The sequence below is a fragment of the Homalodisca vitripennis genome, chromosome 8 (genome assembly GCF_021130785.1).
Source record: "Homalodisca vitripennis isolate AUS2020 chromosome 8, UT_GWSS_2.1, whole genome shotgun sequence".
In the NCBI taxonomy this organism is placed as follows: domain Eukaryota; kingdom Metazoa; phylum Arthropoda; class Insecta; order Hemiptera; family Cicadellidae; genus Homalodisca; species Homalodisca vitripennis.
Window position 1 is genome coordinate 74,362,991 of NC_060214.1, and position 72,089 is coordinate 74,435,079.

Genomic DNA, 72,089 nt, shown 5'->3' on the forward strand with positions numbered 1-72,089 from the left:
GTAGTAAAATACGATATGAAATTGCTTTCATTAGTTCTCAAGATTTGAAACCAATAACGATGATATAACAGTATTAAAAAAACATTATGGTTGCCTGTAAAGTCGGTTTTAACGGGCGAAGATTTTACGTGACAAACGTCTTTTTCTCGGTAGAATATTTATTGATATGAATATTATTAAATTGCACAATAGGAACAAGGAATTGAATGAAAATAAGAATTGCACAAATTTTAAACTATAGAAATATATTTTGTTTACTAAAACATTGTACATAATTTGAAATTAATTAAAATTTGTTATTGTAAATGGTAAAGTTGAATAAAACATTTTACTAAAATTGGAATTTGAAATTCTTGCTAAACACAGTTAAATTCTAACTCCAGCGCGTGGTGATTGGTCGGTTTAGTTCGTTTGTTTTGGATCGCACTGTTATGACAGGTTAGAGGTTATAATTTGTTATTTTAAATGTTTGACTAGCAATAACGCGCTGTTTCTTCTCAATCGACTGAATTACGATTGATTGCAGAGTGATTTTAAACTAATAATTTACTTAACACTATCAACATTTGTCAATAGTATGACATAACCTATAAACTCAGTTTCTCAACTTTTGTGTCAATCTAACAATTAATCAATCAATCATAGTTTACGATAATGAAATATCAGTGTACAATTATTTACCTTTTATTGTTGTAGTTGTTGTAAATGACGAATATAAGCACTCCACATTTTCACGAATAAACATAGTTTATCTGCTTTATCCCCGTGCGCGGACCCACAGTTATCTGCTTTATCCCGTGCGGATCCCGTGCGGCGGACCCACTGGACGGGCATCGTAACGTTACCCACCGGTGCGTTACACTTTTTTCATGAGTGACTCCGAGCCGCAACCTAATTTAAGACGTTGTCACGTCAAAATATATGACATAAATAATTATATAAATTAAATAGAAATAAAAGATAACTTATTACCCTCAAATGAATCATATACTAAGTCCAAAAATGTATCTCATTCATGTTATGTTTTTAAACTGTATTCTGTATTAATACCACATACACTTTTGGGAGAACAGAATAATAAAATAATCAAATGTTACAAAAATGTAAGTGTTTTCGTAATGAAGAGGAGGGGCTCTTCTTATTGAAAATATCAATTTTATAATATTTTGCGAAATAAAACTCACTGAATTCAAACCTGATGATGGCATCTTCAATGTCTAAAGTCCTTGTGTTCAAATATATACATTATTGGATAATTGTGAGTTTTCTTTTGTAAAATAATAGAAAATTGTTTTCGTAATAATTTTATAAATGGTACAACCAGAACAACAACATATTTAATACCATTTAACCATTACTTTGAGTTCACAGGATATTACGTTGTAAAAACCCATCGTATTTAATAATTGTGATCCAGAGTACGTCCTTGACAGAAAATGCCAGTATTGTTTTGTTTTCCGGACTTATAGTTAAACATCCGATTGACAATATTTCCCACTTCATCATCAGTAAAGGTCAAAAGTCTCTGTAACAGGAGAGTAGCTGTGGGCGACTAAGGATCAACGCCGACAACTTAAGAAATTCACTATTCTATTTAAGAATCCAATGAACACGCCCAGTACTTCTGGAGAACACAACCCCTATTCTAATGGAATAACTATACTAGTAATACTGGAACTTTTTTATAGAAAGATTTCAGTGTTAACCTAAAGTATATCCAAAGGTTAAATTTATAGACACATAATTGAAAGAAATTATATAAATGTGTATTAAGATTATTAGTAAGCAATATATTTATAAAATTTAACTGCCAGAATAGAAATCCTTATACCCTGTTTCGATTGTTTTACAGCCGATATTTTATAGTCTCGTCCACAACCTTGAAGATCACATACCAAAAAATATTAAAAATTAAATAAATATCTTTTATTTAATGTTAAGTAAATAAAATAATAGGTCTTTTAGTTGAGTAGTGAAGTAAAAAACCTTAAAATTTAAAATGTTAAAAATTCTGTATAATACTATCATAGTTTTGTAACTTTACAACTTTAAAAACAATGCTGAAGTTCATCTACTAATCGTGTAAAAGACGCAGTTAGAATTGACTTTACCTTTTTTTGAAAAAAAATTCCTCTTTCAGAGAAATATTATTGTATATGTGATCTATCCATGGATTTATAAATAGAGTGGTATAGTAGCTAAGTATGGTTAAAATAGCCACTGACATAAGTCAATACTTCAGTCACAGCGAGTGTATCGCAGTGGGCGTGGGGCAATCATCTGTTGCCGGTCCATTTAACTTTTAACTGACTAGCTATTTACGCCTTTAGACTCGGTTTATAATGTAAAACGTTTGCAAGGAATGAATATGGAACAAAATTTATAGAAAGTTATGGAAGAAATCTTCTTAGTCTATATTACAAAAGTAATTGACTTAGCTAACATTTAACAATGCATTTTAGGTCAATTCTATTAATACCTATTAATATATAAATAAAATATTATTTTCTCTGTATCGGACAAAGGACAAACTGTGCTGGCCTAATGACCGACAATATTTAATTACGCTCAATTCCCATTCAAATAGCAAGGTTGGATATGTGCAATCTTAGAACTCAACCTTTTATATCTAGCATACAAAATTAAAAATATACAGATGAAATATTTATCGATACGTCTTGACAATTAGTATATTCAAATTTTATATTCGTTTCGGTTAGATTTATTATGAACGCTTAACTCAAATGTAAACATGAATTAACCTAGTGAAAATGTTGCATGTTGATTTGATAGTTGTACTATATGAGGTAATTTGTTACATAATCCCAAGTTTTGCTCGAATACTTCATTTTCTAAACTCACTCTACTTTTTTTAGAGGCTGAAATATCCCTTTAATTCTTGTTATGGTCAAATGTTTATTTTTATAGCAAACCCATAAAGGATTTATTATCAAAACTTTATTTCTCAAAGGATTGTGATCTATGACAGATTCAAGAATTTTCACCAGTACTCATACCGTTTGATTACAGTGTTTAATATATAAATAGAAGATTATATATACACGCAATATAAAAGTTTAAATCTCATGAAAATTTGGATTTTAAATGCCCGGACTTACAATAACATCAGTTATTAAAAAACGTTTATGACAAGGAAAAGTATCACGAGTTTGAAAGTGTATATTTGTATACGAACGTTAGTGAGTGGACTTTTGTTACAAATCCAATGAAACTGTTATTATTTGAAGCTTTTGTATTTGTAGAACAAATTTTTATTATAGGCCGTTTAGAATTTTAATGCATGGTTTTTCATCTAAAATAACTGTTGTCCCACACCCAAAAGAAGGTTTTTTCTCCTCAATGGAACTAACTAACAGTGTATAATAACATAGTCGGGTATACTTTCTCACACACGATTAAAGGCGTAAGAAGGTATTCTATTGCACACATATCTTGACTACTTTGAACCACCAAATATTATACAACCGAGATAATTACAAAGATATGAGAAAGAAACAACACCCATTAAAAACTTTTCCAATTGTACTAATCAAATAAGGAATGGTTATCTTTTGTCACAAATTTTTTTTAGGTACCAATGGCCATTAATTTCACAATATACTAGAGACACAATAAAGGTATAATCCCATTAAAAAGAATTGTCCTTGGAGGTATCTTTAATCTTTTGAATGATTGCAACAATCCTTACTTCAAGTAGATTACAAACCACTCACGTGTCTTTGATTCAGGATAAATAATTAACGAAACATTTTTCAACCTGTTTTTAATTGACCCATTAAAATATTCCACAGGGTAAATATTTTTATAAGAGGATGGATGACGTAAAAAAGTAGAAATGATTTTAAGGCTAATACCTGTATTGTTGTGAATCAATCTCTAAATTATCAAAACTTTTCCAATCTAACTAGAAAAAAGAGATATTATTAAGGCTAGATCGGTATTAGTATTTGCGATACGTCCAGAAATTCTTTTCTGGCCCGCCGTCAGAATTAGAGGTATGATTTAATACATGGGATTTGTTTGGCATTTAAAATGTATTACAAATACCTCGGATTATAAGCATGTAATATAATTAAGAATCTTTTAACAAGTGTAACAGTCATTAAACTAAGGAGAACATGAAGCGAACTATATGAAAACCAAGCCGACAAAATAACGTTTGTAATGGACAGGAAATACAGATCTTAAATCTGGAAATACATGAAATTATTTATGAAAATCCTCCCCTGTTAAAGTGATGAAAAAGATGATATACCACATCGAGACACCCTGAGTGATCTCAGCCAATACTCTCATGAAAGTACGTCACTAAACACCGTTTGCCAATGATTTGCTCAGATTGCTACTGATTTGTATTGCCCCGTTGTTCCAATGCCGTCTAATAAGCGGTCTACTAATTTGATATCAACGTTTAAGATAATGATTGGTAAAAAGTTTATTTTAAAATAGTGTAACATGAAAGTGGCCAAAGCCTACTGATTGTTTACTAATAGATGATTATCAAAAGATCAATTGCTTTTATATGAGGGTCTAAGTGTACGCTTAGTTTTAACTAGATGAAAGAACTGACAAATTTTAAGCACTCTAAAAGTAATTTTACGATTGAATTTTGTTTCAAAAAACAAAATATACAATACGCCTTTGGCCCAGAATATATATATATATATATATATTATATATATGATATACGTAAGTCCCCCCCACCCCCCCCCCCCCCCACCCCCCCCCCCCCCCACCCCCCCCCCCCCCCACCCCCCCCCCCCCCCACCCCCCCCCCCCCCCACCCCCCCCCCCCAATGGATTTTCAGGAGCACACATCACTAACTAAAATTCTGGGACTCAAGAGTAGTTCTATAGGTCTAGTCTACTGCGGAAGATGACTCTTGGTGTTAGGGGTTGTAGGGGTTAAAGTTGTTTGCTATTCCTTTTAGTACTGGGTTCAATGTCTAAACTTTTTGTCCTAAGAGATCAGTGGTCTACGTTTGACTACGAGACTTTACTTCCAAAACCATTCAAAAGACCGCAGCACAAGAGCGGAATATGGGCCATTGATCTCTCCCGACTTAGTAAAGAAGTATCAGTGTATTCCGCCAGAGAGAAACGCTAGTCATGTCGGTAATGCAGGTTATTAAACTACTTTATCAAACTTCTCTCTCACAGCCTAAACTATGATAAACAATCAGTAAATCTTATCAAGTTAACTTCAGTTTATAATTAATATATAATATATAATATTCCATAATATAATTATTCTTATATTATGTAATATACAGGGTGAGTGAGAAATATGGTAAAATATTTTAAGACGTGATTGTAGAGCTAAAAATAAGAAAAAAATGTTATATAAAGGTAGGTCCGGAAACGCTCCATTACTGAGTAATGGCTGGCGAAAGATTTTGCTTTGTTTTCAGTTCACCTGGTGAAATTAAGTGATTCTGAAAGGTTTTGTTCTTACTTTTTAACTCAAATAAGATGGATATATAAGGAAAATCACCTGAAAAATCAAATAAAACCACTCTAGAGGTTTTAGTGTGAACAGTTTTTGAGAAAAAGTATGATATTTACCAAAAATCTAATAACAAAAATACCATCTCAAATGTTTTGATTTCAAATAACATTGTTAAATGACCAATAAACAAATTGTTTTTCCTAATAGAGATTGTAGAGAATTTAATTCTAAAACCAACCATAATAAACAAAGTTAACTAAATGTGTAAACAAGTTATGATATTGACTCCTCACGTATCACACTACACCGCAAACTTTGCTGTTTTATAATAAGGAATGAGTATCTGATTGGTAACAGCTGGTGTAAAATAAACATTTTTAGTTCAACATTTTATTTTTAAATACAATAAACATCAAACAATCGCTTTAAGTCTCACCAGAAGATTAAAAATGATGCTCTAAATGACCTCTGTTGTTCAAAATGCACGCGTTCAGGCGTCTTCTCATCAAGTTTAAGACCTGTTCAAAAACTCCAGGTGTCTGCTTAATGGTTTCTATTCCATTAGAAAGGTTTAATCGGAGTTCTTCAATGGTATCTATTGGGAAAGAGTAAACTAATTTTTTTTAATGTCCCCAAAGGTAAAAAGTCTAAAAGATTTAAGTCCGGTGATCTTGCTGGCCATGAAACTGGTCCACCTCGGTCTTCGATTGATTTGTGAAACTCTCATTTAGGTGTCCACGAAACAGCCAGAGAGTAGTGCGCAGGTGCCCCGTCAGGCATAAACCACATGTTTTGGCGCAAATGCAGAGATACATCATCAAGCAGGTTAGGTAGCTCGTCTCTTAAAAAGTTCAAGTACACCACGCCATTAAGCCTGGGAGGAAGCACAAATACGACAAAATGATCTGCTAAGATTCCAGCCCAAACATTTACTGAAAACTAATGTAGGCGATTAGGTTTGATAGCATGAGGATTTCTGTCTGCCCAAATGTGGTTGTTATGGAAGTTAATGATAGCTGTTCTTGTAAAGTGAGCCTCATTGGTAAACAAAATTGTATTCAAAAAGTTTGGATCAGCACATTTTAACAGAAGCCATTGACAAAAACAACATGGGGAACGTAGTTTTGTGGCAAAAGAGTTGCTGGGACATGGAGTTGCTTGGACATGCTGGAAGTGGTATGGGTGTAACTGGTATTCGTGTAGTATTCTCCGAATACTAGATTGGCTGACATTGAACCGTAGTGACAATTCTTTAGTGCTCTTTTCAGGATAATCAGAAATTTTATTAAGAACCAACTCTTCTAATTCAACAGTCCTACATGATCGGGCGATGCCTGCATTACTATGCTTCGAAGACTTCAAAGAACCTGTTTCAGATAGGTGTTGATGAATAGTGGCAAACATCTTGCGCTTGGACACCTGTGGTTAGGAAAGTTCTCTTGAAACTGACGTCTTGCTGCAGTACTATTGCAGCGTCCCAAACTATACATTTAAATGCATGTCTGCTAATTCAGTTTAAATACACATGAATATTACCTTCCATTTTTAATAAATGAAACACACAAAACAAAATTACTAATAAAATGGATGAAAATAACTGGTTAAAATACTTAACACAAACACACAGTATCATAACAGTTTGTTGTTTAGTTCAACAATGAGGTAACGTATGTCACCTAATAATAAATTCCCAGCTGATTATTTATTATTTTAAATGTTTAAACAGTTGTTGTTTAAATAATTAATTATTACCAGCTGTTACCAATCAGATACTCATTCCTTATTATAAAACAGCAAAAGTTTGCTGTGTAGTGTGATACGTGAGGAGTCAATATCATAACTTTTTTACACATTTAGTTAACTTTGTTTATTATGGTTGTTTTTAGAATTAAATTCTCTACAATCTGTATTAGGAAAAACAATTTGTTTATTGGTCATTTAACAATGTTATTTGACATCAAACATTTGAGATGGTATTTTTGTTATTAGATTTTTGGCAAATATCGTACTTTTTCTAAAAGATTGTTCACACTACAACCTCTAGAGTGGTTTTATTTGATCTTTCAGGCGATTTTCCTTATTTATCCATCTCATTTGAGTTAAAAAGTAAGAACAAAACCTTTCAGAATCACTTAATTTCACCAGGTGAACTGAAAACAAAGCAAAATCTTTCGCCAGCCATTACTCAGTAATGGAGCGTTTCCGGACCTACCTTTATATGACATTTTTTTCTTATTTTTAGCTCTACAATCACGCTTTAAAATATTTTACCATATTTCTGACTCACCCTGTATATTAATTACATGCTATACAACTATATATATATATATATATATATATATATATATATATATATATATATATATATATATATATATAGAAAGAACTCCATGGGCCTATGCCCATCACAATTTATCAATTTATGGATTTTGGAACTTACTATTTACTGAATCTATGTTAAATTTTTCCTTATGTAACAACAATATTAGGGTATTTCCTTTTAACAGAATTTTGCCAATCACTTCTATCTCATTGTTATCTCTGAATAAGTAAAGTTTATTTTATGATATTGATATAGATCTTATGTTTTATAATAGATCACGAAATTTTGGTTATTATAATAGATAGTGTATACCAGGTCTTGATTTCTTCCAACTCGTAAGAATTTTTACAAAAGGTTTGTTAATGAAATTAAGTAATGAAATACGTATAACAATACAGAATTTAAATAGTTATATTTAAGGCTCAAAACTTAACTATTCGATGAGACATCAATCGACAGTTTTTAAGTCATTAACCAATATAGCTTTAAGGTAGATAAGGCATATCCTTAAAATGTATAATTTATCACCTCAAACCTTATCAAAAAACCATCAAAATAATAAAAGATTTCATATTAAAAAAAGTATTATAAATGCTATTTTGTAAGCTATAGATTGCAATGAGCCTAACGGTGAAAATCATTCTTATAAATCATTAATATTTTATTGCAACCGGCTAATTATGATAAAATGCAGATTGAAATGACAGATTAAATTAATGTTGGCTAAGATTTTTGTCGTTCTGTCACAACGGCATATTTCACCCCATTTATAAATTACAAACTAAGCTGTTTTATAATTCCTGGATAGATTCATATACACAGAAGCACATTTCTTTCCATTAACATAGGCAAAGCGTTTTTAAAAAAAATTACAGGCCATGGCACTCTATACCTTTTTATTCTTTAAGAAGTTACAATTTATAGGACTATAGATATGAATCGTTGATGTGTAGTATCCTCTCCTCTTCAAAAAGGTTACATTTCTGGTTTTTAGCGACAGCTGATCAATAAAGCTTCTCGATTTAGTATATTTTATCAGTCTCCGTCAAGCTCTGTAACACTAGGATCTAATAGCGACAGGGTGCCCAGTACTTATATACAGATAATTACTAAGATAAATCAGCTACAACTGGAACCAGTTTTTTTATCAACTTACTACCTTTGATCATCTGACAATACGCTTCCCATTCCTTCTCACTATCAGTTGGAGGATACATAGCCACAAGGTAGGATAATGCAGGTAATCCATGCAAGACAATTATCCAATATATGCAAGGATTTGCATGGATAATGTAGGTACCTAATCATACAGTAAATGTTATACAATAAACGTATTTCGTCCTAGTATGTATATCAATGATCACCAAGAATGTTTTTCATCTATTACCGAGAGGAAACTGAATGTGGCCACTAAGAATATCTTTCTCCTTCATTCTCTCAGCAGGTGAACATGTTACAGGAATTTACTCAGATAGGCCAAGTGATTAATAATATGTTATATGTTACATTAGTGAATGATTTAAATTTATTCCCAGTATTAAGGACAGAACAACAGGTTAAGTGTAACAAAGGGCCATGCGGCCCTAACTTTGCCTGTAAAAATAAAGAATTTTTCATTTCATTTTCATTTCATTTCAGTATGCATATTAGTATGGTCACTAAGGATAGGCGATCAAATAGAGAATAGAGAACGTGGTCACTAAGGCTATCCTTCTTCCTTCAGCAAGAGAATATATGTCAGGGATTTACATGGATAGGCCAAGGGATAAATACAAATTACATGTTACTTTTGTAAATTAATTAAAATCTTGACTTAGTATACATATCAACGAGGTCGATGAAGATGCCTGTTATCAGTCACCTAGAGAATACATGACGTGGTCATCAATAATTCTTTCCTTCCCTCTGTCAGTAAGAGGATACACTATCACAAGGGTCTATACGGACAGCCCGAGTGATTAATAATACATCAATGGTTACATTTGTGCATGATTTAGCAGCACTATTGTACCACTAATTGATGTTGAAATGCAATCAATACGTTACGCGTATATATAAATGTAAATTGCACATACTAATGTATAGTTGAAATATAGATGAAAGTATCTGTAAATACACTTAATATGGGATTAGAATTACAGTGTATAAATAAGAGTTTATTTTCATTACTAATTCATTAAAAATGGCCTAAAACTTTAGCCATTTTACGTATATGATAGTAATAAAAGTAACACGTTTTTTTTTTTTTTTTTTTTTTTTTTTTTTTTTTTTTTTTTTTGAGGGAGAGGCAGGAAAAATGCAATTACGCACACAGGTGGCCAGCCTGTAGTGTGGGACTCCCCTAAAAACGGGTTTACCCACTAAAAAACCTCCTCTACTCTTTAGGATTCTAACCTGGGATTGTTTATCACATTACTTCAGGTATTAAAGTAATGTGATATTATAGTATTAATATAAAAATATTAAAGTAACACGTATTAAAGTTTACAGGAGTGCTAATAATTTTTTTTTACTTAATGAATAAAATCAGGTTATTAAATAAATGACTTGTTAAATTTACAACTTATTTTTAAAGATAGACAGTTAATACAGTTTAAAATAATTTAACAGTCGAGTCAGTTGTGTCCCTACTACAATATTGTTTGTTACACATGATTTAAAATAACTATTAGCTATAATTGAAATGCATTTGCATATTCATATAGACCTATCTACCTAGTTATGGCCGATAATAAATAAACAGTAACTATGGCTAAGACTTTTCTTTCTTTTGTGTTAAACACTTTGGAAAACCTACATGACCATGACCAATAATATATTTATGAAATATATTTACGTAATACATTTCTCGTTACATTCGAAGTAAAACCTTAATTATGTTTTTAATTTTAAATGTCTGACCAAGGATGGAAGAGGTGAATTTTTTAAAGTCATTGTAGTAGTTATTTATGTTCATATAGCTAGAGTAAAAAGTTCAGGTACTCTAATTCGGTAATAATAGTCTTCAAAAATCCACTTAAAAAAATTATGGTTGCCTGTAAAGTCAGTTTTACGGGCGAAGATTTTACGTGACAACGTCTTTTTCTCGGTAGAATATTTATTGATATGAATATTATTAAATTGCACAATAGGAACAAGGAATTGAATGAAAATAAGAATTGCACAAATTTTAACTATAGAAATATATTTTGTTTACTAAAACATTGTACATAATTTGAAATTAATTAAAATTTGTTATTGTAAATGGTAAAGTTGAATAAAACATTTACTAAAATTGGAATTTGAAATTCTTGCTAAACACAGTTAAATTCTAACTCCGCGCGTGGTGATTGGTCGGTTTAGTTCGTGTTTGGTCGCACTGTTATGACAGTTTAGAGGTTATAAGTTGTTATTTTAATGTTTGACTAGCAATACGCGCTGTTTCTTCTCAATCGACTGAATTACGATTGATTGCAGAGTGATTTAAACTAATAATTTACTTAACACTATCAACATTTGTCAATAGTATGACATAACCTATAAACTCAGTTTCTCAACTTTTGTGTCAATCTAACAATTAATCAATCAATCATAGTTTACGATAATGAAATATCAGTGTACAATTATTTACCTTTATTGTTGTAGTTGTTGTAAATGACGAATCTAAGCACTCCACATTTTCACGAATAAACATAGTTATCTGCTTTATCCCGTGCGGCGGACCCACAGTTATCTGCTTTATCCCGTGCGGATCCCGTGCGGCGGACCCACTGGACGGGCATCGTAACGTTACCGGGCGTTACACTTTTTCATGAGTGACTCCGAGCCGCAACCTAATTTAAGACGTTGTTACGTCAAAAAAGAAAATGAGGGCAACTTCGTTCTAGTCTAACACTTATAAATAGTATTAGGCGTTATGAGGATTATTTATCATTTACATAACTACTTATATGTTCTATATATTGTATATTAAAAAGAATAAAAACTTGTACAATGTTCTTTCAACGTGTCCAGCAGTTTTATTTCTTATCGTAAATCTTATAATTTGTTATGAAATCTTAATAAATATTTAATTTGACCTTACCTTTATTATCGTTCATAGTTAATTTAGAAATAAATGTAAAATAAATGTTTGATGGCTGTTTCTCTGAAAGTGTATCTCACATCTACAGCATTATTATAATCATTGAGCCACTTTCAATGTACCTGTTTACACATACCCCTACTCGGTATGGTACAATGGGGGCGTGATACGGAGGTGGTATTCCATGGTGCAAGGGTGCTGGAACTGCACAAACTGTTCATGGTTGTTTGTCTGAGTAGAATAGGTTGTCTGGTATTCTTTTACCAAGGTCCCCAATGTTATATTTTTGCGGCCTTTCCGGATTATTTTTTATAATGTTAATTTTTTTTCTAAATTCATTTATGTTTAAAGCAAAACTCGGAGAGGATATTCTTTACTAAACATTTTAATTTATCAACAATACTTATATGCTGTATATACATTTGAAATGTTTTAAATATTTTTGCTGTATTTTATTTAAACAATTTTGGTCTCTAAAAACAATATTAACTTTAATTAGTAAAGGGATTTTTTTGTTTCTGAATTTTGGCTATGATTAAATGTAGGATTTGTGTAATAGTAGGGTTTATTTACTTTTGATATAATACAGACATATCTGCTAGTTCTTATTATGTTATCCTTGCATGATTAAGGATGAATGGTTAAAGGATAAGTTAAATAGTTTTATGCAAAATATATCTAGTGTGGTAGAATAATTTCTAGATTTAAAATATTTTTTATTTTTGGTTGCCTTAGTAAACGTAATGGACTTTCATCAAATATAAAATATATTGAAAATTATGAAATAAAATTAATCATGTAAAAGTCACTCGTATAATGTTTTTTAGATTCTGACAATATTGTCAAATATATTTATGATTTAAAGTAAAGTTTCAAATATTAATCCTTAAAAACAAGCCAGTTCCACATTTGTCATATTGGCACATTTCCTTGTATTATTAATGTTGGAATTTCCGGATAAATGTCTTGATTTTCGTTAGAAAATGACAGCGGTTGTGTTATTATTTAACTATGTGTGAAGGTCTGTTCGATTTTTTAACCTATGTAACAAACAACAAGTTATTTGCTTACAGTACCACAATATTTCTAAACCTGACAATATGTTCTTACGACTGTACTACACAACATTTATGAAAATAATGCCAAGCTTGATGCATTTGTTTGATAAATGTATGGTTTTAATAAAATATTTAAAATATGTTTATATTAAGCTCAAAAATGCGTGTTATATGTAAAAACATTTTCTAAATTTGGACATTTCGAAGGTTTAGACTTGCAGATATGGGTATGTAGGACATGAATATATTTGTTTAGTTTGAGACGAAAAGATTTTATTATCTACAGCACCAAGATTACGGAATGGGCAAAAAGTCTCCACACTTTGGGAAACCAGCGGGAGGGGATGGGAATGTATTTTGTTCTCCCACTTGAAGGATACCACTCATACCGCTGTCCAAGTGATATGCGAAATGGCAGTGGAAGAACCAGTATCCTGAAACAAGCCACTTTATAGATAGATCTTTTGAGATTATTATCGAGTAAAATCATATAAATACTAGAGACTGAACAGGAATCCGAGCACTAAACTTCAGAACATTGATTAAAACATACATGTAATAAATTATTTGATAGATACTGAATATTATATTTTGTTTGATGCCTATTATCCTAAATAAAAAAATGAAATAAGAATAGCTGGAAGTGACTTCTCCTTAGGAAAACGCCTTACTCTATTTTTCCATATCCTTAATTTGTGCAAATTAAATTTTTTTAAATTTAAATTTAATTTTGACACAAATGTTTATCTTGAAAAAAGTGTTTTCTTGGAAAGACTAACCTGGATTATCGGTTAAGATTCTGACAACCACATATCCTCCAGATGTAAGAGGAAACGTATCCTTCGTAACCACGTCCACGGGGATGCTGCGCCGATTGTTGGAATTGAGATAATTCATCAGCTGAACGTAAGACTGGTTGAATGGTACGTTACCATTCATCACTCCCATTTCCAAAACGTACATGTCATAGCCGTGTAAGTGGATGGCATGAGAGATACCAGCCGGATCATGGTTGGCTGCAAATAAAGACAAGTAAATTTGAGTTTAAAACAAAACAACAAACCAAAAGTTCTCATCATAACAAGTTCTGAGTTATTCGTTATTAGGTGCAGATCATATGTGAATTTTATTTTTAGGTTCAGTTTTAGTAATTAGTTTTTGGTTTAATACATTTCTTAGAGATAATTTCTTTATATAATTGAAAAATTATAATTGTAATACAATTATTTTTAATCCAAATCAAAATGCCTTTGTATTCTAGCGTTCCTTCGATAAATATATTTTGTATAACACTTATGGTCATGAATTCTTTACTCTAAATTGTTTTAACATAATTGTCAATTTAATGAATTACATTAACTTTAAAGGTACTATATTTTAATATTTTGGGACAAACAGGAAGCTTGTTGTAAAGTATGGGGCCGAAGTATGAAAAACTCTTATTCCCCCTTTCTAAGCTTATCTTAGATACATACTTAATAATCTTTCCATTGTCACAATTAAACTTTAACGTAAGAATTTAGTAGTTATTGGCAAATATATTTCTTCTGTATAGAAAGATTCTTTAACAAAGAGACTATTTTAATTTGTTTGTCCCTATTTACACTAACACACATTATAAACAATTATACATAAACTAAATTATTTCAGTTACGTCAACTAGGTTGTAAATAGAAAAATTCATTGATAGACCATATGTATAGTCAAATAAGTCAAATATACTTCACTAATATTTAAATGAAGACTTTTAATATAGTTAGTTCTTCAGTAAGACAATGAATACCACGAGAAGAAATAACACAGAAATTCACAACAAACATTACATTTGAAATTTATTGTTATTATATTTCATATTTATATTTTAAATTTAAATTAAATATATATATATATATATATATATATATATATATATATATATATATATATATATAATCTCTCAGAGCAGTTAAAAAAAAGAAACTAAAATTGTTTATTCTACAGTATTTAATTGTAATTACAACCTTATCAAGTAAATTTTTTAAACATACACGAAATCATGTATATATACATATATGTGTGTATATTTAAATATACACATATATATATGTGTGTGAGTGTATATATATATATATATATATATATATATATATATATGATTTTGTGTATGTTTTTAAAATTTACTTGATAAAGTTGTAATTACAACAAAATATAGTTCAGTAAACAATTGTATTTTTCTTCACAGCTCTAAGAGAATAATCTCTTAGATTATAAATTATCCATATGCATTATCTGGATTATAAATATCCAGAGCGAATTTATTTGAAACACGAGAGGAAAATGCCAAATGCATTCAATAATGTTCAAGTTTGAAATGGGTTATAACTATAATCTGTACAATTATTTTAATATGCTCAATCTAAATATAATCGTATTGTGAAGCAGTATCAATACAATGACGCCTGTCTATATTCACTTACCTATATCAATAGCAACAATTTCAACAACGCTGTTTGCCGGCACCTTCATGACGTTGACACACTCACGATGCTGTCTATTCCATGTGTCTGCCCTGAACCCCTGGGCGGGACAAATTATGTTCTTTGGTACGTCGCTGAACTGAGATAGAATGGGTGAAGGAGGAAACATATTCACCACGCCATTCACCGTGCTCCCCACAGGATCGAATGGAGACTCTAGAATAACAGGATACATTAGACCTATATATTAATTAAAATTTATTTTATATGTAGATTTAATGATAAAATACGTATTAACATGTTTATACACATTTAAATATAAGGTTAAATATATGTCAACACTTTTTTATGTATTATTTGGTTAAATTATCTTCATCTGCACATATTTAACTTTCCATATAATAAGAATTTGTGAACTTTTAATATCTTGGTTTACAGTATTACAACTAAAGAATAATATTTCTTAGGTAATTTATTAAAACTTTTTATAATAACAAATATAAATATAATAATATGATACAAATTAATTATAACTTTTAATTGTACATAAAACCTGTATTTTTAATAATTTTTGTAAAGTTTAATGCAAAACATAAAATCACACAAAGAGTTTAAATTTCATTTATTGTGATTATTTATGCATATATAAATTCATTCAGTAATGTTAACACAGACTGGTAGAGTTGTTGCATAGTCCAATGCGTCAGTATTTGGATATGAACGCAAGATAAAACCTGTCTGGAACCGAAATACATTTTTTCAGTACCGAATCTTCACTTTTATTTATTTCATAAGATCCTCTTACATGCCGGTTGCCCATTATGACGGGCAGAATATGCCGAAAAAAGAATGAGATTTCTCTAATTTATAAAAAACGAATTGTCTTCCTGATATTTAAAAACTTACGCAAGAACCTGTGGTACTGTCCGGAGTTATAGAGTTCCTCGTCTGTGAAGAAGTAAAATCCAAATCCCCAGACTAGTCTCATGTCGGGCTGAGCATTTCGAATCCTTGCCGGAGCATTCCTGGCACTGCGTAGATCATGGATACAAGGACCGTCAGAACGTCTAGTCTGGGCAGTGCAGAGGGAGTTCACTGGGCTCATCGTCTAAATACACAAAAAAAATTATTCATATTTTTCGTTCTTCAATGTAGGAGCTAAAGATACATGGAAGTTTCCACAAGGCGTTTTATTACAAAAGTATACATTATAAGCGTTTCTTTTGATATGTGTTCACAAATTTACCTACAGACACCGGATGTACCCCATCTAATCTCAATCACTTAAACTTTGACAGCCAGTCTGAAGTAAGGATTGTTTTTCAATATTTTTAAGAACTGATTGTAGTTAGAAAGGAAATCTGGAAAACTTCACATTACAAAGCTGTATAGAGAAGGGTTAATTATACATCAATGTTGAATTTAAATCTCCTTTAATGGAGCATCTATTATCTGATACTAACACAAATGTTGCTTCTGGATCTTGAGTGTGCGTCTGTTCGGAAATAAACATTCACGAAAAGCTTATTTAAATGTTTTTTGAACACCTCATAAATATTTACTCTATAAAGGTAATAGAAACTCTACTGCCAAGGATATTACAGGGTTTTGTGGCCACAAAATGAATGCTATTTTGAATACAGTATAGGAACCACTGTCTTTATGTTTAAAGGACCTGATATTTAAAAAAATCTATAACTAGTGGATACACGTATATTATAATTGTACTAAAATTGAAGAAAACTAACTAACATTTTATTCCTGTAAATATACAGCAGCTGAGAGTATTCTACGTGTTTTTTTAACAACCTAACGAGTATAATATCCACAACTATAAGTCTACTAACCAATCCAGGATTATTCACTCGGCTGACGTCAAAAGTAGGGGTTGCTGAGGCAGGGTTTCCTGTGGCCCCACTGTACCTCAAGATGGCCACTTGTTGTGCCCTCATATGGTTGCAGAGTCCCACAGTTCGGACCTGAATCCAATATGCGCCTACGTTCTTGTTACAGTTGACTACAACACTGTACCTTTCACCTGTTACAAAAGAGTGTGTGAGTCATATGTAAATTATAAGTAAACCAAATACTATTTATTGTTTGGCCCTTTGTGAACAATAACATTTAAGTTTATTGAAGTTGAATTTAATCACGCCCATATTTTTCTCTACAACTAATATTGACACGTTTAATGATTATAAAAATAATATAAAATATACCACATAATCAATGAGGCTAAAAGGTTGGTACTCAAATACGTAGGAACGGTTTATCAAGAGTGTACCAGTACTCTGTTGTAATGTTAACTCACGTTAAATACAAAAATTTATTTTGCTGCAATAAACATTTTAAAATATTCGATGTTAAAAAAACATTTTTAAACTACCGTTAGTGAACTTATGTTTAACCATGGAAAATAATAATGTTTAAGATATTACAAAATATCATATAACGTACAAGGGATCCGTGACGTAATCTTTACATGAAATATTTTGGTCACGACTGTTTAACTGTACGTTTGCATAGCATACTAAATACTACGTAAATATTTTAGAAGTATTAATGCTATATAGTCGTTCCAGCTCAGTCGGAAGAAATAGTTAGATTGTTAAGAAAGCTGAAATATTACAAATGTATTATCAATTACTCAGTATCTCGAAAACCTATCGAGATAATCATAAGCTTGGTTAGCAAAAGTTTTGGAAAGAAAATAAGCGTACCAGAGCAGGTTTAGCTTGTTATCTATGTTAGTAAATAACGGAGTTGTGAAATTCCAAAGGTTTAACAGGCGTTGTGCGGTAAAGAAAATCTCGTACCAAACTGGCAAAAAGTGTTTCAAACAAAATTGAACCTTTTTAGCATTATTATCACAATTAGTTGGTAATAGAAAAGTGATTAAAATGTAATCTTTATTTTTAAATCCACTCAAGATACCATTAAAGCATTACTTATAACAAAATTATTAGTAATTCTTTATTCTAGCACACGTTTTGTTTTTTCTATAGGCCCATAAAAAGCATACCAAATTGACCTAGGACCAACCATTTGTAAAATAAGTTTTTGTACGCAGCTTCAACTTGATTAGGCTATTTGGGACAGTTATAATTTCTAAAGGCAACGTTGTACTGTACATACGATTTTAACGAAGGCAAGTTTTTGAGTTCTAATGGTCAATTCGGTAAAGTTATGAAGAAATTTTCGATAAGTGCTACCAAGAGGGCAACTGCAATAAGTAGATTTTCTAAAAATAATGTACCTAAAATTACTTATAACATTTAATATTGGCCTGAGCTTGTTTATGTAATATTATTTTGGGGAAAATTAAAAATTTATGTTGTTTAATTTTGCTGACAAAAGAGAACTATAACTTTTAAATATTCTTTTCCTAAAGTTTCTTATGTGTTACTTCGTTAAAAGTTAATCATCTTCTGAACATGCATATTAGTATTGATGCTTAAAACTTATGTGAATAGCGTAGACGTAATTTAGCAATAAATATAATATAAATGTTCAATACGTAAACATGTTAAAGACCTTATCTGGTCTAAACATGTAACTAACCTATTACAATAGAACTATTTCATAACCAACTTGAACATGAAGGATACTATTTCTGATTTAAAAACTCCCCTACCAGGAGACATTGTCAGGCTGTTCACTCTGTAAGGCTTGGTTGACTGGGCGTCAGCGCCGATGATGACGAAGTCATGGTTCTCGATCGTGAAGATGTACTGACACTCGAAACAAGTACCGGCTACGATGCGGAAGACGTAGCGATTACCCCGCTCGACGTTGAATTCTGCGATGGGCGTGTTGGCGAGTAATGTGCCGTCGCTCTGGAATAGGTATGTTTAAATTAAACTTAAGTGGAAGTTGTTCAGAGGTTAGGTCACTTGTTCGCCTGCTTGAAAAAAGGTCCCCATTTAGGTTGGGGAAAAGTCTGGACACAAGACGAACAAGGACAGAAATTGGTTTAAAAATCAGCAATCCTAACAATTCAAAAAAGGTAGATTATAGGTGGAATTCTATTTGGATCATTTTATTGCACTAAATTACACGCTAAAACTATCTTGTTATACAAATAAAAATTAAAATCGCTTCCTTGTTAAGTTATAGAGATTCAATCATCAGAGTATGAAACCACAATTCATGGAAAGTTTGATTATTTTATCAATGTAAATGTGCTATGATATACGTTGTAGTGAGAACAGAAATTCTGTACTTTTATCATGTATAGAAAATTGAAAAAGTAACCAAAAAAACTGAAATCTAAGAAAGGTAAAATAAGTAAAACCCCAGTTTAATATGAAATATAAATGTGATGTACGTGTAATAAACAATGTGAAAAGGAAATTAATTAACGGTAATCGTCGCTTTCTAATTCGAAGCGGATAAGGGGATTCCAACCGATACTATGCACATTAAACTTAAAAACAATGAGAATTAAGCACTATTATTTATAAAAATAAAATGAATTTATAATAAAAACCAAATAAATAGATACCATTATAAAATAAATAATTTAAATTTGTATCTTTTCATGCACCAAAATTAAACTAACCGAATAGGACTAACGGCAAGTGCCTGTATATTCATGTTCATGTAATATTCATATATTCCTTTCCACCTGGTTTATTAAAGGAAATGTTCCAAAAAGTTCAATTTGCTACCTGTTTTTCTCATATATATAATATATTTGATCTACATCATCACTAAACTGAATGTGTACTTCTTTTTAAATATCCTACTTTGGAATTAACAACAGCTCTGCAACACAGACGCGAAATACATATAGAACACTCATGTGACTATAATTAGAATGTTTTTGGATTTTGTAAAACTTTCTCTCGTTTAAAACTTACCAGGGTGTAACGACCTTTGCCCTGAATCAGATAACTGGCCGCCATCTGCTCAGTGTCCCTAAACCTCAACCCCGGGAACATAGCGTCGGCCATCAAATGGTACCAATCTTGTATCACGATCACGTGTGAGGGTAGGTCAAAATCATACTCGTCCGTGTTGGGATCTTCTGACCTGGGTTGTCGGATCACGAAACTTCCCACAATTCCGTCCACCTTTTGCAGACCTGCAATGAAACGTCAGCCATTTTATTTAGTTGCTGACAATACTTTTGTATGTACTAATTTGTAAAGGTTGTATTCGGTTTCCTACAAAATGATACCAAGTTTAAATAATTTTTTGGTAATGAAAAGCACTGTTTACTACCATTTTATCACAGAATTTGACAAACTTTTTAAGGCGACCTTTCCAGTCTTGCTCCAAAGTCCAAATTGACTTAACATTCTCAGTAACGTCAAAACGTCAGTCCAAATGGCTGTAACTGACTAATTGACTAATAGTTTACAGGGTGCGATTCATTATTGAAACTGTGTTTCGGAATCTTCCATTTTTCACATGTTGTGATATAATATTCAGATAGATCATTCCTCTTCTATTTAACCTTTTCACATCAATTTATACGATGCTGAACACTAAAATAAAGATACTTAGACGTAGTAATTAATGAGATAGATACTTATAAGTTTATAACCAAAAACTGCAGTTTCACTACTTCATTGTAGTAAACTTAAGTACGTTATTCATGCTAGAACTGTAATGTTTATGCACATTATACATATATTCCAAAACAATTCAAGGTTAAAAAAGGTATAAAACTATGCAAGAAGCAGCATTCTCATCTAGGAGGTGAATTGGTTCACAGATTGAATGGTATCGTCTTATATGGACACACACTATGCAGGCAACATTATATTTATACTATCGGCTAAAGTCTGCCAGAAGATAGTTTTAATAAAATACACTAACACGGATACTTACCATCGTGCGAATGATAGAAGTCCAGGCCTGGTTCTTCTGCTCTAAATGTATACCGGAAAATCTGTGACTCAGTGATGGGGCATTGAGTTACCATCGGGACACCATCCATGAACTTGGCATTTATCTGCCGAAGGCCGTGCCAGTGAATAACTGTGCTTCGTCCGGGCATTAGGTTCTTCACATCCGCTACGATTAGATCCCCTTGACATACCTGTTAATTGAAGTAGTTAGATTTTAGTTTTAGTCAGGTTATTCATATTATTTAGTTATCCATGTCCTTGGAATTAATTCGAGACATAGACGTTGTTAGTGATAAACACTCAAATTGTAAGTTTAAAGTCTACCTTAACTTAATTAGAGGCAAATAAAGGAATATTATCTACGGTTTATAAAAATTGTATTTCAATAATAATTCCTAATATATGTACACATGTCAGTATATAAGTACAAATGATACAAATTACTGAGTTTTAATTAGAAAAGAATATTTTTGTAAATTTTAAACGTTTAAAAGTAATACTACAGTAATGACAAGTTTAAAAATGGTTTGATTTTCATTAAAAACTAAATAAATTGTTGCAATGTTTACTGTTGCCTATAAAACATAGTCTTACCACAAATAAGTACAATAGCACGCTATTTGAAGCATGCTGAAAACACGGATTTTTAAAATTTTACTGCAATATTAATTTTTACAATTTTCAGTTTTGAAGCAGTATAGCTGAATTGCGGTCAATCATATCATATTATCGTTATTTTAATTGTCGTTGAGGATCTTTCGTGTATGTCAACCAATGCAGTCAAAAAAGGAGTTACAAAAAATGTAGGAGTTACACAAACATTTTTATATAGTTCAGAGTAAATATTAAAAACTAACAGTAGTAATAGTTAGTATATGAGCAACTCCTAAATATGTTGATTTAATTTACTCTGACACCACGTTTGTTACATTGTCGTTTTATAATGATAAGGGGAACAGTAAAGGACGAAGCTTAGAACTGCTGGGAATACCATACCCAGGATGACGTCTAGAAGCCACGGTTTATTGTGACAATTCAGTTTATACAACATTTCTCATGAAATGCCCTCCACTTTCAGTCAAATGAAGAGGAGAATACTATAAATACAAGCATACAAAATCTCATAATCACAGTTCTTAATTAAATTGTATTTATTCTTTGATGAATGCAATTAGTATTTTAGAGCTATGAGATTGTAAACTATAGGTCAGTTGGACATAATTACATTCAAGAAAAGTCGAAAATGAGAAATTATTATACTTAGCTGGACTGTTACTAAGAGAACGAAACTAAGAGGCTGATTTAACACATTTAGATACCCGAAAGGGGCTTTCAAACATATCGAAGATTTTCTTACACAAAATAATAGTCACTTTACACTAAAGAAACGACTTTTGTTGAGCCTAGAGCGTAGCTTAGATTTAATATCGGAATGTTTTTGTTTCAGTCAGTCCTAAAAGTATATCCAAGAAAGTTAGGTTCGTTCATTGGGATGAACGCCCAAGACCTCTTATAGAATTATGTTTAAATTCAGCGGCATGATATCGAGCCATGGAAAAATAATTACAAATATTTATGTGATAATCGTTTATGATGTACTTATTTACAACCTTAATATTGATGTCGTGGTTGAATTTGGTGGACTGAATTAATTATTATTTAGCCAATTATTCATGATCAAACCTAACCAAGATGATTTCGATGAGTTGTATCATTTTATTCATGATTATTTTTATTTATATAAAATTTCTCAATGATTCCATATAATTACGCTTTTGTTCTCTTCTAACAACATATTTAGAACGGTGCCGTTTCATGTCAAGAGTCTATGGTTGTATCTGTGTCCGAACAGATATTTGACATTATTTATGGTAAGTAACCTTGGAATAAGGAAACCTGACATTTTTTAGTCTTATAAAATCGAGATGGCAGGGAAAAGGTTCTCTGTTATGTCCTAAACAAATGCATTTATTACGAAAGCATCACTCAGTTCAACAGTCTTAGAATAATAAAACAAGCTTACTAACCAAATCTTAATATATCTGTCGGCTTGTGCCAATTATTGGCATTATTTTTATATATTTTCAGCTTTAAACCTTAAATTTTTCTTTAAAAATCTACCTACATTATATCATACATTTCAAATCAATATTCACTGCCCCGGCGTAACTAATGCTTTTCAATAATTACTGATCAAGCTATCTATCACAATAACTAAAACTAAAACAATGTATATATATATCTAACGTATAAACTATAATTCCGATTGAAAAATATCATACCGCTCCATTATAATATTTTCACTAAGATGATCTGCGAATTCCGGTGTAAGACGTGTAGTGATTCCTAGTTTAACATAAATATATCTGACATTCAAAAACAGTTACAATATAAATAACACGAAATGTCGGGATTCAACAAAATTAAAACTTTTACCAAACAAATTGGAAAAATTAAGGGTATGTCCCAGGTTTACTTCGTAGTCAAAATTATTGAAATGTTAACTGTTTCATTTTATCTTCATCATGAAATGGATTATGAAAGAGGCTGGATGTTAAGGATGTTATTCAAACTGTATCAAGCTGCCTAAAACATTACAAAACTGATTGGGTCAGTGCATAACAAGATCAGCTGTGCACGCATAGGATGAGATTATGTTTTTGGTGACGGTATGGATGGGAAAATCTAACTTAAAATATTTGCACGTGTTATAAAACACATTGATTGTTATAAAAATACTCCATACGTGCCTGAATTGACGGAGCTGGCATACGTCGATTTATTGTCAGAATTGCCTTTTCAAAGCCGTCGGCAGTCACACATCCTCTGGCAAAGCACTGCGTCATGTTGTTCAAACAGTCATTACAAGCTCTGTAAAAGAAGCGATCACATTAATTTAATAGTATATATTTAATAGAATTTAAATTTTATTAACGTTTTTGAGGAAATAATTGTTTATAAAAAATTTTAAGTTGTTAGAAAACATATTATTGTACGTTTCATCGACTAATAGATTGTTATTTCTGTTAATATGAATCAATATAATTAAACATAACCGTTTCACAAGTACTAAATTAAAATTCAGTTTTTAACTCTTTAAATTTCCACCTATAAAGAATTATTCAAATAGCCAAAAATTAATAGTGAAGAATTATCCTTCACAAAATTAAATTAGTTAAATATTAACTCTTATTGATGATAACATAATAATGCATGTTATGTAACTCATGCAATTGTTACAGTACAATTTTAATGAAAATAATATTGTAATGAATTAAAAATAATTCTTTGTTTTATTTATATTTATATTACTTTATTTTTTTAACAGTATCTGAAAATATTCTCATTTGGTGAAGGTTACATAATCTGTTAATTGGAAGACTATTAATTTAATTTACAAGTTACGTTAAACTCAGTTTGTAGATATACTGACTACTGTTTGATTAACTCATGAAGCAAGGTATTAAAAATACGTGCTTCAAGCACATATCCTCTTTTATCCTACAGATTTTAATTAACATTGTAGAAATCTTCAGTAATCACCCAGCTTACGAAAATTAAAACTCATTTGCATATAAATATGCTTGGTGTATACCTAAAAAGACTATTAACATGTATTTTGACTGCCAATTGAAAAAAAAATTTCAATTTAAAAGCTTAATTTTACAGGATTAAAGTTTAAATCAGAAAATAACGAAACCTTTATGAAAAAATACTACGTTATTTAACTAGATCGAAAAACACAATAACAGTAAGAGGTAAATTATTTTTTAAATGCCAACAGCGAAGCGCGCAGTAGGGATAAGTTTTATAACCAAGTGGTGACGAGTTAAACTCCTGGGATCAAAAAGTATTTACACACGGAATATACACCTTTTTCCTCTTGAAACCTTTATTATAAACAGTCAAAAATACCATTGACTTTGAAGAACCTTATTGCCCCCTTGTACAGAGTGGTATATAATCCAAAATCTTTATATTCCGACAATGATTTAACTAATCTTAAGCACGCAAGAGTATTACGAGACAGTTTGTGGGAATTTAAGTAATGAGAAGTTGCTAAAACTCTCTGAAAAATTAAAATAACGTCACTATAAATGGGTTCAAACAGTTTTTACCTCTATACAATAAATCAAAATAGCTTTTTAAGTTAACGAAAAATAGTAATGTTCAAACTTAACTTGTAGTTTAAATATATGTGCCCTCTATGACGACTTTCTTACCAGTTCCACCACCTAAATTTTTATATATTATTGAGATTTTCTTGAGATGAATAGATATTATTGTTCCAATTAGTGATGGTTAAATCAGAAGCTCCGTGAATTTGATATTGTAATGTAAACTTAGTTTAATTTTCCCTTGGCAAAAATTTTGTTAGTTTAAAAATATGATGATGGCTTTCTGGACTGAAGTCAATAAAAGCAATATTATGGACTATAAATAATTAGTATAATTGCTAATGTATTGATATTTTTTTTAATGTTTACCTTACTTATAGTAAACTTCTCATAACTTTCCAAAACACTCTGTGTATGTCGAATTATACATCTAATAATTAAATAGCTAAAGTGGCTCAATACTGTTAAATATTGAAAGATATTTGCGTTGATTTTGCGAGCTATTGACACTTACTTTCCCATCACGGAGTATGGTTCAAGAGCAAATCTGTAGTAGCAGGTACGGGTTTGTCCGGCAACACAGGGTCTAGTGCAGCTGTTTTGGGGTAGATCATCGGGGTCATCATACAGGCCGGAATCAATATCATCAACCTGGAGAAATGGTAGCAACTTGCCCGCAGTCCCGGCTGTCACAAAAGGAAAAACATGGGTGATAAATAAAGAGTATAAAGAATAATAATCATTTAATTGTATTAAAATATTGCAGTTTTCACATATTATCTTTGATGTATTAACCATTTATCCAAAAACAAGGTGAAATAAACATGATGGGGTACATACAGTCTGATACTTCGCCGTCGTTCACGTTCTCGTAGTTATTGCTTCCAGCAGCAGCTTGGGAATTTCCTCTATCGACGACAGTATAAGCCAGTCTGTTCTTGTAGTTATCAAACGCCTCGTACTGTGATTGATCCTCGCCATTTTTTCTATTTTGGGGGTTGTTTTTGTTGTAGGCATCACGGACTGCGTTTTGTGCTCTTCCCTCTAAAATGTACAACAATCTGTTACATATGCTTAGTAGTTGTGGTAACTTCCTGAAACAAGCCCAACCTCCTTTAAAAAGCATACTTAGTATAAAAATGAACGTCAATTCTAATTCGATAGCTCTATTTGTTTCTCATGCTAGTGTAATAAATCAATAATCATATGTGAATAATCAACATTTAAAAAGCAGTATTTAATATTTTAACATCTTAATTTTATATAAAACACCCTTAAAGACCTTTATTAAGATTTATCGTATGAAATAAATAACATTTGGTCATGGAACTACATAAGTCTTGTTTGAACGTTTTTTAGGTATTAAATGTTTTTTTCTTTTAAACAGTCTTGAAAAATTATTAAAAAAAACAATATAAAATCTAAATACATTTAATAAATTTTAAACTGTTACTAAAGCCTAATGATTTATTAGTAGTTAATTATATAATTCCTGTAATAATAAATTAAAAATCACATATGACTAAAACAACCTTCTATGAGCACCAGTATGAACATAAACAGAATGGTTTTCATGGTGATCGACAATGTGGTCCATGAACCAGCATTGGACTGCCGCCGGTTTCCATTTCCTTAGTCAAAGGTAAAGCATTGCAGATTAATTAAAAGCCCATTGTGGTAGCCAATCAAGGCCCCAACCATCTAAACATTGTCTCAGTTGTCTAAACATTGCGTTAAGCAGATTGTCTAGTCAATGGGACTGATTCGATGATTGAGTTCAGTGCTAGGTTTGCTTAACTAATTAACCACTTTTGGAATTCATGATATTGACGTTAGAGAGTTTGTTGAGTGTTCTGTTACTCTAATGCATGAATATGTCTTTTGGAATATTAATCATTATATTAATTCCAACGAATGATATAAAGCATGTAATATATTGAATGATAGTCATTTTTGCGGTACTTTATATGAAAAATCCCTTTAAATATTGTAAAACGAATATAATAATTAATTTAGTTAAAACCAACTGCAATAAATCTAGTAGAGTCTATTTATTTGTGAAAGTCTTAAATAGTCCAACTCGTACTATTCAAAAATTTCACAGTCAATCGTAAAACAGAAAAATGTTTACCTTTTACTAAATGTTATTAGTTTTTTTGATACAACGATTACATAAATACACAAAATCACAAAGAAAGATTTGTAACCGGTGAAACTTCTAAATTAATGTATTTCCTAAAAACTATGGAATGTAGGGTTGAAGAATTAATAAATTTATATTTTTGCGTAAGTTACAGAGCTGGATAGTGACTCCATCTTCATTATAATGTAACCTACTATCAGTCAGTAACCTTAAATACAACTTTTATTCAAAACCGACTTTCAGAGATTTTGGAGAAAATATATTAATAGAAAGTCGGTTGTCCTTATAATCAAATGAATGTGATATAATAATCGAACATGAATTACATTACCGTTTTATTAGGAAAAGAGATTGGAAAAAAAACTCTAGCTTTGTGTCAAATCTACAAAAAAATTATACTTAAAACAGTTTGGTTACAAATCGGAGGTCTTTATAACGTTAGTTTTTATATATTAAAAATATGAATATTAAAATTTTACACAGTTTAAATGTAAGTAAGTGTCTATTCAAATAATCGGAAAAAACCCATAACTATGCATTTTTGGTTAAGGTTGAACAACACTGTATTAGCAATTCTGTTCTTCAAACACTCAGTTTTGATTGGAAACGCCTCTTTTCTCACGATTAAAAAAAGGTTAAATTGCTTTTTACAGATATTACTTGTCCATATATACTTAAATAAGAAAATTATTAAATATCAATAAATTAAAAGACCTTTTACTTATGCCCGGGTCTTCAAAGAGTATGTTCTCCTTGTTTTATGTTTTCGTATGTATCAATCTCTTGTAAATGTTGTTAATACTGTGAAATATAATCTTTTTTGAAATGAGTGAATAATCGAAAATTAGTTGATATATCTTAGGGAGTGGACCATTCTTGATTTATCAGCTGTACTTTTATTAAAATTATTAAATTGTGTATATTACAATTACTAAAAAGCTTACATAAAAATATATAATCCTTTTACCTTTTTTAAAGCAATTAAAATTTTACTGTTTTTTCTCATTTTTCAGCATATAAGACGATTTTGATAAAAATTTTGGAATTTAAAAATTACGTCTATATGATATAGAAGTAAGGTTTAGATTAGTTTAGTTAGCCGAAACATAATCACTCAAAAATAAAATTTAAAAGATTAGTTTTATTTAAAGAATAATAAAAAACCTATAAAAGGAATAAAACATGGTATAAACATGGTCTATCTCCTTATACATTAGTATCTCTTTGAATTTTACAAATAACAAATCTCATATATGTTACATCATATAGGATATATTCATATCAAGTAATAATACGTTTACAATATATATATATATATATATATATATATATATATATATATATATATATAATTTCAATAAACATTGAATCACAAAAAGTACTTGCTCCGCCGGGAGCATATATATATATATATATATATATATATATATATACAATTACGTTGTATTAAGAAATAGACAATTATAATAAATTAATCATGAACATATATAATATCAAAATATATTGGATGCCTTTGTACTGCATTACCGACATGTGAGTGGTTAGTGCTGCTACAGGCTCTCAGAGGAGGAACTGACAAGAAATGTGGCTGAGAGTAGAACATATTGAGTAGAACAAGAAATAAAAGCATTCTTGTCTTCATTGTTATTACTGTACATTACAATATCACAGAGTTTTAAAAGCAGTACATCAACCCCCTATTTAAACTAATCATTGTTAAAAAAAAACAGATCGCCGTGGAACAAACGGCTGTAAATAAAACGGCGCTCTCGTTTTGGAATTTCATTGATAACCAATAAAATCTTATTGGATTAAAATATAAACATATTTACAGACATGTAAACTATGTTTTATATCCAAAAAATATAGTCATTTAGTTCAAACGATAAAATAATGTCATTCAATGTGATCATAATTCGTTGTCGTATTATTATTATTAATCACAGTTTTAAGGTCGATAAAACATTAAAGACAGACCTAAATCACCATTTTTAAAACTATTAGAGTGTTCTGTTATGCTTAGACAATTATAATTATAAATTTTATATTAGGGATAGTTTCAAAGGTTGTGTAAGTAAAGTATTTTGAGAATCTTAGCTTTTTAACAAAATACAATGTTTCTTCAAGAGCTATGAGGGAATTTTACAAATACGGACATTCCAAAGCAAGTGAATATGTAGTTATATTGGAAAACTTTCAGATAAATTGGGGCATGAAAACATTAACAGATGCTAATGAAAATTATGTGTAATTTTAATGTAATATTAGGACCTATGCCTAAAAAGACCGCCTTGTATTTTTAAAAAGTGTAAGGGTTTGGGGGAAAAAATTTTATATTCTATAAAGTAGTGGAGATATTTTCAATAATTTTCAAAAATTGTTTCTAAACGAAGTGACTAACAATAAGAAAATAGCTTTTTACTTTGTGCAAATCAAAAAAAGGTTTGTTAAACACCTACAAATAAAAAGTTTTTTGAAAAAAAAAATTTTGGGTTTATAGGGAATTTTGTGTAATCTAAAAAAATAGAAACAGTCCACACATATAGATACATGTATTTAAAAGTTATTGCTTAGGAGACAGCAACTTATTTCAATACTTTTCTTCAATAAATGGCTGAGATACGAGGAAAAATAATAATTAATGGTAAAAATTAGAAAACAGATAGAAGCAGAAAAATTATCTGTTATATTCATCAATGACTTTTGGTTTATTTTTTATTCTTTCAAAACCAAATTTTGTGCGCCTGGTCTGAACATCTATGGCTTGTAAATCAGACGAGACAAGTATTACTGGTCGTGACTGTGATGATTTTTCACGATAACGACAGAGAACAGGCCAATTAAGCAGTAATGACACAATATTTTGTCTCTAACTCGGTTATTTCATGGTCCTTATTATGTTTGAAAGTTCATGAGAACTATTCTAAAACTTACTCATACTAAAAAAACTAAAAATAAATTATTTTTGCACACAGAAGAAATGTTACAGAACTACTGACAAGTCTAACAAACATGTTTGGCGAGGCACACTCCATGTAAGCCTTTATTACATTTGACACAGGCAGTTTCCGGATCTCTTCATTTTACCACCACTTTGAAGACTAATTTTACTGCATACAGCACAACATTTTTTCTTGTTTCCCTGGTAACTTGAATATTCCATAAGTTTTGAGTAGAAGAGATGGCAGCCAGCTGGTTGTCTGGAGCATCACCGCCACCACCAGTACCACTGGGAGTCTTCATCTGTAGCCATTCCTCAGTTTATGTCTCTAATAATTGACACAACAAAATGATATCTAGTCATAGGCTTACCTAAACAATTTAGTTTATACAGAACATACGAATTTAGAACCATTCGTCCAAAAACGTTGAATACAACTTTTTTCCAGAATTTGACTGTACGCCTCTCATCCAGATAAGCATACAGCATCATGTCGTTTGTATCAATTCACCCATGTACCTGTTATATTCTTCAATGACTTTTGGTTTATTTTTTATTCTTTCAAAACCAAATTTTGTGCGCCTGGTCTGAACATCTATGGCTTGTAAATCAGACGAGACAAGTATTACTGGTCGTGACTGTGATGATTTTTCACGATAAGCTAGAGTCAAAAACATAGTCAATCCTATAATATTTCTTTTCATCCAACAGCAAAATTTTTTTTTGACATCATTGGGTAAGTTCTTCCGGTTTCTTCTTATGGTACCAGTGAGGAAGGTTTGTTTTCTGTACAGGTCTTGTATAAGTCCAAAGCTGGTGTAAAAGTTGTCAACAAAATAAATGGAAGCCTTTATTTAAATAGTTTCCTTTTTGCATAAGTTCCATGACAACATAGTAGCCTAAGCCGTACTTTTTACTTTCTTCTCGATCATCAGAAAATGAAGCTCCTTTTATAACATGTAAACCCAAAACAATAATTTGTAATGGAGTCACAAAATTACCCACAATTTGATACCCCATTTGTGATGGTGTTTGTTTGGTAGGTTACTGTAGTAATCTAGTGTAGTTTTTTGTCCCAACCAAACATTCATCAATTGATAATTATTTGTTAGGAATATAGTGATGCCGTGAAACATTGTTGGCATGAGTTATAGGTGGTTGGAATTTTGCTGTGGGGTCATAATCAGGATCAGTGTTTTTGGCCAATTTACTGTTGTCTGTCAAATGAAAAAACATATGAATGCATTCAAAAACCGGTTCCTACTAAACATTTGACCAAACCAGGGTGTATTTTGGGTCTATCAGTACTCCAGTAAGATTTCAGTGTTGATTTGTTGATCAGTCCCATGTTTAGTAATACTGCATAAATGCTTTGATTTCACCAACAGTAACATTCGTCCAGTTTCTTATTTTATTGGTAATACTGATTTCATTGTCATTTGTGTACTGCTGGGCATATCTGTTTGTTTCTTTCACAATAGTTTGCAAAAAGGCTGTGGTAAAAGAACAAGCAAAAATAATCAATAGGCCTAGCATTTTGAGGCGGACAATGTTTGGGACCTGGAAGTTCACTGAAAGAAAATAGGTGACTGGGTGGAGGAATCTGAGTTTTTCATATATTTCTTTCCAAAACTAAGTCATTCATATCATTGCCATCATCAGAATCGGACATTTCAGCCTTTATGTTCATTGGCACAGGCCTTGTTACAACTCTAGGCCAACCTCAACCTCGTCCTCTAACCTTATTTACCATAGGCCTACCTTTGGATTTTCGTCTAGGTGGCTCGTTATCGTCTGTTTCCGATGACGATGAACTAATAATTCTTGATAGTGAAAACCTTCTACCATGTGAAGTGGAGGGTTGATCGGGATTGAAATCACGATCGGCATCACTATCATCAACAAACTCGACACTTTCACTACTCACGACAAAGTCAGAAGAGTCTGTCAAATTTTTCTGGTCTTTCACTTAGATCGGCATCACTACGTAATAAATCTTCAATACTATCCTCGTTCAAATGTCTTTTAGCCATTTTGAAGCACTATAATCGTCTAAACACAATGAACAAAACGTAAACAAACTCGGCAGGCCGCGTCAGTCAGCTGGCGCTGGCGATTGCGTGTTGGTCGCGGCTTAGAGCTAGCGCTACCAACTGCGTAATTTATCATTTCCCACTCCTCCGTGGATTAAAATTTTACTAAATTCAAAACGATTGTGAATGTAGAAACTATCAATAGATGTGGAGTCAAAATTTGGTTGAATCAAAGTTATTAATTATTTTCTTATAACCCATAAAACCAAACTACTGATAAATCGTTAGTTGGTATTTTTTAGCCTAAAAGACAAACTAACGATATATCGTTAGTTGGTCCTAAAAGGGATACTCTGGGTAACCAAAACATTGACAGTTGCTAAATGAATACATGGTCTCGGTAAATTATCAATATACACCTACTCGTATATGTCCTGATCTAAGTACAATGCTAATCTTATAAGCTAGTATCTATTCCACTTAGTTTCAATTGTTTTGCACTTATCGAAATAGAATAATTCAGTATCTAATATCCAACCCAATTAGCATTGAATAAGTACACAACGTGGTTCCACAATGGATAGAATAATCTCATCTAAGAACAACATTTATTGTCAGTTTTGGTTGGAGGTAAACATGGAGGGTATAAAAAGGGTACACTTTGAAAACAAAAAATTTTCCTAACCAATTTATTTATTTTTTCAACACATTTAAAATAATATCTAGAGGCAAAAAGAAATGTAAAATTATCCTGAGCTAACGACATGAACACTTCATTTATATTTAACTGTCTTTTTATCTAGTTTTCTAACAGTTATTTGACTATTATTTATATATCTGATAGCTGGCTTTAAAAGTATCAAGTAAGACAATAGTTAACTTTGAGAAAGGTTTCACGTAACAACTACATTATGTCTAGAAGTTGCCCATTGTTAATATGATGACTAAATGGTCGGCCCAACTAGCTATCGTGTCCACGACTACTGATAACTTACGCGCCATTAACAACCTATAATGGTACTAGCCTAACATGTTCAAATGTCCGGCGGGTTAGTCATTCACCTAAGGATAAGATCAGATTTAAAATCTCGAAGCGCAATTTTCTTGATTGTTTGTATCACTAAAAAATGGAAAATTTCCGGGAAAAATTTAATTATGTTTTATTTTTCTTACTGAAACTGTACTATACAGGACCATTCCAATAATTGTTGTTGAATATAGCGTAGCGAGAAACTTAACGTTGGATAAAGTACTCAAACCTTTAAAAAATGGTATAAATTATGATACATTATTTTATGTGTTGGATCATTTTAAGTTACTTGTTTTATGTGACTTAAGATGTAAAGTTTGTGTGACTAGATTATTTTTGACCGAAGTGTAATATATTGTGTTCAAAAAACTTAAAATTCATTGTTTGAAGTATGTTTTTAACAATGGAAGGTTTTGTGAAATATTTTCCATTGTTCAGTGGTAAAAAAATCTGTACTATGTTCATTATTGGCCTCTGCTTTGACAAATGCGTTTGGCTGGCGAGTGCAGTCTTATTGTGATCTGTATTTTGTAATTAAGTTTTAATAATTAGCAGTTTGTGTTTTAAAACAACATTAATTTACACATTTTAGAACTGGAATGCAATGCGTGTGACAACGCTCCGGGAACGATTTGTTAATTTTAACCTAGACGTAATTTATGTGTTAGGTTTAGTTACTCACCTGAGGATTAGATCAGATTTATAATTTCGAAACTTAGTGTTCTTGAATGTTTACATCACTAAGGCTTCATGAAAAAGTTGAACTATATAAGTACACAAAACAATAATATATGTATTATGGGTTACTACATTTCATTGTAGGTCGTATGATTGTTCCTTAACTAATTTACATAATTATTTATCTGCAATTTACTCACTTTTGCTCAATTTGCTCATTGTAAGCAAAAAACCAACGTAAATATATTCTTCAACGCTTAGCAAAATCTTATATAGACTGGCATGCAGTATCATCAAACTCGAAATAAATGAAGCTTTTATAACTGATATACTATTATATTGGTTAGAACTAAAAACAAAACTTATTGAATATTGTAGTTTAAAATTGATTATACAAGTAGTTTAACATATCTACACTGAATGGACGATGACTTCTCACATCCAGGATATTACTAACATTACATCTGAATAGTTGCTCAAATAAAATATCTGAAGAGAGGATTCTTTCCTGACGTGGAGTTGTATTTACGACGGAAGTTATTTATTTTCAGACTCAGGAAACGACCTACTGTTTTTCTCGATAACAATAGGTCCTCTATAGTAAGTGAATCTACCGGACAGAAAGTGTGTTTGTCAACCGTAACTGAATCTGAGAGAGTTACGGCTTCCTTTACTCCATTCTGAGATGTCTCTTCGTAATACAATTGTGTAACCTCCTTTGTTCATGTTGGAATTTTCTACGTTAAAGTTTGTCCGTTTGTATAAAATAAATTTTTGTTACACAGCGTAACATGTGTAAGAGACTACTAAGGATGCGTTTAAGAATTCCGTAAGCCAAAGAGCTCATTATCGACTGTCTACTAGTACAACACTAGTATTAACTAATTTATGTACTCTAGATCCTGGTTATATGCGATTTTTGTGGAATGTAATAGATACAACATGTTTAATATATTCAGTTAATAAAATTTTATAACGACCTTTTATTTGTAGGCTCTCCATTATCAATGAATTTTCTTTTTACGAGAGCTTTCCTGAATCTTTATAATATAAATGTGACTTATTAAATTGAGCATTACTTTTAATTATTAACTAAACTTTAGAGACTGCTATCAATCTTTTGGCTTGAAACATTTAATTTCTATCTGTATTTATTACTACGAGAGAACTCACCAATACACCTCAAATTCTGAATGAATCTTCATTTCCATTAGAAGAAGGCAGAGTTTAATAATGGTGTAACACTACATAGTATTTTGCTGAAAAGTAGAAAATATTTCTATATTGGTGTTACGGGTAACTATGATGACATCGCGGAAATAAAAAAAGATCATTTCTAAACAAACTCAATTTTATGAGTAAGCTTTCATTATATAAACACAGATATAAACCATATTTTTATTGAAAAACATATATGAATAGTGTTCTAAGATACGTCTAAATAGATTTCATGAGTAATTTTCATCGTTACATGAATCATAACTTGTTTGAGAACGATGCGTCAGCTTTATCTCAACTTCTTTTTTCTTGTATACTTGTATGTATGTCTATCTGCCCGCAGGCTATATCGATGTAAAAATGAGGTATGGACTTGAAACTCTGCTTGGAATCTAAGCAAAGCTTGTTGTGACACATAATGTCGCAAACTATCTTTTAGTTACTAAATCTTGATTTAAAACTTTTGACATTAATTTCATTCATATCCTCAAATATTGGAATTATTAATGTTTTTTTTTTGAAAACCAATAACTAGATCGAGAAATTTATCCTGGACTCGAAATACGACAAATCATGACTAAAAAATAATCTGCGAACATAGAATCGGTAAAAAACTTTCAACTTGTGTTTGAACCATTAAAATTTTAAGCGATCCATCTAATTGTTTTAAATTTAGCTTTAAAAACAAAAATGGCAGTGAAATATAAGTATAAAATAATGTATTTCCTTAGTTATCATTTTATTTACTACAGTATACAACTGTTCAAACTGCTCATAAAAAGATGATTCATGTAAAGTGGCTGATTACTTAAATTATTATTAATATCATTGATGTTGCAGTGAACTGATGATTGCCCTATGACATAAGTAAATAGTAGAGGTACGTAGTTTGATGATTAAACCTGTAATTCAATTTGCGGTATATAGATGCGACTGAGAATGTGTAGACACAGTTTCACCAGATGCAGATAATTATGTTTGCTTAACAATGACCCACTGTTAATTATACTGCATGGTGCAGTTAATAATACTGGTACACCGAATCGAGAGTTTTCAAATACATAAATAATACTATTGCAATCATTGACAAATTAAATATTTACAGGGATTTGGAGCTTTAATATTCAGTTCTTTAAGCTGTCATTTAGTATTGGCATTGAAAGTTAGTATGTTAAGTAAAAAATATATAAAATGCAGTTTAACTAACTTAATTAAACAGGAAATAATTAAACAATAATTATACATTCGGGTTTTAAAATTAAACTTTTAATTAAGTCTCTAAGGCGTTAAAAGATTATAATTAAAGTAAAATATTCCATACATTACAATATTGATCTGTGTTAATATTTTGATACATTACAGCATGAATATATTGTTCATAAGCTATAAAAAACTTCATAGGTAGACAGGAACTTTCTTTAGAAAACTGTGTGTTCCTTCGTTAAAATAACCTATACGTTAATTTTGTATATTTTAAGTAATATAATACGTAATACATGAATTTTTATGTGCCTATAAGAGATTAAGCGATGCCTTTTACTTGTGTGGCTAGAATAATTGCACTTCTACCTTTTCTTTATGTCTTTCTGTCCGCAGGACGTTTCTTGAAATCCTTGAAATAATCTATAGATTATAAAATTGGCATGATTCTGTTAAAACGATGCTTTTTATGCAACAAATGGTCTAGTGTATGTAGTGTTTGTTTGTATGTTAAGAATTTTCAATCTTGATTATACCGGAGAGTCCTATTATGGATTTACTTTTTTTTCTTCGGAGGGAAAGAGACGGTAGTCCCAGCACATAGTCCTAAAAGGACCTTTGTGATTAAATGTACCTACTTACAAGTTCCTCAGGATGAGTGACATCCATCCATTTTCATCTTAAGGAACCCCGATATCTCCAAAAAATTCGCAGAGTTAAGGGGCGTGTAATAAGTTTATAGTTTCGTATACGATTCCACCACATTTAATAAGCCATAGAAACTCGTTGACCTTTCAAGAACATTATAACATCAGTGGAAAGTTTATCTGTATTAACAGTTGCCATAAAGTGTTTGTATTATGATAGTACACGTCTTTAATGAACACAAGCGACAGGAATAAAAACAACAAATCGATTTTGTAAATATGAAGTAAACTAGGTTTGTAGTGAAGATGATTTTTCGTTTACCTTAAACATTTTTTTCCAGCATGTAAATGCTTTGATCCTTTTTCATGACATTTTTCTTCATGACTTGAAAGTTATAAAAATTTTAGATAAAAGTCTAATAATTGTTTACCACTTGGACCCTGTGTGCGCAGCAGGTTTAAACATTTTTATATCTATAAGTGTATCTGTATTATACGAAAATATAAAAGAGAAACAATTGCTAAAACCGTTTGATATTTTTATTTCAACAAATAAAATTTTTTATTTTGGTTCTTTTACTGAATTCATATAGATTATTTCACAAAAATAAACCCAATACCTAGCAATAGAATATAAAATTCATACTTTCAATAAATCACAATCAGATGTTGTCCTCAGTAAACGTTTAGTGCACAGTTGTATAAAAGAATCTTATTTGTTTATTCGATAGAGTTTTTTTTTTCAAATTAAAATATTACAACTTATTTATTGATTTTGAAACTTTTAAAATAAAGTAAATATATACGTAGCATTTATCGGAAGGTATAATATAAATACAAAACTAACTATATATAAAAAAGATAATAAGAATTACACATGTGCTTATCCAATGGAATACCGTATAACATGTCTCGTTTCAAACGTTATTCAATAAAAGAGCTCCTCTGCGTGGGGGATGCGGGCCCGTGTGATTGAATAAAGGAGGAACAAATGAGTCATTACATGACAAAAGGCTGAGAAGTGGTGAAGAGACATCTATTGTGGGAAGTGTTCTTCCATTAGTGTTGAGTCAGCTTCCAACCTCATACATTTGGTTTCTCAAAATCGAAGATAAAAACTGTTTTATAGAACATTCTGCATACAGTACAAGTCTTAGTTATATGGTGATACAACATTTCTATCATGCAATTATCTTTTACCATATTAGAGTACTTCGAGTAAAATATAAAGTTAGCATGTAACAGTTTCTTGTAATGATTTATATACGTCCAGGTTTGTTTTGTATGCTTTCTTCAAGTGTTTCAAAATTTTTATGTGATAAATTTAAAACTATATTTTTTTACTGTCTAAGTTAAAGTAAAGAAGAAAATAAGACTTAAAATTAAAGGTTACTTTTAGGGATTTTATTAGATTAATTAACATAAAATAAGTGTATCTCCAATACCATAGCATTTGAAAAAAAGCATTCCTTTTCTTAAAAGTTCAGGTAACTATTACATTTAATACTCGAATCCGGTAACTATAATCATTTATATGTCTTAGTTTGTTTGCCTTAATATATTAATATATTTATGTATACGTAAAAGCTAAATGTGTGTGTGTGTGTGTGTGTGTGTGTGTGTGTGTGTGTGTGTGTGTGTGTGTGTGTGTGTGTGTGTGTGTGTGTGTGTGTGTGTGTGTGTGTGTAAATAATCATACTTGTATATAAATCACTGTCGTATGTTGTTCTCAGTAAATGTTTAGCGCACAGTTATATCAAATTTGTTAATGTTATAACAGGTTTGTTAAAAGTAAATATATTTGAATTTATTTAACAACTTAATTTAAATTAAATAAGTGGCATAAATCAGAATGTGTACATAAAATTTTTATAAGTGGCAATTGCCTAATTTAATTTCAATAAACATTGAATCACAAAAATTACTTGCTCCGAAAGGACTCGAACCCGGATCTCTCACTTGCCGGGTGAATGGGCTACCATTACACCACAGAGCCCTTACATTTTACGATTCAATTATTTTTTTTGTATTTTGCCGTTTCTTTTATATATGTGTTTAAATAACCAAACTAACATATGATTAGAAGACCAAATACCTGTCAAATGACTTTTATTTATATTCATCAAATTTTTATGTGGCAATTGCCTAATATAAATATAATATAAAATTATATCATCTATATATAAATAAATATGTATATATATACATATTATATATATATATATATATATATATATTTATATATATATAGATAGTATACTTAAGTGGACACCTCATTAGAAAGTTTTATAATACAAACTTAGAAAGTTCATTTGTATATTTTCTGTTCGTCATAAAATATTAACACTATTTCTTATTAAATCAGTTTATTAAAAAAAGTAAAAGTAAAGAATGTCTTATTTTACCAGGCGAAGTTAGGGCTAAGAAGCCCTCCGCATACGTGCTTAGTGGGTTATTACGCATACGTCAAATAGTTATTATAATTTAATTGTATTGCTTGGGACGAAGCATATTAAAGAAACCTTTTACTATCAAGTACTCTTCAGAAAGTCATTATGAAGGCGGCATTGCAAGTACCAACTAGATCCTATCTTAATACTTATTTAATGACTTCAATGGTTTTAACATAACTCTGTTACATACATCATGTATTTTTTAATCAATAAAGTGTTATATAAAACCAACTATCTAACTTACACTTACTAATTAACTATTTAACTAACACTTATTTAAGTAAGGTTAATTTGGGTATTTTGTAACCTAGAAAAACATATCTATAAATGTTACCTAAAATTTTTCTATAGACAGTACTGTTTACCTTTAAAAAAAAAAAATATTCACAAAAGAAAACTTTTAATTAGATAGTACAATAGGGTCGAGCAGGGATTGATAATGTCTTAAAATCCATCTTAAACCGACTTAACTGTAAGCATATTTTCATATCTTATTATGTGTGTGTTTATGGCGTGTGTGTTTGTTTTCACATTTAAGTAAGAGTGGGATATTTATAATGAAACCGTGTAATTATTGGCCTTTATTATTTGTGATTGTGGTTGTTTAGAACTCAGCAGACATGGAATTGTGGTATTTATAAATGTTTTACGCTTATGGATTATATATATTTTTTATATATTTATATGTATCTTTACATAAGATGTTTGGCACAATTTCATTGTTCACGGACAAAAATTTGTTCCACAATTATAAATGTACAATGGAATTTTGCTGAACATAGTATTTGTGTCAAATTTTTTGTATGATTGCCTGTCGGTCTGTCTGTCCACAGAGCATTACAGAAATGTCTTAAGTTACATTATAAATCTGTAATACTCATTAATAAAAGCTTATTGGCACGTAATTTGGCGTTTTCATACCTTGCATACTTATAGGAAATGAATTTTTTTAATAACGTGCAATTTAATACAAAGTATTATTAACATAGAACGAATAGACGAAACATATGGTAGTGAAGACGTCTGAAGTCCTAGTAATAAATACTCTATACACAAATTTTACTGAAGAGTTTAGTTGTTTAGATAAAACGTACAAGCATCACTTCTAGATGTTAAATTATAACTTTGCCAATTTGCTCTAAGTATAGAGTATTGATGAAATAAAATTATATCAGTGGGTGGTCCTATTAGTTCCAATATTATATGGAATTTTGCCAACCAAATTAAGGCTTTCTGTATTATTGATCTCCCTAAACGTCGATATCGACTCACACACACTGTGTCAAAATCCTGGCTCCACGGTGTCAGCATCTTGGATCGATATTGCAGCTGTAGTTGCAAAAAAGAAAATTAGGATATTTTGAACACGTAAAATTTTACCAGAATTACTCAAAGTTTAATACGGCCTTGAATTTGAATGTATATAGTACTAGACGTGGGACTTGAAGTACTACAAATGACCTGAAAAAATCGTGATGTGATTAACCTTTTATCTAGACCACTTACTATCAAAAATTTTCAGAAGGATGTTACCACAACTTACATCCATACCAATTTGGGAAAAAAACATTATAAGAAGTAGTTTACAAAGATTAAATCAATAATATATTCTAAATATATTTCTCGCGTGAAAGTACTGATTCATATTAAATTCTGTTGAGCCTGTGTTCGGCTCCAATGTTCAAGAGGGAAATGATTACTACACGTTCCAATTAGATTATTATTTAACCCCGAGTTTAGTTTAGAGAACACTGGAAAGGATTACAAAAAAATTATTGTCAATTGCTGTATAAATATGTTTTTTTTTAAATCTGTTTGTATAGTTTTTTTCACATACTACTTGTCCAGCTGAGATATATCTTATCAGAAGCAATTTTAACCACATTAAATTACTTACCACCGAAGAGAACTTTAGAAAAATGGCACATATTTTTGGAATAAGAAATAACTCCAAACTTGTTCAGCATTTATGATTAAATGTTATAAACGCACAATGTAAGCTATGCCAATAAATGTGGGCTTTGGGTGGTAACTACTGACATTTATTGAAAAACTCTATTTTGGTGTGTTACTATAAGACTAATTATCGACTTTTAACAAAATAACAATTTAAACTAATAAATTTTGACCTAAAACATTTTACAATTTGTATAACTATTCTTTTACAGGAAATTAGTGACTAGATTTACTATAAAACTATACTATCACAAATTATTGCAAAACATGTTTTATCATTTCTATCTAAGTATATATTCTTCAGAAATGAACCAGATTAGAAAATGATCTATACCCTTACTCTAAACCAAGGATCGTTCATCACTGCCATTGAATCGCGTGACCATTGTTGGGACTGAGGGTGGAGCCTGAACCTAATTGAGTTATTTATTGTTTCGGGCGTACTGAAACGGCAAAAGAGATTCCTAATTTGATACCAAACTGTTAGCAGTGTGAGAAGAAAGAATTTATAATTTTGCTAATTAAATATATTTAATCGTTAATATTAGTTCATGTTCAATACTACGTCAATAACTGTAGTTTAATTTTTTTATACTTAGAACTTATAACCTGAATCTAACTGTACACCGTATTGCAATTTGCGTAAAAATTACAAAAATGTTTACTTTGATTATACAAACAAGGCTATTACACCTTAAAGAATTACGTGAAGTTTAGCCATTCCTGTTAGCCTTGCAATAATCAGCCAAATTTTACTAAAATTACAGAGCGTATATGTCCGGGATATTTGTAGTTTGTTACGCTAATATATACTTCATCTCGATGTAATATTCACATTAAAAACTTGTTTTACTAAAATTCTATCTCTATATAGTATGTCTTAATAGTGAAAAAGCACAAAAGGTGATGATTAGTTGAATACGTTTATGCGTATTTCGTAAATATCGTAAGTACTACTGGTACTGTTTTAATATACTTGTAGCATCTTTAAATATATGGAATATTATTTTTTTAACGTAAAGAAAATAAGCTATACTAAATAATAGAGAAAATGGAACTAATTATTTATATGGGAACCACTTAATTTGCTATGTATACAGCTATATTGGTAACATATATTCATATTACGAAAAAACTCTTTTTAACTTTAAAATAATATATTCTTTAGTTCTGTCTTATGGATCATTTTTGGATTTTGCTACCGTTTGTCAAAAACTTTCCAAACAACGTAATATGTATTGTTTACTCTACCGGTTAAAATTGTGTGCTTATTACATTGATTTAGCTAGAAATATTGTAATTCCTATAACTAGGAAGAGGGTTTATTCACTAAAAAAATCACTTTATCATTCAATATAATTTATTATAGACTCCAACGTAATTTTCCTACAAATTAAGAACTTTCGAGATAATCTCTTTTGAAATGGAATTTATGATGACCTAAGATAATCCATGGTCATATAATGATATCACCAAAATAAAAATAGTTAGAGCCAGTAAATGTCAGTCCAGTAACTTTAAAGGCTATTGTTTTGGGAAAGCGGAGGTAAATGTAACTATTATTTACGAAAACATAAGTTATATGAATGGCTAAAGTTTTTTTATTTTTATAAGTAGTTCTTTACATAGTAAAAATTTCTTTTAATTTTATAGAAGCCAGTTTGCTAGACTAGGTATAACAATACGGATTTGTTTTAAAGTCACCACTTAATATTATAAAATATACAGTAGGATTTTATGATATATTTATTTATACCTAAGTATTTATTATACATTAGAATAATCTTATATAATGGTCTATCAAGGACGTAATGAAACAGATGGACCGGCTATCCCTTTATTTATTTGACTTTGAAGTCAATAGATTTATTCATTCAACCAAGAGAGACATATGTCCCAAGTATCAAGACTCTAGGATATTGTTATGGAGTGATATTGCACATATGGGGAGACTGGAAGACACGTACGAACTGAATACTGGCCTGGAAATCTACAAGGTTCTCCTTTTGATCTTGTGGAACTTATGATACCAAATGTCATGTGTACAGAATTTTCTATCAAGGGTTATCCCAGGCGTAAAACGTGCAGATAGAAAGAGGGATTGCTCTTTGACAAGTACCTTCTTTGGAGACCATATACTACGTTTCACGTCTTTGCGACGTTTCTATCAAATGTTACTGCACATACATGACAGACAGACAGACAGACAGGAACTAACACAATTTTAGTAAGGCCTTGACAGTTAGTTAATAGTAATAACTTATTGTTCTGATTTGACTGTAAAACACATATATATTGCAAAACTTACTCGTAATGCATTATCAGTATTCTGTAATATATCACATCCTGAAAAACCGAACTCACATCCAAAGTTTTTTAAACCACAGAGTATAAAAGTTAGAGTTATAAGCCAGTGATTTTTGAAATAGTTATTCTACAAATAAATATTATAAGATTGTTTTGAAATTTTAATAAAAATGTCACAACACATTACTCTAATTAAATTTAATAATTTATGAAAACAGAATAGTAAAGAGTATAGTTTAAGTGCAAATATTCCATTATTATTAACGCCTTCACAATGTAATCTTTTATGAAATGGGTGTGTTTGTGTGGGTAATCATTACGTTGTGCGTCAAAACTAAAACTTTATCTCACCAGAGTTTCGTGTAAATAAAACCATTATTGGGGTGGATTGCTATTATTGACGCATATGTATTTACGGTAGATTACAGATTTTATAAGAAATGTAATGCCGTTTAATTTTGAACTTTAATCCACTACAAATATATGTTTTAAGATTGAACTGTACAAGAGGCGTGCTTCATTATCGAAAAATACAATTTTCTGTAAAAAATAGCTTAAAAACCATTCGTAATTAATATTTAGATAAAAGATATTCAAGGCTAAAATTATTTGATCTATTCAGTCACCTTTTTTATTAAATATTCTTGCAAAAAGGATTCAACGATAATATCAATTCGAATCTTGAACTACAAAACTGAAGCCTGAAAATTTAGTTTAAAACCATTTAAAGTGCTCTGATTAGAACAAAATATTTAGTAAACTTCTACGATCCTTTGGTATTTTTTATTCTATATATATTTATAGGTTTATAACTTTTAAAGGTTTTAATATTTCTCTGTGCTTTATTTATGTGCATTGATTATAAAACAACAGTCCAGTGTTAATGAAACATAGCAATAACTTCATAAATCTTTTTATATAAAACTGTTTTATAAATTAAAAATGTGACCTTGTTCTAAACAGATTGTAATTAAAGTGTGACAGTCATTACGAGTCGAGCTCGGCTATGAACAATATGAGGATATTAAACAACAGCAGGATAGGACGGCAATATTGAGATAATCTTCTCTGAAGAGATTATTCATGTATAGCTACTAAATATGTATAGAGAGGACTTGACACTATTCATCCACGAGAGAGCAGATGATTATTATGATTTGTACACTTTATTGCTATTAAAACCTACAAATATTACTGTAACAGTGCTTAAAACGAGCTACAATTATTTAAATTTACCTATAAATCTATGCTTGTTTACAATTAAAAAGTGCGTTATACAATATAAAGATCGTACTGCTTTATTAACACTTTTCTATCTACTTGAAAAAAAACTCATACAGTATAGTTTCTAGTAAATATTTAATAACATTATTACAGTGCTTATGTTTTTACTTATTTTCTAAGTGTTATATAAGGAAATGTTTTTTTATTATGGCTTGAATTAAAAAAATTAAATATTTTAATAGTTGTTAAATAGTCGATAAAAGTTCTTTTAAGGCTCACAACACAAATACACCCCTATATTTTGTTTATTTTTTTTACACTCTTGAATTTGTCTCTCGAAAACATAAATGACAGATTATTTTATTTTATATTCCGGAAGTAGAAAACCAATAAGTAGTTTTCTTAAGGTTCCTATAAGCCTGAATAAACGCCATGTGGATAGTTAGCAATCGCGTAATAGATGTACTCGTAGTGTTGTATTCTAGCTAAGAAGTACAGTAATAAGAAAGTTAATCTTTTTAGGAATTTCGGATGTGGAAAAGTACGGTTCTTATATTATTCAGACCCAATCCAATCCATGTCGGCGATTGATTTTCATACAAATGCCTTTGATCGACTTTATTGTTTCTTGGACAGGAACATTGGTAAACTAACGCCTTATGGCTAATTATAGTGAAAAATCAGGAATTTTCTAATATATAGTTCTTACGGAATTTAAAACCCCATTTTAAACGCTTTATGTGTTTGATATTCATGAAAGGTCTTTTATAGATGAAGATAGCATAGGTACATGTGTGTCAAATATCTTTCTGGGGTATAAAAACGCTGAAACATAATATGAGAGTATGAGATATTTAATATGGATATTTGATATGGATATTTTAAAAACTAATATGGATATTAGTTTTTATATATCCAAACTAATATGGATATTTTTTTATAAAGTTCGTTTAGTTTTTCTTTTAACCTATAGTGCGGATGTGTTCCAAATTTCTACGTTTTGAGTTATCTGGAAATTTTAGAACTCATGATGAGTGTGTCAGTGAGCCTTTTACCTTATGTATTTAGAGGTAAAAAATTAAGTTATCCTAATTAATCAAGATAACATTGCATTTGATCATAGCAGTTACATAAACAATTATTTAGAAAATTAAATATTTCTCAATGCATAAACCCATTTAATAGTTAGTTTTTCCATTACGACTATGTGGTAATATAACAAGTTTAACTTAAAACAGGATTAAAATAAAATTGACGCTTCACTTAGTGCAGTTATTATTTTGCACAAGTTTAAAAGAAAACGGAATTTATTAATATTAGAATGGTTTCAATAATAAAACATTATCATAAAACATTATCATAAAACATTTATAAATTCAAAATATCTTGAAGCCATCAATAATGGTTTGAATGAAAAATTATATAACGCAATATTTCATTATAATACCAATCTTAAGATTTTTAATGAATTAGGTGTTGTGACACTGTTGAATTTAACATATGTTTTGCACACAAATCATTTTTACACTTGTTAAGGAACGAAGATAAATTGCAGAGGATATCTGTTTCTATCAAGTTGAGAACACTGATATTTATCTCCATTGTGTCTGACATCATGTAAATAGACTGTTGGCCACTGCAATACTTTACGTTGGTACACCCACAAAAGGATTTACACAACAGTTTGATATGCTCTATCTATATATTCGTTTATAAAAATATTTAAGTTATAATTTTAATGTAAAAATCACACATTTCTTTATATAACACAAGTTTTGACGTGACAACGTCTTAAATTTGGTTGCGGCTCGGAGTCACTCATGAAAAAGTGTAACGCCCGGTAACGTTACGATGCCCGTCCAGTGGGTCCGCCGCACGGGATCCGCACGGGATAAAGCAGATAACTGTGGGTCCGCCGCACGGGATAAAGCAGATAACTATGTTTATTCGTGAAAAATGTGGAGTGCTTAGATTCGTCATTTACAACAACTACAACAATAAAGGTAAATAATTGTACACTGATATTTCATTATCGTAAACTATGATTGATTGATTAATTGTTAGACTGACACAAAAGTTGAGAAACTGAGTTTATAGGTTATGTCATACTATTGACAAATGTTGATAGTGTTAAGTAAATTATTAGTTTAAATCACTCTGCAATCAATCGTAATTCAGTTGATTGAGAAGAAACAGCGCGTATTGCTAGTCAAACATTTAAAATAACAAATTATAACCTCTAACCTGTCATAACAGTGCGACCAAAACAAACGAACTAAACCGACCAATCACCACGCGCGGAGTTAGAATTTAACTGTGTTTAGCAAGAATTTCAAATTCCAATTTTAGTAAATGTTTTATTCAACTTTACCATTTACAATAACAAATTTTAATTAATTTAAAATTATGTACAATGTTTTAGTACACAAAATATATTTCTATAGTTAAAATTTGTGCAATTCTTATTTTCATTCAATTCCTTGTTCCTATTGTGCAATTTAATAATATTCATATCAATAAATATTCTACCGAGAAAAAGACGTTGTCACGTAAAATCTTCGCCCGTAAAACCGACTTTACAGGCAACCATAATTTTTTAAGCTTAAAATATATTCAAATCTTTTAACAATACAGTGTAAACTAATTTGTAAGGCATTACTCAAGCATGTGCAATAATTAATTCTGTTAAAATAAATGAGAGAAACAATTTTGTCATGTTAAAGTAAGCTGAATAAATTAAGGAAAGAAACACAATAGACTTTCAACTGCAGGCATCGCTATTACGGTCTGAGTGTAAAGACTTGTTTGGGTTGTTTATTCAACGTTTTTTTAATATGATTATGAGTCAACTTGTGTAAGATATGCAACGAATATTATAGTATTTATTGAAAATTATTCTCTAAACTGTTATCTCATCTACTAATATCCCTTACCTGTCTACTACTGTCTCTATTGTTTAAGAAATAAAAAAAAACATCATTTAGAAATTTGTTTAAACAATAACCCTACTAAGTTAAATACAAATCGTTGAAATCTTTCTTTTCAACGCAAAGACTCATATATATTTAGGGTACACAATATTAAGTTTTTTATTAAAACTAAGTCAGTGATTTATAACTAAAATAGAAGTGAAAATATTTCACCAATATTCACTGACCGGATATTAACTAAACAAATCCTCCCGATGCAAATATACATTTTATTGAGTACAGTATCTCTACTCCAAAATATTACTGCAAATAATCAAGAAAATGTTGTATTTATCTGCGATTTCCAAAATGAATCAACAATGTTTGCTTTGTTAAAATATAACTAAACCTACCCAGTATTCTTGTTTGTATTGAGCGATAGAAGTGTCTTGAATATTTTTAATAGTATAAATGTAATATAAAGTAGGAATAATAACCTTTTTATCACAGTTCTGAAACTATTTCCAAAATTAGAGGATTTGTTATTGCATGGTCTCAAACCTCTTAAAACTATATATGCTATTGAATTCAGGTTTTTATTATTGAAAAGGTATAGCTGTATCTGTTCCTGAGTCTTCGACAGCGTCTCCACAGTTCTTCATAACATTTAATGACACCTAGAATATTTTAAAATGTCATTTACTACGTAAATTATGGAATTGTTTAGAGCACGTATAATTTGAAAATACACTTTTTTCATCCTACGAAGAATAACGTTTTATTCCGTCCTTACCAGCATGCAAAACGCACTCATATCCAGCACACATTTAATTAACTACTAAATGTTACTACTAAAAGATAATATTAGTAGAACAGGAGTAGTATTATACAGTGTCATGGTTAATATATAATTCGTTTACACTTCTATTGTTATAAAAATGATTAATATATGTATTAATGGTCATAATGTATATAGAATACCGACCAACTCTTCCATTTATTAGAAGAAATAAAAGTACAGCGTTCTTTAACTGCACATTTAGAGAAAAGAATTATATTTGTTTCTGTGATGCAGTGAAAGCATCAAACCATACTCTTGTGAAAGAGTTGTTTGAATGCGACAAACAGACCATCGCGTCGTAATGACGACCGCTTTGTACAGTAATGAGGGGAAACAAAAAGGGAGCGTTTTATTCTTTATGATATCTCTCTTAATGTAAAAGTCTTCTTTTTACTGATTAATATTGCTTGTTTTTACGAATTAAAATTTTCTTACTATTAATAATTCAGGATTTGAAAAGGATTTATTTTTTTATTCATTACTCCCGCTTTTGGGTATGTTTTAAATCAATTTCAAGTGATAAAATTGTGAAAAATTATCTCAATTTGGGAAGAATTGTTTTAAAAGTATATATTGCAGATACTAGTGTAGAAGAGCTTAGAGTTCCGTCCACAATTAAGTGTGCCTTTCTTAGATTCAGTTTCAAAACCTGAACATATTTCTGGCCAAGTATTAATAAAGCCAATTATTCATTAATTACTGTCAGAATTTCACTTGTTCTTGTATGCTTGTTGCCCTTTCTTTTTAATTATTTTATGATACGTCGGAGAAAATAAAAGAGGTAGACTTGAAAGTTTATATGAAGCTTTAATTCTATACAAGCAACATCGAGTTCAATAATGGCGTATGTCACTGTATGCTATTTGGCAGAGCATAATTGAATACTTTTATATGATCCTTATTGATAAGCAAGAGGAGACACAAGATATTCACATGACAAATAGGTAGACAAGCATGAAAATTTAACCTGTGGCTTATATATACTTATATACTTCAGAGTCTCCATGCAAGCTCAGTACAGTCAGTTACGCGATACGTGGTATCTACTACTACTAAGTAGTAGTTTTGAATATTGAGACAAAAATGTAATACTATAAATTATGACTGAGGTATTCCATGTATCTGTAGAAAAAATTTACAAATATACTTAAATAAGCATCAATCTCTTTTATGTAAACAAATTGATCACACTGGTACAGTTGGAAGTTGGTGACAATTTAAAATAATAATATTCAGCCAAACAATCCAGGATGCGAGATGTGAAATAAAAAGTACTATAGTGATTTTTCTAATAATAACAAAATTATTATTCTCTATTTATTGATTTTTAACGTTTGTTAAATTTCATAACCACGCAACTTCATTTTATTAAATTAAACCCTACTCTTTAATTTCATATTATCTGATACCCACGTCCTCGTGTCCACTCTTCAAAATTATAATCGTTATAATATTTATTAAAGCAATTGATGTTCTGTGATAGTGTACTGTGAAATGTAGGCATACATCAGTTAGATATTATGTAATTTTTCGTGATTAAGAATATCAGATTTTAATCTAAAACATACATGTTTTGCACGTATACGAGCATTTATTGTTCAAAAATATTGGTATTCCCAACGTCACATGTTGTAATATAAAAAGGTTAACTTGAAACAGGATCAAAGGAAAATTGGTGCTTCACTTAGTGGAGTTATTATTTTACACAAGTTTAAAAGGAAACGGAATGTATTAGATTCTAATATATATTAATATTAGAGTGGTTTCAGTAATAAACAATTATCATAAACATTTATAAATTCAAAATATCTTGAAGCCATCAATAATGGTTTGAATAAAAAATTATGTAAATCAATGTTTGATTATAATACCAGTCCTAAGACTGCCAAACCGATTTAAGAGAAAAAGTAAATGTGCACCGAAGGAAATTTACATATACCTTTTTGATTTTAATATAAAATATTATAGTGTAAGGAACATTTATATTGAACAACGAGATATTCAATCTAGTAAACTTAATGTTTTTGCCACGTTATGATGTACATATTCTCACAATATTCACACCACTTCTGTGTTATATGTTAATTACACCTTTAATGTAAATAATGAACCTTTACCTTAATAAATACTGGTTTCTACTAATTATTAATACGCACATCATAATGTGTAACGTTTGGTTGCATAAAGTTTAAAACTGAATTAAGAAAATCATATTAATTAGTAAACCAATAATTTTAACCTTATCCAACAATATATGTGAACCACACAATTTGATCAATTGTTCGGTCATTAAACATTTGCTCCCTTGTTACAGTTTATTCAGACTTTTACTAAAGATTATCTTTTATTTATATTTTCTTAAAGAGAGGCCGATCCTTTTAAGACTAATGGGCCATTGGCCTGTGTCAGAATCTTATCAAACACAATAAGGAAGATAGTTAATATGGTACAAGTACAATATTGTAACGTTTACGGTACAAGACCTTGGTGTTGATAAAAAAATAATACGGTCACAACAGGATTTGGAAATGTACTATCTATAGCACAGTGTTAATGTCCGACATCTTGACAGGTAGTTTGAACATATATATATATATATATATATATATATATATATATATATATATATATATATATATATATACATATATATATATGTTGTAATACACAGTGACAAAATAATAATACTAAACAAAATTATACAGTTATTTCAATTGTTTTAAAAGTAGGTTTAATTTAATTATCAATTTCAAAACAGTTTGAATAGTGTAGAACAAAGAAACATGTTCTTTAGTAGCACAAGGAACTTGGTCATTTTACTTTCATAAACTAAGAGTTTTATCATGTTTTGTTTATTGTTCCACAATATGATATAAATTATTTTTATAATACCAGAGTGCCTGATTTTTTAAACTCCAAAAAACTATTTTCAGGTTATATTTTTATATAATATTTAGCGTTTTGTGTTTAATTTACCAAAAATACTATTTATTTATTACTTTTCTTTTAATATATGAACTCTTTAGATTATCCTTGTACAAAAAGTGTCACTTGTATAGTGACGAGCCGTCTTGCCCACATCTTTCTGTTTCTATTTTTTATGGTACAAATATATATTTATTTACCAAAGCTAATAATTTTGTCCTGAATTTTTAATCAATATTTCAGAAAACATACTAATACTTTGAAAATTTGTTGGGCCTGTTGTAACCCTATCTCTCCCTTCTGTTCTTTATTTTTGTATGTACTAATACCTCTCTCACCTGACGAATAGGATAGGTTCTAATCCTCGAAACTTTGTATTGTTTACAACTAAGATGTAACAAATAAATATGTATTTAATGACTTACACAACCCTCATATAGAGCAGGAATACACTGTTATGGGATTCCGGTTATGAGACGTATAAACGTTACTACAAAATCCATTAAAAATATGACAGTTTGTTACTGTCCGTTTTGTATGAATCAACAGATTCTTGATCATTTATTTTTTCCGATAAATAAGATATTTAATTTAGTATAGATTTTACTGATATGTTGGCAACATAGTTAAACATTTTCTTAACTAATATGATTTTAAATAATAATAAAACTATTTTCTTACTCTAGTAAACCATTTATCTTAATTATAGAGAAATAAGTAGTTAAATCTCAGTAATAGCTAAAAAATCATGATAGCTTGTTACGTTTCTTTACAAAACCGTACATTAATATTCAAAATTACCACTACGATGATTGGGAAATCTGACCACCCTTGTATGGATTGGAAGTCCATTTAATACGTATGCAAATGTTTAATGGTATCTCTGGAATACGGATTATTAAAGATGATGAAAAGACTGTAAGGAGTGTCTTTTTAATTATAATTTCATATCAACAATTACAGTACAGTATATTTCAACTTAAGGGATATTGATACAACTAATGATTCCCTTTAGTAAACGTGGGAGTAGTCTGCAACAAGGGAACAAATGAGTAATTACCAGACAAAGGACCGAAGTGTGAGGGTGGCAGCTATTGTGTGAGGAGTTCAAGTTCAATAATTTACAGAGTGCTGTCGCTTTTATTATTTTACATAAACTTCTATTGTCGGATACTAAACAAATATGGCGTTAAAAATAAATTATTAATATAATATTATATAATATAAAATTACTTTCATGATTCCCGATAAAGGTGATATCTACACACTGCAGAGAATTGTTGTAAATTTTGTGAGATATCGGGTAATTCATAATAATAAGGAAATTTTAGTTGGCTACTACAGTTTATTGTTTGGTATTATATTAATTTTGTACTTTTATTTTATAAATTTGTTTTGTTGTTAAATATTTGAAACTTAAAACACACTTTAAAATATTTTTTTCTATAACATCTTTGAAATCTTCATGAATTAAAACGATACTATAATGGTTTTTCGTATTAAAAATAATCACAGCATAAATTCAAAAATTTTAAGTTTAAATTAGTGAGATATGAACCAACATACCTAGATAATTATCAGTCCTGTTTTGGTCTCATTAAAGCACAAACGTGGGTTTTCTTTATAAAAAACATGGACGGAAAATGAAAGAAACCGTACCATACTTGATACTAGTTATATACGCCACTCAAAAATTTCCGATTTTAGATAAATTATTATTGTTTTAGTACAACATATAGAACAAATATATGCAAGTAAATCGTGAACTACGCACTCTACTCACTTATATGTCAATATTCAATCTAATAGAACTTTATGTTAATTCAACCTAATTCAGTAACTAATATTGAAACGTTTGCTTCAATTTTAATTTAACTTACGTAATTGAATAAACATGGATGAGTGTCAGACCCAACTTGGTAGAAAGAGTAGGCCTACATTTTCTTAACTATCGTGTGTAAAATGTAATTATATTTAAATCATATTGCTCAGTAACTCCAAGAGCTAATTATATTCGTCTTGTTGTTTATTGTAAATATATATGTTTCATTTTTATTTGATTTTAGTAGTTACTCATACATCTATTTAGAAAATTATGTTTTCTGTAATATGCATTTAGATAGACAAAACAGCACAATATAATGTTGTAATATATCCAGATGTTTAATTTCATGTATAAAGATATGAAATTCCTCTTTTTTACATCTCATTACGCGACAAAGCTGTAGTCTTTAATACGGGACGGCCTGTGTGTTGCCTTCACACGTCTCTTTACATTACATACTATATGTTTGTTAATTCACTGGTTCACATAATGAGCACTCGTATAAAGGCTTTCACTTTATTTACATTAACTTAATAATGTTTTACATCTACAAGAATAAAAATGTTTAAAGCACGTTATATGTCTACCTAATTCTGTTTTATTTGGCCCGATGTTTATACTTAAATACACAACCATAAACTATATATCAGTGGTTATTTTCTATCATATATGTATACATCTAACAAAATAAAATATGAGAATACATAACTTGGAATAAAGGAAGTGAAAAAAAATAATGTTGTATTATATATTTTAAAATAATATTCAATTTAAACTAGTAAATATTGTATAATGAATCAAAATCTTGTTTCTAAACTTAAAAAGTATTGTAACTATTTACTTTGTACCGTTATTTAGTTTTACTTCATTAGTACATATTTTCGCAACCCAGTTACTTGTTACTGGTTAGTATAAGTTACATCCGATGTTCTTGGAACTAAATTCTTGGCGGATTGATAACATTATTGGCACGCGTATTAGTTATTTCTCTCGGTAACTTTGTAGCTGCCGAACCTCGCTACCGAAGCTACATCTCGCGCGCCTTGCCCATAAGCAAACATTTATATTTTCTTATCATAAGTTAGCCCTTTTATGTGAGAAATCTAAATTTGAAAGTAATGAAAAGTAAAATTATAACTTGTAAATTAACTTACCTTGAATGTGTCTTATTTGCCAGATCAACTTGGATAGTATTTGTGGCGATGTCTTTCTGACGAGACCACGTTGTCGTGATTATAAGTTGTCTCAATCATTTATCGCTAATACCGTCGCAATTTTGTTTTAGGTGAGTTGCAGTTCGCTCTTCGAGCTCACTTCTTGAATTCAAGCCCAATTACTTCATGTTTTAGACTTCCAGTCTACTAATCTTCCCCTTTTCCGGCTACAGCTGCATTGTCGAGCCAAAAATGCTTTCGCCCGCGTTTGTGAGTTGAGTTCATCGTAAAGGGAAGTTATTTTTAAAGTTTTAATAATTATTAATTTGGAAGGTACAATCCATAGAACATTGGAATATTTAGGCACATCACAAGGTATCATATTTTATTTCATTTATGCTGTATTTGGCAGCAACGTGGCAATACTTTATTTTATTTTACTAACTATAAGTGGTGCTATTATGTTTATTTGCCAATATCAGACATATACGTAAACTTCGAATTTCGAGTATTCATTACTACAAACTCAGCAGTATCCAACTCCATGTGTATTGCCCATTCAGGACAACTTGAATAAAACAAATGTTTTATTTTTTAAGAATAACGTCAATTTAACAAAAAAGATACTGCATTTCTGTCTTACTTTTCATAGGTGTTTATTTAATTGAACATTAACTTTTAAAACTTTTTGTTTGTTACTAGTTTATTTTACATCACTCTCGTAAAAATTACATTATATATTTGTTTTAGTTAAAAAGTTTGCGTGTTTATTATCCCAATAACGTGGGTTATTGTCATAATAAACGTGGGTGTATTGAAACCGTACATCGCCGCTCGCACACCCACAGCAAACCATCAGGGAAGCGCGCCCCCATGGTGGCGAACGGGAAGCCGGATCAAAAACTAAACTAGGTAAAATAAAGAACACCGTGGTCAGTATACTCAGGTTCATTTACTATGACATAACATAGGCCTATCCAGCGAGAGAAAAACAAAATTTTTCAACAAATTTCACACCAAAATGAACCTTCCTATCAATATAAATATATAGGCTATAAAATAAAAATAAAAAAAAATAATAAAAAAAAGGTGCCTGCAGTAGTATATACCTCAAACAATCCTTGTCAGGTGCACCTGCATTACAAAAAATTAGAAAAGCCATAATTTGAAACAAGAAATGCCAATTCCACCCGGTATCCTTCGGCTAAGGGCGGGCTCCTAATGAAATCCAAGAATATAACTAAATAATATCTAAAACTAACTTAAAATTAAATAGCAAAATATAAACTATATAAATGGCAACAATAACAATAACAAATAAATAAAGAATATGAGCAGGGTATCACAGATGTTGACTACAAGATATTGTCCATCATGGTGGCCGTCCTTCAGCAGAGCGCAAAAGCGAAGGTTCTCTGGGACCACGCATGATGGAGAGATGACAGGAGAAAATCAACTCATCTCTTGGACCTCATCAGTGAGGGGTCGTACACTTAGCCGCACATGTCAGAAGGAAAACAGCTCAGTAAAACTAACAAAACAACTTAAATAAACAAAATTTTCAATCTGGAGCTACTCCTAACTTGTACACCACGGTTTCGGACTCTTGACGCCACCCTCCCGGAAAGGCCAAACGCCTTCAAATGGTCAGTGGCCTCTGCAGCCAATAAACCACACACACATACACTATATAAAACACACATGAACCGGGGAGATATAGGTATTGAACCGGCTCAGTATTATGAAGTTAATGATAGCAAAATCTATTCCTTCATTGATTGCCTATATAAAAATGTTGAACAATTTGTTATTCATTTCGAATTTATTCGTGTATATGTATATCATATTTATGAAAAACAATTAGTTATTGAGCTGTAAGTTACATACAATACCACTTTCATGCAAAATAGTGAACAGCCAAGTGATAAGGCTTTGTTATGTGTACATGAGGGCAAGCACGACAAAGAGATATCTATTTTTTATCAAAGCAATGAGAGAATAACCTGCACTCTACCATATCTCACTTTCCTATAAATTATTGCAATCATTATGACTAAAGGCATTTAATTCTCCACAACACCGTGTTCTAAACCGGTACCAATAGGGTATTTTGAATAAACTCAAATTTATAGATATATTTATTAGGAATTTCAGTACTAATAAATTTTAAAATATGCCAATTTAAGTACAACACAGTCCTTCTTTAGAAGAACTAAATAATTAATGAAGATTTGTAATATTTCTCACTAAACGGTATTATTTCATTTTTTCCTTTTTATTACTAAGGTGGAAATCTATTTTTTAAGAGTAAATAAAATAAATTACCGCTTAATATTAGTGTTTCCAGAACGAGGACGTAAAATTGTCTTTAAATTAAATCTTAATTCAGCTCTCCAAATATTTTTTTACATGAAAATAAATGAAGGGGTGTTGGAGGTGTATTGAAATAAAATGTCTTTGTTTGTTTCAATTAAAGCAGATATGTTTACTGGTATGATCAGAGGTATTTGTTATATTAAATTACCATAATATATGATGCATTAGATATCGTCTATGCATACACAAATATAATGAATCCTTAGTTTAAATTTATATAGGTTGTAGAGTAAGTTTGTAACTGCATTTGAGCCACGAATATACAAATAATATTTGAAACAGACGCAATCCGATTTCGACCTTAAGCGGCTTGCCATTTTCAGAATATAAGGTCGCTCCATCATCTCTTTGTTTCAGAATATCCCAACAGTAAGCTTTACAGGGTGGATTTAAATGTGAGGTTTGGTTTTTAAAACAAATATTCCACATTTAAAAATATGAAGATGCATTATAGAGGAATTTTAAAACTGATAACCTAGTTCTACCAACATTTATGCCATTTTATAAACGTTGCTTATCTTTTAATCATCACAGTCTATTATAGTTGTATTCTTGTTGTATTGTATACTATTAAAGGATGTTACTTGTTTAATTCTTGAGCTCCCTTACACTGTTGAAAGTCTATGAACACTTTGGATTGCAGCCAAAACTTGCATTAAAGTACCCTTCCTAACTTACCAGAACATTTATAATTTGAACCCTGCTATAAAACGTAAATGTATAAGAAGTTTGAATGAACCATATGATACATATGTCGAGGCAATATGTCAGATAGATTTTGAAATTTACATTAAACTTTATTTCTTCAAAGACACGAATATCTTCTAAGATGTTACATTTCAACCATAGAATTTATTTAAGCGCCATTGTATCTTTTAATATTCTGTTTTGTCTGCTGGTGAGATTAGAAATAATATCTTTCCACTATAAAGTATGTCTGTATAACCATCCGCGTTACATTTCAGTGCTGAAATAAGCGGTAGACAGTCCTACCGTATGTACTCCTTTAAGTATATATTCCATAAGCAATGCATTATGATTTCTAGGTCAGGGCATGCCAACTGATCATAGTACATAACTCAAATATATGTTGCGTATCTATTGTGATTACAGAAAGGTAATAAACAATCAATTGGAATTAGCTTATTATTAGTAGCTGTACGTCTGTCTGAACCTTTATCCTTTTGTCTCTCCGCACGTTTAGCCCACGAAGTGATGTTGGCTACACTCTATAAGCACAAAGGGGAGTGTGACATTGAGTCTCAAGATACATTTATGTCCCCGATAAGCTGGGCAACCAGGTGGGTTTCCCGATAGCGATGCTGCTATAGGCTGTTGCTAGGGCTCTGTTCAGTACCACCTCGGCAGATGGACGCACGCATGGGTATATACTGTACCTCTGGGTATATGTCGGTGAAAAAACAACTTTAGGTACCCTATTCCAGATTAGGTGGGTAACGAATTCGATATTCAGAGTCTACAGGAGAAAGTGGAACTTGGCTCGTCGTTGCCTTACGGTACAGGTCAACCCGGTGTATCTTGTACCTCTGGAAGTATGCCTATAAAACTGGTCTTCTAGTAATCTATTCCGTTCTGGCCAGGGTCTGAGCAACAGATTCAGACATTAGAGACCACTGAGAGAAGGGACTTAGGCTAGACTTCTGTCATCTGCACGTTTGGGAGCATGACACGGATCCCATTATCATGTTGAAAAATGTTTATAAATTAATCGTTAACTGAGTTAGCATTAAACACCTCAGCCCATGACTCCTGTTGAACTTCTAATAAAAAATGTTAATATTTACATAAACAAGGGTTTTTGTAGGTGAAAACCAAGTTACTGACTCGGAATGTTATAAACTGTGATTCATGATCCTAAAACGGTATTTTAAAAATGCCAAAGTACGATATTTGATTAACAGGAATGTCTGTAACCCCATTATCTGTGGCATATGCGCTATGATTTGTTAAACGCGTTAGATTCTTAATTAGTGTTCTTAATCTAAAAGCATAAAAAGATCCATGAGAGCCTGTGTTTTATTACATAGTTGATTTTAGAATTTGACATTGAAGTCTCCATATAACCGATATATAATTCAGATACTGTGCTATTAGTAAATTGGGATTTAGTTCCTCAAGAAAGGGGTCCAAATACCTTGTAGGTGACCTGTATATAACAATTAATTGAATCTATGTTTGTACTAGGTGTTGTAATAACCGTACATTTAAGAATAATGTCTTATGATATACTACTTATTAACTTTAATTCAGATGTAAAATAGCATCATTTGAAACATATCGCAACGCCAACATGTATGTGTGACCTTTTACAGACTGCACTAATAAGACTGCAGCCAGCAAATTTAGTCAGGTGCACTTGAACTCATTTTGCCATGTCTCCGATATGCAAAAGAAATCAGAGTCAGTGTCAACTAAAATTACTTTCATAGATTTGGCCTAGTAGTACATACTTTGGGCATTAAAGTGTATAGCAGGAAATACTCTTAGGTACGCCTGTATGCACTCCTCTGTGTAGTGTGCACTTTGACTGTGTTTAATTGACAGATTACTAGCTGATGTACAAACATTATCATTGCGTTCTAGTTTACATACATACTTTCACGTGCCACTGTAGCCTTAAATTTAATAAACTACCTAAATGGAATAAATTGAAGTCAAAGAAAGCAAACAAAATAATCTAAAATATTTTCCATAGATTATATAACACACAGAATAAAGTGGGCACTGAATTTTCAACCACAGAGAATGGGCATTTCGTGGGGTATGTTTCGTAACTGTTGTGTTAGAATACAGCTGCGGTGGTGTTGTTTGGTCGACACTGTTTCGCCATCAAAAGCTCTCCTCTCCATTCCACAGCTCTTTATATGGTGAATACATATACGTATACAAAAATATTAGATTGGTGGGTCAGTATTAAATAAGGTCCTGAGATTCAAAGATATAATTTTACTTCTCAATCAACAAAATTATTGCACATGTTATTAGAATATGTACGAAATAGGTTACTATTAATACATAAATTAACTGCATATGATATAAACGGAGATATCACACTATATACTAATAATTAATTGTAAAACAATTTTAATAACAGGTATATTTTTAGGATATACATACATTAAATATTTATATTTCAACAAACATTACAAGAACAATTTTATAATCTTGAAAGTATAATAGAAAAACATTTTCCATCTTCTTTGCTATAAACAGTACAGTACTTCGTTTCAAGGATTGAAATATATCCTCTTCTTCAGCTGTAATAAATCTGTAATAAATAAACATGCTCAAAGATACTTAATACGTACTAAGCTGCAGCAGTGAACGTCTTCTAAAAGAAATATGAAATATGTGACTAATACGCTTAAAGCATAATGTCTAGACTGGATATTCCAAATCACTACCGACCACAGTTTAAAATAAACCATGTCTTCCTAAAAAATTATATACCTGTTGAAACAAGGTGTAATGGGATATAATGTATCCTAAATTTAATGTTTTGTAGAATATGGGAGAATGTCTAGTATATTTTTCATTATTATATAGTTCAGTCACGCATGGTGACATAAAAAAGACCGCAACAGTCAGAAAACGAAGAATATATAATCTTCTTTAAGAAACACTGCAATAATATTTGATGACAAAACATCAGAAACATTTATCTATTCACATAAATTTACATAGGTTTACAAATTCTTTCCTTCATTTCTTTAGTGAACTATGAAATAAATACATTAATTTCGATACGAGAGAAGATTTTTTGTAATTTTAAACTCAAACAATCTTGTTTGGATCATGTTTTGTTCGATATAATCTAGATTCATGTTTTATACCAGGCATTTTTTATTATTAGCCTGCAGGTTACTATTCAGATGGCTATATATAGCAATTATATTAAGGAGAATTTAAATCACAAAATAGTCTAAAAGAACTTAGAACCTATAATTTAGCCCTTTTTGATTAATATAAATGTGTAATGAAATAGTCAATATATTAAAGAAATATCATATTGAAGGTTGAAAAGCAATCTAAGTGAGTAATTTAATTGTAATTGCAGTGACCAAAATAGAAACCGATAGATAAACTAAGATGAATAATTTGTTACAACACGTTAATTACAGAAATGTACCCTTTAAAAGATGAAAACATAAAACAACTAATAGTTTTATGTTTGTGCGAGAGTCGTTCCTTACAGAAACGATGTACACAGGACAAGTTTTATAACTAAGACTTTATATCTAATCTAGGTAATGGCGTACAAAACAACAGGCTTGTATGAATTCCATTCTAGTAGTTGACAAGATTTTACAATTAAAATGTGTTTGTATCAAAATCATCTATAAATATTCCAAATAATACTACTGACCGTCATAATAGTTCTAACTGTTGACCATCGTGGAACAATTGTTTACATTTAAATGCTATAAAATACTAAATGCACAGAGCTTGATCAGAATTGTAATGCGGATAGAAAATAAAATTAATTCAATATATACATTTTACACGAGACTGCTTTAATGACTATTTAAAAACATCATATATATTTTAAATACTATATCTAAAATAAACTAATATACTTCTTTAAAAGGATCTTAATAAACAAAGGTGTGAAGTTTTCACGTACGTTACTCCAAACAGGTGCCACCTTGATTGTGTGATATGGATATATCAGTAGCGTAAGGCACCGCTCTGCCAACGCTTTGCAATCGGGCCCCATATGTTGTCGTGCAAATGTGAAGAGGGGTGTCACGATAGACTTGAGCGGTGAGCGACAGTGAGCGGCGCCGCTTAGCGTCGAAGGCACCGCCAAACCCTGCCCGATTACTTTTTGTACGACGCTCAGATGAGTCATGCTTCTTTGCACGGTTTTCAGTCTAGTTTAAGATGGCAGAGGAGCAAGAACCACTTGAGCCTCCGGCAAAACTTAAGAAAAATTACATTGTTGCTTTGAAGAAGCTTAGTAATACTCAATTAACCGATTCTTTTCTTCTCCAATCTGCCCTTCAGTCTATTTAGAATAAAATCAAACGTCGGTACGCTCATCCGAGTGTACTAGAAAAAAACGTTCTGGATCTTCTTTCAACTGTTTGATGAGATGGTGGTACTCTCCATAAACCCTTCTTCTCCTGTCAATTGGATGAACTCCCCCATTGGTTTTATCCCACGCTTACAACCCCGAACTAGACGCCTTTTCAACATTGAATTTTTCCGATAACAACAGAAGATGTACTAGGTCCTCACTCGAAGGCATATTGCAACACACTCGCGCCGCTTGTATTGACCACCCTCGCCGCTCTGGTGACGCTCGAGTGCCGCTCGACGCTCGACGCTCACCGCTCGTATCGTGCCCGGGGCCTAAAGAAAAATCCCAAGCAGTTAACTTTTAACCGGAGAAGGCTTCTCAAACCTACTTACGTGCATATTTTGTTCCTATCGGGAAAACAAGGGTCAACTCTACCATTTCAGTAAAAATATCTTAGATCGGTGGTAAAAGACAAGGATTGAAGTAAAGGCTTTTTACTTAAATAGGTTTCCTAGACCTATGTGTAACTATTAATTATATGGGCAACAAAGCAGACTCAGCTTTGACATTAAAAATATAATTAATTCGAACAAGAAATGCTAATACACGTGCAAAGTATGATCATGATACTCTTAAGCATAAATAAAGAAATAATCATGTACCTGATGTATGATTCCATAGGTCTAAAACTTTATGACTTCATATAACTACATCATATTACATCATGCGTGCTTTTACTAAGTATTATAAACACTAAATCTGCGGGTAACAGCTAGTTAGCAATATAAATTTACATAAATGTAGTAAATTTCCTATAGGTAAAAAATTATCGTTATAACATTTAAAGAGAATTATCATTACGGCATCGCTTTTACGTAACTCTATTTTGTTTAATATAATTGAAATTAAGTTATCTTACTAGACGGCACTAAAAGGTGAATATAACTCGTAAGGCAAAGTAATCACGATCCAAATAATGGCCGGTAGTTTATGTGAGATTAGACAAAGGAAATTACGCTCTTTCCAAGATTAAAACCATTTAGAGGAAGATATTGGATAATTGTACACCTCACTAACCCCGGCGAACTTTTCACCCTTTACCTAATTACGTGTTAACATTCAAATGCATTAATGATACTGTTTGTTGGTCCATGATATCCTTATTAAATTAGCAAATAATTTCATAAATGGTTTTACATTATTTGGTATTTTAAATTTTGTGAACTTTTATACAGCTTTAAGTTTATTAGCCAATTACAAGTATATAGCGTTTTATCAAAAACAATATCAACAAATTACTTTAACATTGAAATTATATTTTAAAAGTGTAAACATTTTAGGGATTCGTGCATAACACATATGCTTACTGCTTCCTAATAAAAAAGAAAAAAATTTTTATTCGGATACATGTTGATCATAAAAAATAGGTATTAATTAACTAGTTGAAAAAGCATTATACAATTTTTGGACTTTCTTTGGAGGGGAGGTGGGATTTTACTCTTTCTTTATAACAGAGTATTCAGGAGTTTTAAGCTTTAGTTTGATGTGTTATGTGGCTGAGGGGAATGTTGAAATGACTTTGCATTATTCTCTCACTTACTACATAAACTATATGAGTATAAATGAGTTTTACTTTCAAAATTTACGCAAATCTTCAAGTTTCAAATCATATTTTATACTCGATGAAACAGAAACCTTATACTGTAAACTAAACCAATGGGTTTACTTCATTTATTGTAGAGACCTGCAACTTATCTAATGTTTGCAATTGCACAATCTAAAGTTATAGTATTTTAAGTTATTTATCCTTAAAAAAACTGTCAGTAATTGTAATAGGAACTATATGTTGAGTTTTACAGAGTTATGGTTGGTGTGAACTAAAAAGACTAAAGGTAAGTAATCTTGACATTAACATTTTTGAGTAAAAAGCTAAAAAATATCGAATATACATGTATCACAAATTGAAAGATAAAAAAATAAAAATAGTAAGTAATATGTTTTAAATTATATAGAAAATACTATAGGAAGAATAATATTTTTATGTGACTTATAACAAAAACAGAATAATGTTATTGTGTAAATGTAATATTTATTACGAAAAATTGGAGATCTTTAAACTGCTTCAAAATATATTATTATAGGAGATTATTTCTTCAATTGCTGATATATTTTATTGTAATTTTAACTATATATCCCTAGGTAGGGATTAACGATTTGAAAGTTAGAAAAAGGTGTAGTTACTTTATTTTGAGATTCTTACTAAATTTTAACTTCAAATGAATCGCGCATAACTCATTTGCCTTCATTTCATTTAAAATGAAATTACATTTAAGAAATTTCACTTAATTTTTCTAGGAATAAAGACAACCTTTTAAAACGTATATAGAAAGAAAATCTTATAAAGAAAATGTTCCTGATAAGACTAAAAGAAATTAATGAATTTAACTGTTTTCAATGTTATAATACTCTTAGCAGGTTCGAGGTCTTTTTGAGTGTTACTTTGAGGTTCCGGAGTTACTGAACAAGCTAGATCAATTACAGGTGGCCAGAAGACAGATCAGGACATAATGCATCTAGACAATGCATCTGTTACTAAGCTTTAAGTTTATTGCGTAGTACAGTGTTAATTATTATCAAATATATTTATGATGCTTTTTTAACCTAAAACTAATGTATTTCAAAACATGGAATAAATATACACCTTGAAAATAAATTGAAATGATCATACAATTGTGTTTAATGATTTAACAATCAAAGCCATAGTCTATAATGTTTCACAATAATCATAAATTTTCATGTGGCGAAAAAATATATCTTATAGGAAATATAATACTACATATCTATTTTAGTGAATGAAACGGACGTAATTCTATGTTGACTATAAGATATGAGAATTAAATAATCGTTCGTTTGAGCCTATAACCTACTAAATTAGTAGGGCAATGATAAACCACGCTCCAATTTGTAGTTATCTAATAGTGAATGGTTCTGATGATATTATTAATTATTAATAAATTTTTATCATGATCTGAATATTATCTAGAGTATTTTTTATATCTTATGAATTTGTTTTGCATTTGTAACAATGTATTCGAGATTCTAACGCTTTAATATTCAAAGTGGGCGTGATATATTGTCATGACAATATGTTAATTAACGAACTAATCTAGTTTCTTCCATTATTTCACCTAACTAATATTCAATAATTAAGATTATAGTATTCAACTATTAAGATTAGAAAACAATAAATATACGTTTTACATTTATTATAATCTTTTTCAACGATCTTTATACAATTATGTTTACTCATTTTATTGTTTTGTTGAGCGTTTTATTAGTATTACGCATATTTCAGTCCCATAAAAAGATTAAGTGCAATGAAAATAGTTTCCTCGTATAAACGTATAATAAATTAAATGGTTCTATTTAATAACCAGTAACATATTTCAGTTTATAACAATGGTGATGGAAGTCCTTAGACGAAAGATAGAGTTCTGTTAACTGAGCATAAAATTTCATTTATCAGGTTATTAGCTGTTTGTTACGGTTTTGCGTAAAATGATAATTGACTTAAGGTAATATTGTTTTTTCAATCTACTATTAGAATTTCTATGTTAATGTAAATATTAAAATAATATGCGGTATACTGTGATGTTACAGTAACCATATAATAAATGACCAAAGGTCGATAATGAATTACAGTATTATGAATTTAAATTAAATAATTGTGTCTATTTAATAGCACACTATATGTCTAGCCGTCTGCTATTTTATCGTCGCCGTTATAAGACCAATGTAAAAGACGTGTTTTCCAACGTTCAGCCAAACGAATTGTAGTAACTTGCATCTACACTTGATTGAGGTTTCCCTATTCAATATGAAGCTTCATTATTAAAATTTAGTTTTTAGGTAAGTTAAGTTTCAATATATTTTGTGTGAAAGAATGGTATATAATAATGAAACGTTCCCAACTTACGCTCAACCAATGATTCTTTTTACTAAAGAAAAAACAGCCAAAGCTTAAAATACCGGAAAACATTCCGAGACTGCAGTAACGATATTTAGATGGCGGGATAAGCCAGAGATCAGTTTTATAACCTTTACCTAACGTAACGATACCTCTGGAATAAATCTTATCACCCAGAAGATCTATCGTGGTTTTTAGGCTTATCGTTTTATTTCTTATGCCAAATAAATAAACAATATATATAATATCATAATTGTCGTCTCACGTATTAAATAACACTAATATTATGGTTCATAGGTGATATATATTTAAAATTTTTATTTAATTGTAATAAAAAATATTTCGATTTTAAAATAAAAAGAAGAAGTATGGAGAATTTTATTCAAGTAACCTATATAAATAGTTAGTTAAAAAAATTACTTAGATAATATGGGACTGAATTACACAAAAAGCAACAACCGCATAAAATTTGGATAGTTAAACAATAATATAATAATAAAATAAATGTATAACACAATGTGTATAAACCTTTTAACACTTTTTTACTGTTATTTTCATACTATGTACATTTCGAAATCTGAGATTTCATCCTCAGGTACTAAGGTTTAGTTAATTATGAAAATAAATCATTAAAATCAAATTGTCATGTGTTTTTTTCTCTACCTTGGTGGCTAAATTTGTTGTATTTTATTTTATGTGTGATCAATGTATATTGTTTAAAAGTCTATGGAATACTAAATTTTGTGTTAGAAAATCTTTGTCATTTAATAATATATTACGATTAATTTTGGCTTTTTTGTAAATTTCAAAATGTTTGAAAGTAGATAATAAGCGACTTTTTTTGCTTGTGTGTAAAATTTCAAGATTGTTTTCGATGTTAGTGTGTGTATGGCCAGTGTTATTTAAATGGTCTGCATATATCTGCAATATAGTGGGATTTACAATCGTTGCAATTTAATCCACTATTGTTGAATTTTGATTTTGATTTTTTGATTAAAAGTCGGAGGTTTTTCGAGGTTTTGAAAGCCAATTGATATCCTTGTTTATAAAATGATTTGTTAATTTTGTGACAATGTTTACCAAGGTAGTCTGATTGAATGTATTTGATATCTCTTTCTACTTCCTTCTTATTTTATTTCTTTGTGTAGTTCTTCGATAATTTAACCTTAGTACCTGAAGATGAAATCTCAGAAATGTACATAGTATGAAAATAAAAGTTAAAAAAGTGTTAAAAATGTTATACATATTATGGTATGCATAGTTATCAAACACTTTTTGAGGCTGCATCTCTAATGTAAAATAAATGGTTGTCATAAGGTATGTGGGTTTTGAACTAAATTGTTACGTTACAGAGACTCGCTTACATTACATTAAACTATATCTGGAGATACTTCTTCTCTATATTACATGTTTCTATTGGTTTAAGTTCATAATATGCAATTGTGGCTAAAGTTTTTAATACAACTGATATTTCAAATCACCCAAAACTTAAGATACACTTAAAAAGAAAATATTATTTGTGGACAAGAGCTTCATGCGAACATGACGAATTTAATTCCTAAATACAACATTATTTTGGATTTAGTTAATTTATGAAATACTCATAATGTTTCAATGAATTATGAAAATTACGAAATATTATGAAATTCGATCTAAATTAGCCATCTATAACTAATCTGAAAATGTTGGATAACTCAGAACTGCAGTGTGGTAAGTGTAGAGGGCTGTAGTGGTGAGACTGAACGTTTCTCTCGTACGAAATTGGATTACCTAGAATAGAAAAAGCAAAGCCTGGTCGGCATGACCACGTGCACTCTAAATAATCCCAGCTGACGAGGAGAAATTTAATACGTTCAGAATTTCCCTCCCATGGTGTCGAGTATTTTATCCTAATAAATACAAATTTGACCTGCAAAAGTTAGGAATTCGTGGCTGAAGTTAATTTTACAGTTTTAATACTTCTATAATACCATCAATTTTGTTTCAAATCATGATAGTGATGTTTCATCGTACCCAGTATTTTTATTCCAAGACTTGAACTTTGGTCTCTAGGTTATATGTAAGTGTTTACACAAACATGACATTTTTAGAAATAGTAATTTAGGCACTGTGCATTTTTGCAGCTCCCCCCCCCCAAGGCTTCAATTTTAAAAAGTAGACAGAGACATTACTTATAACATACACGGCAATGGCATAATTAAAGTAAATCTAAAGAAGTTAGTTATTTATTACTTGCGTGTACGTCAAAACTATAATATTTTCTAAATACTTTGGATAGAGTTCAAATATTTTGATTGTAACGGTAATCAACGTAGTTGTTGTAATGTACTTTAAACTTATGAGTTGAGATTCAAAACAACCCATTTTATTGTAACTGAAGCGGTTGTAAATTTTCCTCTGAAATATGAGGTCTAAATCTGTCAGGTTAAATACAAAAGATCGAAACATAAAATACTTTCTGCAACAAAATTGTAAAAGACGTAATAATTTCGTTGCTGATGTAAAATAGATCCTTGAACATAATTAATCAAAATATTTGTAATAATGGTTTAAGCCAATTAGTGATGGTCCGAATATCCATAGATAGTCAACAAAAAGTCGTTCTACATTTTAATTGCGTGACTGTGAAAATATCAGATGTATATTACTTTCTTTAATAAATACATTTCTTTCTTTCTTTGTTTCTTTTGTACGGATGGTTGTCGTTTCTAAAAGTCTAAAACCAGTGCATTCAATTAATAGTGTTAACGTAATTGCGAAACTATTATGTACCGATGTGGTGTTTGTTTTCTGTCTTCCTGTTTACATAAATTCAATTCTTCTATTTAATATGAATGCTAAAAGATGAAGTCACCCTGAAAATCCGTGTTAAACCTCCGCTTTTACTAGTAGTACTCAGTGCCACGTGGTTTTTATATGAAATATATTTGATATCTATGTGCAAGCTGTGCAATCGAGGATTGCAGTCAGTACAAACATGAAACCCTGATTGTAGTCTCTGTATCTTGTCAGGTGCACTATTGAGTTGCACTATGATGAGAAATGGCTTATAGAATAAATAAATTTCCAAATTTTAATAAACGGATAGGGCATAGTCCTTATTTTTAGTGGGAAGTGCGATCAAATTAATCGAAGAAAAATAACTACCTACTCACTACAAACTTTCCAACTTCTCGATATCACAGGTAGAAAAATATTGAACATTTAAGCCTCACAACTTAACGCTTACAATGCCAAAGTCTCATGTAGCGTCGGGTTTGACACTCCAGGTGCTAATTAGGAAAACTAAAGTACATTCCTTCAGATCCACAACACATAGGAGCTTAAATAGGGCTGAAACCCAGAGATGTATTGAAACATTCTGAAGCCCTATAAAGATTAATTTGATAAAGACGTGCCTCATGACTTAAGCTGAAAACCAAAATAAATGTCATGAAGATTAATTAACTACCCATACAATTATAAGCAATAGAAGTCCTATTTCTCCCACATTTCCAATGCCCTAGAAAGGTAAAACTTGAAACACCATTATTATTATTATTTACTCAACAGGGCATTGTGTCAACGCAAAACGGTTGATGTTATAACACTATTATCAGGTATAAAATATAATATATATTCATTGAACTATGTTCTACCCTCTACGTTTCAATATGGTAATAGTTAGCTAGTTAGGGGAAGGGTCGGTATATAAACCTTCTACACACGCATCTCGGCGTCTTTATAAGTACCTATTTGCGATCTCAAACTGTTGGTGGTTTGCGAATTCCGTATTAAATTACAACTGTGCGCGGGCTTTTGCTTAATTAGCTCTTTTATAGTCAAATTACGATTTTTAAATTAGGACATTTGTTGTCAGCTAATGTTAGCTATTTTAGAGTTTCTTGTATTAATTTGGGTACAGAAGGGAAATAAGACTATTTAAATTTATTATAAGTACTGTTCAAAGTAAAGTCTTCAATTTTTATATTAAAAGTTACTGGTAATAATCATTTAGAATACTACATTTATTATGATTTCTATACACAAAAGAGTTTTTATTTTATTATTTTTTAGGCGAAACATATTAAAATTATAGTTGAAACTTGACTCTGTGACAACAGTAACAGGTTGTGATATTAAAGAGGTGCGAAGACTTTTTCAGGAAGTTTTTGGTTCGGTATTTTTCAGCCTCATATACAATAAAGAAAGGTATAATTTTGTAATAAATTTGATATGTTTATTTTATTTTAGTTTTGTAAGAAAGTAAAACTTTTATTTAGTTTCTATTAATTACGTTAAATTTAAAACTAATTCATTTTATATGTGAAAAGAGCATGGTTTCTTAAAATATTTTACAACAAAAGTGGTTATGTACGCATTTTGGAATAAAATATAAATATTTAACAAGTAAAAGGATTGTTCTTGTAAGTCCAATTTAATTTTAAATTGATGAACTCTCTACAGTATATCTCTATTGATTAGATACTAAAACTTCGTCGATGTATTAGAAAGTAATATTGTGCTATGTCAGCAATAACGTAAAATCATAATTGGAGCAGATAAATTTTAGATCTGTGCTACTGAAACTGGAACAGGCCAATTGATGAAAGAGCACTATCAATTAGCACGAGGACCAAAACATAGATTGTTAATTACTTTAAACAAACTCTCCAATAATATGAAGTTTTTATTTTTGTGAGGCCTTTCGTACTCAATGAGTACATCTTTGGACTTACACAACTGAATAAAATTAACAATAACAATAGTAAACATAAACAATTTTTGTACTAAATAAAAACGTATGTCATTAAAAATACAAAGAGGTAATATTCTATGACAGCACAGTAATGTTATATGTATATATAAAAATAAAGTTTATATTTAGTTAAATCAAATAAAGTAATGTGAATTTTGAAAAGGCCCAGGTTCGTTGTTTACCAGATTATTTTGGTTCTTTTTTATAAAAATTGTTTCATATGCATCAAGGAATTTTTTATTTTGTACTTCTTTTAATAATTTTTTCCATTTGAAAAAGAGTGTCCAGTTTGAAGTGCATGTTTTGCCATGGCTGATCTTTCTTCCTGTTGGTATTTTAAACATGCTCTATGTTCCTTAGCTCTCTGTTTTAACTTTCTTTTTGTTTGGGCCAATGTATCTTAAATTGCCAATTGTCACAATTCATTTTGATAAATTCCACATTTTTCTTCTTCATTTAATTTTATTCTTGGGATTTCCTAATATATTCGTTAATTTAATTTTGGAATTTGTAAAATACATTAATATTGGCATGTTTCTTAAAAATTTTAGTAATATCTGTAGATAGATTGCTGTAGGAAACAGATATCCATTTTTCAGGTTCTTTACTTTTGATTTGGTATAAAGTTGTTCTAGAATTTCTTTCAATACTTTTCTTTTTCTTGTTTATCATGTTGTCAATCATGTTAGTTTTGTGGCCAATCAATAAAGCAGTTTCCTTTATTTTCTTAATTTATTCTTTTTTTATAATTTTCTGTTGATAATGGGAGTATGTGAAAGCCGATGGATTAAATAGTGAAAAACTGCTCTTTTTTGTGAAGGGGGATGAAATTGAATCAACAGGGATGAATCTGTCATTTTGTGTAGGTTTTTCTGTATATATCGAATTCAAAATGGCCAGTCGTATTTTTCATAATTATTAAATCGAGAAATTGGAGTTGATTGTCATTTTTCTATTTTACAAGTGAATTGATAGAAGGATAAAAGGAGTTGAGAGAAATCGATTTAAAATTTTTAAGATTTTGTTTCTTGTCGAAAACAGCAAAAATATCGTCAACATATCGTCAACTTTATATTATTGGAGAGTTTGTTTAAAGTAATATATAATTTTTCAATAAGACAAGAGCTTCAAGAA

At 30.4% G+C, this 72,089-nt stretch overlaps 1 protein-coding gene across 1 annotated transcript; it reads right to left on the reverse strand.

The window, feature by feature from the left end:
* Positions 1-13,142: 13,142 nt before the first annotated feature.
* LOC124367708 (laccase-2-like) lies at positions 13,143-27,002 on the reverse strand. The gene is made up of 12 exons (XM_046824781.1): positions 26,879-27,002; positions 26,187-26,390; positions 25,861-26,032; positions 23,979-24,099; positions 21,209-21,419; positions 20,233-20,456; positions 19,005-19,206; positions 17,218-17,408; positions 16,277-16,478; positions 15,371-15,586; positions 13,694-13,930; positions 13,143-13,348 (listed from the first exon to the last, which is right to left on the reverse strand). Exons 1-12 carry the CDS (start codon positions 26,919-26,921, stop codon positions 13,209-13,211), a joined length of 2,163 nt encoding a protein of 720 aa, XP_046680737.1. The 5' UTR covers positions 26,922-27,002; the 3' UTR covers positions 13,143-13,208.
* Positions 27,003-72,089: the final 45,087 nt, after the last annotated feature.

Bases quoted from the DNA above. Each gene is read 5' to 3' on its own strand.
- LOC124367708 (XM_046824781.1), bottom strand. From the start codon at position 26,921: ATGAAAACCATTCTGTTTATGTTCATACTGGTGCTCATAGAAG. The intron at 13,931-15,370 runs GTAAGTGAATAT...CTTTATTTGCAG, and splicing joins AATTGTTGCTATTGATATAG to CCAACCATGATCCGGCTGGT. The intron at 13,349-13,693 runs GTTAGTCTTTCC...GGCTTGTTTCAG, and splicing joins AATCTTAACCGATAATCCAG to GATACTGGTTCTTCCACTGC.